General features: G+C 38.3%; 2 protein-coding genes and 1 non-coding gene across 3 annotated transcripts; all 3 read left to right on the forward strand.

The window, feature by feature from the left end:
- Window positions 1-21,532: 21,532 nt before the first annotated feature.
- DSPP (dentin sialophosphoprotein) lies at window positions 21,533-27,848 on the forward strand. The gene is made up of 4 exons (XM_064489307.1): window positions 21,533-21,610; window positions 23,457-23,543; window positions 23,669-24,661; window positions 25,140-27,848. The coding sequence occupies exons 1-4, from the start codon at window positions 21,533-21,535 to the stop codon at window positions 27,591-27,593; spliced, it is 3,612 nt and encodes a 1,203-aa protein (XP_064345377.1). The 3' UTR covers window positions 27,594-27,848.
- On the forward strand, window positions 22,367-22,439 carry TRNAD-AUC (transfer RNA aspartic acid (anticodon AUC)). The gene has a single exon. It is a non-coding gene; the product is annotated as a tRNA-Asp (tRNA).
- A 22,033-nt stretch (window positions 27,849-49,881) lies between the features above and the next one.
- On the forward strand, window positions 49,882-57,233 carry DMP1 (dentin matrix acidic phosphoprotein 1). The gene is made up of 5 exons (XM_031433662.2): window positions 49,882-49,951; window positions 50,436-50,483; window positions 53,103-53,135; window positions 53,322-53,369; window positions 55,305-57,233. Exons 1-5 carry the CDS (start codon window positions 49,886-49,888, stop codon window positions 56,679-56,681), a joined length of 1,572 nt encoding a protein of 523 aa, XP_031289522.2. The 5' UTR covers window positions 49,882-49,885; the 3' UTR covers window positions 56,682-57,233.
- Window positions 57,234-72,089: the final 14,856 nt, after the last annotated feature.

The following is a 72,089-nucleotide window of genomic DNA, read 5'->3' on the forward strand; positions in this document are numbered from 1 at the left end:
GAGGAAGGAGCGCAGAACCAGCAGACGGAAGAATACTCTTTGAGCTTTCACTTAGCAGGCTCAACACGTGCACCATATCAGAGTGAGACGCCAGGACATTTTCTGTAAAATTACCTTTTCTGTAGAGAAATAGAGAAACCTCAATGTCAATAATAATAGCTAATACACCTATAGTTCTTTTCTGTTTACAAAGTATTTTCAATAACATAATCTTGTTTGATTCTTACAGCAACTCTTTGAAGTAGGCATAAAAGGCCTTATTATTATTCAGCCCACCTCACTTCTGCAAATGAGATGACTGAGGTTCAGAAAGGTTAAATGGTTTACTAAAAATTTACAAAGCTAAGAATCATTATCATCATTGTCATAGCAGCTAACATTTGTCTCATACTTATTATATGGCAGGCATGGTATTAAGTGCTTTATATGGACAGTTCTTTTAACCTAAGACACCCAATTGCTGAGCCAAAAGACAAAAATAACCAGTCATGCTCCATTTCCACTATATGGAAATGCCTTTCTTAACAATAAATCTCAGATATTCAAAAGCAGCTCCTCAGTCTATTTGCTGTGACAAAGCCCAATATCAGATTTACATTTTCTGAAAACCACAGTTCCTATAGCCTCTTAGCTCATAGTTAAACCTACTTTTAAAAGACTTTGAAAAAAATTCATTTAAATTGATTGTTCTGTCCAAATTCTTTCATTTGTCTTTCAATTAAGTTGATGAATCTTATGAATTCATGCAGAGTTGTCAGAAAAAAAGTAGATACATGGTCCCATTGAAGGTTGTCTTTGTCCTTTAGCATAACGCAATAATTCAGGCACTCAATATGAAAATAGTTCAGTTATGCAAAGATACTCAAAGAATAACTTTATGGTTGACTGTATGAAGACTTGCTGTCTCTGCTGAGAATAGGTTATCTACCTAAAAATGCATTGGAATGACTCATAATTTCCTGATGAAGAGATGACTTTTTACCCTTTCTTTGGATCTGGGTATGTTAAAACATTTATAATATATAAAAACAAAGAAAGTATGCTTCACTAATCACCAGCTCTAAATGTTTAATTTAAATATTTTGTTCACTTACTGCAGAGTCATCATGTTTGTAGCAGTCTTGTCACCACTCTCTCAATCTTCGGTGGACCTTGCTAAGTGTGAGAAACATCCATTTCCTCTAAATCAGGACTCAAAGCAGCCTCCAAGCTTGCACTCTAGGCAGTTTTAGTCAACCACAGTTGGCACCTACAAAGAAACCTAAACGTGAGTAAGATCAACCATTGTATCAAAGTCCACATCCTGGTTGAGATACTGTATTACGGTTCTGTAAGATATTAGCATTGGGGAAAACTGGGTGAAGGGTACTCCAAAGCTATTCTTACCATCTGCTACCAAATATATGGGGCTTCTTGTCATCTGCTACCAAATATATGGGGTTTTTCCCTACATGAATCAATTCTCCTACACCAGCTACATATCTGCAATTCAATTCATTTCTGACACCACTACCTGAGGTTAGTGTCAGATCCCACAAGTTAAGGGCTCAGTTTCATAAGACTGCCTCCACTTCAGAAGCCAATCTCAAGTCCCCGGCCTCCCATACATCTGGCTGACCAACTCTAAACCAGGGCCTCCCACGACCCCCTCCTCAGGTTTGATAATTTGCTAGAACTGCTCACAGAACTTAGGAAGGCACCATATTTACTGGTTTATTATACAGATCGAACTCAGAAACAGCCAAATGGAAGAAATGCATAGGGCAAGGTGGGGTGAAGGGAACTTCCATGCCCTTTCTGGGCACCTGACCCTCCCAGGACTTTGTATTTTTTCACTAACCTTGGAACCTCTCTGAACCCTGCCATTTAGTGGTATTTATGGATGTCCCATTATGTAGGCTTGATTGATCACATCATTAGCCATGATGATTAACTCAATCGTCAGGTCCTCTCCCCTCCTTTGAGGTCAGAGGGCACAGCTGAAAGTTCCAGCCTTCTAATCATGCCTTGATCTTTCTGGTGACCAGGACCCATTCAGAAGCTATGTAGGAGCCCCCAGCCCCCAGCCCCCAGCCATCTCATTAGCATACAAAAGACACCCGTAGCACTGGGAAGATTCCAAAGGCTTTAGGAGCTGTGCGCCAAGAATTGGAGACAAAGACCATATATTATTTCTTATTATTACAGGTAGACAAGATTGCTGTTTTATTTCTTACAACTGCATATGAATCTACAGTTATTTCAAAACTAAAAGTTTAAATAAAAAATCTATTTGTCACTTGGGATTTGCAGTAATTTCAAAGAGAATCTCTCTCATGTGATAATAGAATGACCACTTGAATTAAATCAGACAGTTGTAGAGCAGGCAAGGCACTAGTTCACCCAGTTTAGCTCTTTTATTTCAGAATGAAGAAACAGAGGCCAAGCGAAATTAAATGACTCTTGCTGCGATGCCTGAATCTATTTATATACGTAATACCTTAAGTGGAAAAAAAAAAAGACATTTATTAGGTGACGAGTTTGTGACAGACACTGTGCTAAAGAAGTTTATATACATGATCTCATTTTGCTTCCCAAGAATTCTTGTAGGTATTATTCTCATTTTACAACTGAAGAAATTGAAGCTTGTCATAAGTCATAAAATTAGCAAGTGATGGAGCCTGGATTCAAACTCCCTGTGAATCTAGAGCAGTTAGGTTTCTGCTACACATTTTAAAACTTTTCCCACTACAATCCATTGCAAAAATATTACGTTGTAACCTAAAGACACATAAAGATGGAAACAATTTTTTTCAAGTATCCTATGTGTGATGCCCTATTCTATCCTTTCATTAAAAATGCACTATAATTGATTTTATGATCCATTAATGGGGGTTGTGATCTACACAGCATGCTATTTTCCCTTTCCTGTGACCATTCCATTGATATTTGTGGGAGAATCTTTCTTTTCATACTAACAAACAGCCCTCTTTTTAGCTTTGCTCAGATGTTACATACGAAAAATTAAAGGAGAAGTTGTCTTAGTTAGCCTTTGCTTACTTAAATTCATAATAGCTTGTGCAAAACTTCATAGCATGATTCTTCCTGTGGCCTTGGGCATTTTAGCCACCACCACTCCCCTCTTCTCTCTCTGTCCTCTCTCTTTCTTCCTGACCACATCCCTGTGAGGGGGCAGATAGACCCATTCAAATTGAACCCTGTCATTTTCTGAACTGATGGGTGGTTTGTTGTTTGAGGAGACTCCAAGGCCTTGTCTATAAGAGGCAAATGTAGGCAAGTTATCCGCTGATTTACATTTGGCTTAAAACTTTCTCTGGGTGGGTGTGTTGGGTGGTAGCAGTGGTGGAGTTGGGCTATGTATCATTTGCCCTGGCAGTACTCCACAGGACAGGGTGTGCTTGGGTGGCCTGGCATTCCCAGCTCATTTCCTGCTGGATGCCATGATGTACTCACTGGGGACACCTATATCACCCATTCACAAGCCTTCCTTGGGTAATGACATATCAGGGCTTTCAATTTCCTGGCCCCCTGTGGGATTCCTTTTAGAGCCCAGAAATGCCATTGATCTGTCAGTGGTTGTGTTAGATTTTGATAATTGCTGGCATTGATTTGGCCTTCTGGGTGTCAGGGACTGAGTGAAACACTTCACACACATTATCTTGTTGAACCCTCAGAGCGGCCCTGTGATGAAGATGTTATTACAGCCTTTAATATTAGCAAAAGGGCTAGGTAGGCAGGTGGCTTTTGTTCGATAAGCACTTAGAAGGGCAGGGAACTGCTGAGTTAGAAAACGTAATGGGAAAGGAGGTTGTAGAGATGAGGTTTATACACACACACACACACACACACAACACATACACACCAAAAATAAAGTTTTGAGGAATTTTGCTGTCCAAGTTAAGCCTGTCCTGCTTTCTTCCTTTTCTGGCCTTGATCATCTGGGCTCTGTCATCATCTGTTTCAGCCAACAGTATGACAATTTAAATCCTAGAATTTTCTATCCTTGGCTTTTCTCATTTAGAAAAGAAGATTGAAATTGGCTCTTAGATCTGAGCTTATTTTGTAATCACAGGCAGACTCAGCTTTCAAGTGAAAGATACTTCAGTTTTCTTGTTGGCCCTGGTTCTCAAATATTAGTAAACACCAGAATAATCGAAGAAGCATCTTAAAATGCAGATTTCTGAGCCCCACGCATATTGATTCTGATTCAGTAGATCAGAGGTGGCTCCTTGAAATCTACATTTTAAACAAATTTCGATTTAATAATTTGAATCAAAGTGATTCAGATTCAAATTCTCTAAGAACCATGTTATGAAAAGTGCTAATTTGAGGTGTTATAAGATGTATGCAGGAGAAATCCACATTGTGGGACTGCCTCCTTCTTAATCCTGTCTTTAAAGCTGCCTTAGGAAAATTAAATAAATAAAATAAATAAAAGGACAGTGGACCAAGAAGAAATAAAATCTTAGCAATGCAGTGAACTTTTGGGTCGATGGCAAAAGTTACACTGCATTACCTAAGGAAAAAATTCATAGTTACAATTTCAGAAAAATAAAAATTAAACATGAAAAAAAAATGTCTTAGGGAGGGCCTCAAAGATTTTTATTAAGACAATAACCATAATAGTTATTAATAACAACCATGGATGGAGAGTTAAGCAGTGCTTCAGAGCTGTTTAAAAAGAGTTCTCAGCCACATCTAATCAACCAGAACACGGGTCCCCTGCACAAACATGAGGACCAACATGGAAAACCTTCTCTGTCTGCCAGAGACTGTCAGTGCTCTTCATATCTGAATGTTCTCTGTCTTTGCTTCTCTTGGAAATGGTTTGGCTCTGTGACTGGGTTCTGGCCAGTGGAATGTGGATGAAAGTAAAGATCCACTTACAGGCCTGATTCCTAAAATATCCAGCATAGTTTTGTTTTTTTTAATACTTCTTCCCTTCCCCATCTTCAGATAGGTAATACCAGGTGACCTTGAAGCTTCGTGATGGTAGAAAAGTAAGATGGTAACAGCCTGGGTTCCTGAGTCGCTACCCACAGGAGAGCTACTTTGAATTGTGGCACAAGCAACACGAAGGCTCCATTGCTCGAAGCCCCAGAAAATGTGGGGTTTATTTATTTTGGCAGCATAGTCTACCCTCCCCTGACTGCTATGTTTCTAACAACCAATTAATAATCATGATGGAAATTCTTCCTTTACTGTAGCAGAACAGAATAATTTGAACTGAATCCCCCACTGGTGCCAATAACCCAGCAGAACAAAGCCTGAGCAATCTTGCCCCTTCAAACCAATAGTCCACACAGAACTATTCAACCAAATATTTGCTGAAAAGTTATAACAGGTAATCTTGTTTAGCATGCAAGAAATAACTACCCTTTTTCATCTGTGAAAAGTTGCTGACCCTATGCCTGAAACTTGATCACAAACCAACTTTTTCTTTACTGCTTTGTTGACAGAAAGTTATGAACTCCCTCAAATCTCAGAAAGAAATAATGGCCACAAATTAAATGGTTCTTACATTCAACCACTGCTACATAATCAATGGGAAAATAGAAACTAACATGGCATCTAAAAGGATGAAAAATAATGAAAACCTAAGAAGGTACCGCTACCAATCTTCAAATGTCTTAAGAATGCAGTCATTTAACTTGACCTATTATCTTTCCCATGAACTTTGAATAATGACTTTATTTACTAATCTGAGATAAACTGTTTTTACTTCTTTGGGCTGGAGCAGTGTTTTCCAACTGCCCATCATGACCTATCAGTGAGTCATAAATCAGTTCAGGGCTTTGAAACCATGATAAACAACACTATAAAAGAAATATAAGAGAGACTATCAAAGTATATCACAAATAGGATAAATATTATATTTTATGAAAATTGTTTCTGGTATAAACACATAAACACAGACGAGTTTTGTTATTAAGGTAGTTATGATCTACTTAGTTGCCTTGAACAGTCAATTAGTGAATACTGAACCATTGCTCCTAGGGGAAATACAGGGTTAGGTTCCTGTGAGCCTCTGGTCCCAACATTTTTCATCCACTGATCAATACATAACTTTGTTTTGTGTGTGTTTCTGTTTAAAGACACCTTATTAATACATATATATATATTGTTTATTGATTGACATTGAACTCGCAGCCAACAGCACCATAACTCATGCCTTAATGAAGGTCATCTAACATGTATGTTCTCCATATGACACATCACAGCCTTCCTGCACTCTGGAACACTAGACAGCACTTCAGCACTATGCTTGGGGCCACTTTAAACAGCAAAATCACTAACAAAACGCACAAAATACAAAAATAGACTAAAAAATGACATGTTTACAGTGTGAAAGCTGAAACCGAAGTTTAAGTGCTACCTTGCTTGACTTCAGCTAGGGACTTGCACATAAGACAACTCAATTTTTTTGCTACTCTCTGCATATGCATATCCTTGACTGACCGTGAAATGACAGTAAATATATATTTGGAGTTACAAATAAATGTTAGGAGTTTGGCGAATTAGCAAATATGGAATCTTTGCATAATCAGGATTGACTATCAAAGTTATTGCATATCAAGGGATTGTCTTGATTAAAAGCAGGATGATTTATGAATATATTTATGTTAATATATGCAACAAGGTTTATATATAAATAACATGTAACTAAAATAAAAAGATACTATAGGTAAGACCTTTAAATTCTGTCACATAATAGATAATGAACAGAAATGCCACTGATGGTTCAAAGAATGGAGCTTCTTTAATGACAAATTACCTGTGTCCTTCATGGAATCTAGACCGATGCCTTTCACTACAAATTTGCTGACCAAATGATTGGTAGCCAAAGATGTTCAACTAATCTTAGAAGAGTTCTGTCACAGCCTGGAGTAGCTGCTCAGATTCAGAGAAGCTTCAGTTGTAGCAGCTCTGTCTAAACACTTCCCTAGCCTAGTCCTAGTTCGTCTTCCTCCACAGAACTGGTCTGAGAAGTGGTGGGATATGAGATCCCCTGCAGCCCAGTAAGGCTAATGGATGTTTGTACCAGAGTGCGAGAGCATTGACTCTCTTCAAATATATGATTGTCTCTCCTGCAATGAAAAAAAATGACAAAATAACCACCTGGAGAGCAGCTTTACATCTGCTGATAGAATCCAATCTAGGGTAACCAGATTTAGCAAATGAAAATACAGAATGCCCAGTTAAATTTGAGTGATTTCTAATTAACTACACTTATGTACATTGCAATAAAAGGAAAGTATTGCATGGGACATACTGAAGTATTTGTTGTTTATCTGAAATAAATTATAAAAAATCTAAATTACATACCTCTTTCAAAAAATTATATCTCCCTTATGTTGTTAACAGTTATTTACTTTTACAGGATTTACTTATAAAATCTTGCCTTGCAGCTACAATGTTTAATTTACACTGTGACAGAGCTTCTGCAGGGGTCACATCTAGTTCGTTTGTCTCTTCTTTTGTCCACTGAACATTTACTCATGAAAAAACACACTCAATATTAGTATATGAGCTAGTATGTACTCGTGTAAACTCTAAGAATCACTCTTCAAATTTGACTTATTGGAGTACATAATACCATCTTTCAGTGCATAATATACTTTTCCATTCTTCAGGACTATATTTCATCTTTTGATCAGTGATTTTTTTAAAAAATACTGTCCACTGACAAAAGCATTGTTGTCAGTTTATTCCTTCCTTCAACATTGCACATGGTGATTCCACTTGTTCCCATTCCAAGAATATTTAGAAATATCCATATTAAAAAATTAAACTCTTCAGGGGATGAAATCATTTCACAAAATAGTCATGACAAGTGCCATGATAATTATCCATTTCAAGTCAGAATTTCTTTTCATGTTCATGAGTAATATAATATCCTTTTTAAGAACAGTCTTGACACTTAAAGAGATCAATTTTTCTGTAATTCTTTCTTTAACACATTCCACAATTTCCTTTAAGGATTGGAATACTTCAGTGACACTGTTTGCTCCTCTTTCAATTTGCATAATCCTATTATTAAAGAGATATTGAAAAGTATGCTCAACAAATAAGTATGCTTCACTCAATGGATTATTTTAAAAGCCAACCAAAATTTTTGAGAACTCATTCTTCAGAATTAAAGTATGATTTAAGTGCTTCAGATAAACTGAGTATGTTCTCAAATGAGTGTTCAAGAGAGCCAGTGGGTTGTGGATGCAGGAAAATTGAAGACTGCTGAATGCCAACAATATCACAAAAATCTCATTTAAAAACTTCCTAACTATTTTATTTTTTTAGAGCAATGTTACATACATAACAGCTCAATAAAAAATTAGGAAAAGTCTTTGAACAATTAGAAGGAAATATTGATATCTGCAACAATATGAATGAATCTCAGGTGCATTAAGCTAGGTGAAAGAAGTCAAACTCAAAAGACTACATACTGTATGATTTCATTCATACATCAGTTTGGATAAGGCAAAACTATAAGAATAGAAAATGGCTCAGTGGCTGCTAGTTGCTTTTTTTCCCCAACCACTTATTTTAGATCTATCCATGTTGATATGCAGAGTTATAGTTCATTCCTTTTTTTACTGCTATATAGTTTTTCCAGTATAGTTATTCCATAATATAAATATATCATTCTTTACTTATCTAGTCCCCTACTGATGCACATTTAGATTGTTTACATTTTTTGCTAATATAACAAACAGCAATGAATATCATTGTGCACATTTTTCAAAATGAAAAATTTTAAGATCTACTCTTTTAGCTGCTTTCAAATATGCAAAACAGTATCATTAACTATAGTCACCATGCTGAACATTATATCCCCATGACCTATTTCTTTTATGACTGGAAGTTTGTACCTTCTGACCCTCTTCTCCAGTTTCACCTACCTCCCACTCCTCACCCCTGGAAACCACCTATCTATTCTCTATATCCATGAGCTTGGTTTTACTTGTTTGTTTTTGTTGTTGTTGTTGTTGTTTTAATTCCACATATAAATGAGATCATTTGGTATTTGTCTTTTTCTGACTTATTTCACTTAGCATGATACCCTCAGGGTCCATCCATTTTGTTGCAAATGGCAAACTTTCCTTCTTTCTTGTGGCTGAATAGTACTTCAATGTGTGTGTGTGTGTGTGTGTGTACGTGTGTGTGTGTGTGTGTGTGTATATATATATATATATAAACATACATATATATATGTATATATAAAACTTGGACACATAGGTTTTTTCCATATCTTAGCTAAATATAATGCTGCAATGAACATAGGAATGCTGAGTATTTACATTTTTCGAGTTAGTATTTTCATTTTCTTTGAATAAATACCCAGAAGTGAAATTGTTGGGTCATATGATCCAAAATCGTATGTAAAGTTTTACTTTTAACTTTTTTGAGGAACTTTCATACTATTTTCTGTAGTGGTTGCACCAATTTACATTTTCACCAACAGGTTTCCGGTCAAGATGGTGGAGTGGTAGGACCACGAGCTCGCCTCTCCTTGCGACTACATTTTCACCAATAATGCATAAGTGTTCCCTTTTCTCCACATCCTTGCCAACATTTGTTATTTCCTGTCTTTTTGATAAAAGCCATTCTAACAGTTGTGAGGTGATATGTTATGTGGTTGTGATTTGCATTTCTCTGATGATTAGTGATGCTGAGCAACTTTTCATGTACCTATTGGCCATTGGTATGTCCTCTTTGGAAAAAAGTGTATTCAGATCTTCTGCCCATCTAAAAATCAGACTGCTTGTTTTTGTTTTGTTTTGTTTTTCATTTTTTGTTTTTGCTATTGAGTTATATGAGTTCTTTATAATATTTCAATATTAACCCTTGTAAGATATATGATTTGCAAATGTTTTCTACCATTCAGTAGTTACCTTTTCAGTTCATTGTTGGTTTCCTTTACTGTACCAAAGCTTTTTAGTTTGGTCTAATTTCTCTTGTTTATTTTTACTTTTCTTGCCTTTGCTGTTGTTGTCAGATTAAAAAAATAATCACGAAGACTGATGTCATGGAGTTTACTATCTATATTTTCTTCTAAGAGTTTTATGGCTTCAGTTTTTACATTCATGTATTCAATCCATTTTGAGTTAATTTTTGTGTATAGTATAAGATAGTGGTCCAGTTTCATTCTTTCCCATGTGGCTGTCCAATTTTCCCAATACCATTTATTGAAGAGACTGTCCTTTCCTCATTGTATATTTTTGGTTCCCTTGTTGTAAATTAATTGACTTATGTGAATGAGTTTATTTCTGAGCTTGCTCTCTGTTCCATAGATCTATGCGTCTGTTTTTAATGCCAATGCCATACTGTTTTGATTACAGTAGCTTTGTGATAGAGTTTGAAATCAGAGAATGTGATGCCTCAAGCTTTGTTCTTCTTTCTCAAGATGGCTTTGGCTGTTTGGGGTCTTTTGTTGTTCTAAATTTTAATATTCTTTGTTCTACTTCTGTGAAAAATGCTATTCAAATTTTGATAGAGATTACATTGAATGTGTAGATTTCTTTGGGCGGTATGGACATTTTAACAATATTAATTCTCCCAAGCCATGAGCATAGAACATTTTTCCATTTATTTGTGTCTTCTTCAGTTTCTTTTATTAATATCTTATAGTTTTCAGCATACAGGTCTTTTACTTCCTTGGTTAAATTTATTTCTAGGTTATTTTATTCTTTCCAATGCAATTGTAAGTGGGATTGATTTCTTAATATCTCTTTCTGACAGTTCCCACAAAAATCTTTTAATTGCTCAATTTGAACAGTATAAATGCTGAAGTAGGAGAAAAATTTCATGACAACGACTTCAGTGTCAATAGAAAGGACATTAGATGCTGTTTGAGCAGCATTATGCAGAATATGGCAGGACAGCCAGCACCTTTCATTCATGTTTGCTTTAACTTTGAATAAATATTGTTGACACTCATGAAAACATCTACCAAAATTTGTGTTCATATTATTGCCACAGAAGCAGTACACTTTTTCTCATTAACTCCTTCCACAATAAAGAACATTTCTGAAGTCTCATTTGGAAGAGATTTTACTCACAACAGCCTTAAAGTAACACTTTTTCATGAGAAAAGTATTATATAAGCAAAGGGAGCGTTTTTGCCTGTATTACGGCTACTTACATCCATAGCTATGTTGTAAAAAGATAAGTCATTAGATCTTCCATAAGCTCTGTAACAGTAAATGGAATTGTTACATTTTTTATTGTTGTAGTAGATTTCATCCTGATAACTTACTTGTAAATTTAAGATCAAAAAATACTTTTGGTTATGAAATTTTTTTTTAATTTTAGCTCTGCCATTTAAGAAAGCTATTGAAATGTAGTTGATTTACAATGTTAGTTTCAGGTGTACAGCAAAGGGATTCAGTTATACATATACTTCCATATGGATTATTTCTTTTCAAATTCTTTTCCATTATATGTTATTACAAGAAATTGAATAAGTTCCCTGTGCTATACAGTGAGTCCTTGTTGTTTATCTATTTTATATATAGTAATGTGTATCTTTAATCCCAGCCCTTAATTTATTCCTCCCCGTCCTTTCTCCCTTTGTAACCATGGTTTGTTTTTTATGTCCAGGAATCTGTTTTTGGTTTGTAAATAGGATTTTTATTATTTTTTAAGATTTCACATATAAGTGATATCATATAATATTTGTCTTTCCCTTTCTGACTTACTTCACTCAATATGATAATCTCTAGGTCCATTCATGTTGCTGCAAATGGCAGTATTTCATTCTTTTTTATGACTGAGTATATATATATATATATATCCCACATCTGTTGATGGACATTTAGGTTGTTTCCATGTCTTGGCTATTGTAAATAGTGCTGCTATGAGCATTGGGGTGCATGTGTCTTTTTAAATTATAGTTTTCTCTGGATATATGCCCAGCAGTAGGATTGATGGATCATAGGGTAAGTCTATTATTAATTTTCTAGGGAATCTTTATACTGTCCTTCATAGTGGCTGCACCAATTTACATTCCCACCAACAATGTAGGAGAGTTCCTTTCTCTCCACACTCTCTCCAGCATTTAGTATTTGTAGACTTTTAAATGATGGCCCTTATCACCTGTGTGAGGCAATAGATATGTCATCGTAGTTTTGATTTGCGTTTCTCTAATAATTGTGACATTGAGCATCTTTTCATGTGCCTGTTGGCCATCTGTATGTCTGCTCTGGAGAAATGTCGATTTAGGTCTTCTGCCCACATTTTTTTTTTATTATATTCTTTGTTTTTCTGGTATCAGGCTGTATGAGCTGTTTATACATTTTAGAAATTAATTCCTTGTTCGTTGTGTCATTTGCAAATATTTTCTCCCATTCTGTAGGTTGTCTTTTCATTTCATTTATGATTTCCTTTGCTGTGCAAAAGCTTTTAAGTTTAACTAGACCCCATTTGTTTATTTTTGCTTTTATTTCCATTACTCTAGGAGCTGGTTCAAAAAAATATATTGCTGAAATTTTTGTCAAAGTATGTTATGCCTATGTTTTCCTCTAGGAGTTTAAGCGTATCTGGTCTTACATTTAGGTCTTTAATCCATTTTGAGTTTATTTTTGTATATGGTATTAGAAAATGTTCTAATTTCATTCTTCTATGTGTAGCTGTCCAGTTTTCCCAGCACCACTTATTAAAGAGACTGTCTTTTTTCCATTGTATATTCTTGCCTCTTTTGTCATAGATTAGTTCACTGTAAGCATGTAGGTTTATTTCTGGACTTTCTATCCTGTTCCATTGATCTATGTGTCTCCTTTTGTGCCAGTACCATACTGTTTTCATTACTGTAACTTTGTAGAATAGTATGAAGTCAGGGAGCATGATTCTTCCAGCTCCATTCTTCTTTCTCAAAATTGTTTGGGCTATTTGGGGTCTTTTTTGTTTCTATACAAATTAAAAAATTTTTTGCTCCAGTCCTATGAAAAACGTCATTGGCAATTTGATAGGGCTTGCATTGAGTCTGTATATTGCCTTGGGTAGTATGGCTATTTTAACAATATTCAGCATTCTGATCCAAGAGCATGGTACATCTTTTCATCTGTTTGTTTCATCTTCAATTTCTTTCATCAGTGTCTTATAGTTTTTGGAGTATAGGTACTTTGCCTCTTTAGGTAGGTTTATTCCTAAGTATTTCATTCTTTTTTGATGTGATGGTAAATGGCATTGTTTCCTTAATTTCTTTTTCTGCTATTTCATTGTTAGTGTATAGGAATGCAACTGATTTCTGTATGTTAATTTTGTATCCTGAAACTTCGCTGAATTCATTGATGAACTCTAGTAGTTTTCTGACGGCCTCTTTAGGATTTTCTACATAGAATACCATGTCACCTGCAAATGGTGACAGTTTTACTTCTTCATTTCAAATTTGGATTACTTTTATTTCTTTCCTTCTCTGATTACTGTGGCTAGGACTTCCAAAACTATGTTGAATAAATGTGATGAGTGGACATCTTTGCCTAGTTCCTGATCTTAGAGGAAATGCTTTCAGCTTTTCACCATTGAGATTAATGTTAGCTATGGGTTTGTCATATACAGCCTTTATTACATTGAAGTATGTTCCCTCTGTGCCCACTTTCTGAAGAGTTTTTATCATAAATGAAAGTTGAACTTTATCAAAAGCTTCTTTTGCATCTATTGAGATAATCATATAGTTTTCATTCTTCAGCTTGTTAATGTGGTATATCACATTGATAGATTTGCAGATATTAAAAAATTCTTGCATCCCTGAGATAAATCCCACTTGATCATGATGTATGATATTTTGAATGTATTCTTGTAGTGGATTTGCTAGTATTTTTTAAAGGATTTTTACATCTATATTCATAAGTGATATTGGCCTGTAATTTTCTCTTTTTGTGGTATCTTTGTCTGGTTTTGGTATCAGGGTGATGGTAGCCTCATAGAATGGATTTGGAAGTGTTCCTTCCTCTTGGTAGCAGCATATTCTAACAGTTATTTGAACTGACGGCTGATGAAATCTACTGTGGAAAGCCATTACAACTTGTGCTGTGATTATTTTATCTTCTTCATCTGAATGTCTTACAAAACTTTACTATTTTATCACATATTTGGCAGTAGTTGATGAAATTGCATATCTCTTATGTTTAGTTATTATTTCATACTGGTTTATCACTGCCTTTCTGCCATTTTTAATTTTAAGTTAACAATTGGGAATGGCACAGAGTTTCCAAAGGACTTCTTCCTCATTTAATAAATTGTGATCAGAAAATTTATCACAGAATTTACAGTTACGTTTTGGCATTTTGGGTTTCAAAATACACCACTTAAACGGAAAACACAGCAAGAAATGAAAAGACTGAATTTGATAATGTCATAGTCATGATAGTGTGTCATTCACAAGTCAGAACTCATAACTATCAGCAGGGGTTGAACTGTTGAAAAAGTTGCAAAACTGACAACAAACAGAACTTAATATCTGATGTAAAAAAAGTGAACTTCTTTGCTTACAAGGAAGAGCTGTACTCATAAAGCACAGTATTACTGAATTAGTGTTTTCAGAAGCCTGGCTTTGATGGATTGGTGGACTTTCAGAAGTGAGAGAGGTCCATGATTGGTGGACGTGCAGTTGGACTAGTGTGGTCACTGGAACGAGGCACTTACTGGTTGGCTGTTGTCTAGAAATGTGGAGTTGTCACTGATCGGCCGACTTTTGGAAGCTTGGGATGCCATTGATTTGCCAACTTTCAGAAGCATAGTTTACTGGAGTGCGGCTGTTGCTTTTTGGCTGATTTTCAGAGCATGAGCACTGATCCATAACTAATTAATGGTGATTGCTAGTTCATGACTTGAGACTTTGGCCAAAGAACAGTCCTTTTTTCCTTATGTATGAAAAATATGTATTTTAATTCTAAGCCCCCTGTTCTGGTCTTTCTTCAGTCAAACCTGCAGGGGAGAGCATGTCAGATAGTACAGATCTTTATTTGTGGAGGAATGATTTTTCAGCTAGTGTTACCATTTAGGAGATTTAAGCACCAATTACTGTAGTGGAGAAATAGTGGAAGTTGCCAATCTTTTGTAATTATTGAGAAGAGCTGAATATAAGACACTTGGATAATCTTGACAAAGTCCAACCAGGAAGCAGGAAAAGTTATTTAAATACAAGACATATCCTGTATATTCAGGACTCTCACAACCCCATCCCAACTACATCTGTGGCCCTGCTTCTCTATAATCTTCCAGGGTCTCAAAAAGGAGTGGCCCAAGGTGAAGCTGGGTAGTTTGAGAAGTCTCAAGTCAAATTAAAGAGCCACTGAAAAGTTTGACTCAAAGTAGTGACATGATTGGATTTGCATTTTAGAAAGATCACTGGCATCTGGGTGGGAGATTCAGGAGCAGGGCCCAGATATTGGAACCAGGCTTGTCTGTTAGGGTGCTCAGCACTCAGGAAAAGAAAAAGAATGCCAGCCATGATATTTTTGTTTTACTGAAGATTGGTAATTTGCTTACAGAATTACGTAAAATAACTGTCAAAGTTTTGGGGTCTTACTCAAAAGGCATCGCTTTGCCAGTAATCCTAGGAGAGTTTGGACAATGATGAGCAAAGGAAAGACCCAAACTTGTCAAAAGATCATGAAATTCACAATGTCTTCCCTATGAGGAGTCATGTGTATGCTGGGCATTGAGCAGTTTTCCATACATTACTTCCACTGTGTCATTATGAAGTAGGCAATTAATTTAGTGCAGTGGCTAAGAGCCAGGTTCTGAAGTTAGAATTTTGGGGTTCAAGTCTGGGTTCTATCAGTGATTTGTTGTGCCAATGCAGGACCCACTTTCTTCATCCCTCTGAAGATAAAACAGTGTTATCATGTGTAATCATTTTAAGGACTCCATGAAATAGTGGGCTTAGATTGTCATGTGTAGGGTATGTCCTGTTATAAGTGCTTGATAAGTGTTAGCTATTATTTTAACATAATTTTACGGGTGAAGAAACTTAATCTTAGAGAGATTAGGTTAGCTTTCCAGGGTCACACAGGAAAAGGCAGGGGTTCAACCCAGATAAAACTGACTTCAAGTCTTCAGATCTTAAACATTGCTCTCTACTAGCTCTTAATATCTGGGACAGAGGTCTGGAGAAAACAAAATATGTGCCTATGAAAGAAGAACAATTGAAGTTATTAGTTTTTTTCAGAAGAAGAAAAGATTATGTGGTCTAGCAGTTGTTGTGTTCTGCATCATAATAAGAGAGTGGAAGCTAAGACTGACCAACAGCCAAGCCATGTCTGTTACTTGAGATTCAGTTAAAATGTCTTTAAGATATTTCAGGAAACATTATGCCATCCTGAGCCTTGGTGCAAATGGAATATGGAATCTATAAGAAATGGTTACCACTTTTTAAAGGACAATGGTTATTTCTAAAAGCAATTAATATTGTATCTGTTTTCTTAATTGCACTGGTGTTAATTCAATACAGTGCAATTGAATTTAAGGTTTTTGCCATTTAAACTTCCACCAAAGAAGCCCAGCAGGGATGTTGTACTACTGCTCATACAGAGAACACATACTCAAGTGCCTAGTTTTGGTTTGTGAACTAGTTTGATTACACAACTTAAAATAATTTGAGTTAAAATATCCTCTCTGTGTCTGTACTACTATTCTTGCCTTAATTTTGACATTTGGTTCAGCTACTGTTTATCCAAATTTAAGAAAACAGGAAGACAGTGCAAAGTCATGGTAATAGAGTAGCCTCTAGATTAAGACTTTGATTCCATTCTTTCCTTAGGAACAGAATAACAATCCTGATTAAGGGTTTATAGGTAACTTGTTTAGTTACTGAGTTGATGTTAAATTTTAATTAATTGTTTGGTTTTCACAGTAAATTAAAGTTTATGTTTCTCTTTGATGAGATCTTATTGAAACCATAGTTTTAACTTCTCAATTTACAGGATTAGAAATAGATTAATTACCTTTTTCCCCTAGCAGCTTCATTGAGGTGTAATCGACACACAATGCACTGTACATATTCGAAGTGTACAATTTGATGTTTTGACATAGGTACACACCTATGAAACAATCCCACAATTAAGACAATGGAAAGTATCCATCAGAATTTCCTCATGACCCTTTAAAATCCCTTTCTTCTACCCTCCCTTCCACCCCCTCACCCCCAGCCCATGAAGCTATTGATCTATTTTCTTTCATTGTAGCTTAAAGTAGGGGTAGGCAGAATTTTAAGATGACTTTGTATAATCCTCTCCCCTTTGAGTGTAGTGAGAACGTGTGAATATGATGAAGTATCATTTTCATAATTATGTCCTGTTCTGTGGCCAAAGAGATTTGTCAGATGTAATGAAGTTTGCTAATCAGTTGACTTTAAGATAAACAGATTATTTGATTGAGGCTAACCGAGCTAAATGAGGCCTCTAAAAGCAAAAGTACACTTGGCAACTTGTTAGGTAGCAATAGAAAACTAATACAGATTTTCGTACATGAAAATGGAGTACTAATACAAGAAATTCTTAAAATGTGGGAATGCCTCTGGAATCAGACAGTGGGTAGAGGCTGGAAAACTGTTAGTAGAAATATAGATGTTAAGGACGCTGCTTATAAGGTCTCAGAAGGAAGTGAAAAGGGCATTTTGGAGGAACAAGGATCTTGTTATACTTGTGCAGAAAGCTTAGCAGAATTATGTCCCTCGGTTATGATCAAAGCAGAATTTGTAAACCATGAACTTGGATATATAGCTAAGGAGATTTTTGAGCAAAGTATTGAAGATGCTGCCTGGCTTCTTCTTGCTGCTTATAATAAAATGCAAGAGGAGACATACATTGAGAGAAAAATTGTGAAAGAAAAAGGAACCAGGATCTGATGATATTGAAAGGCCCCTGTCTATCCAAATGGTGAAAGAAGCTAAAATTAAGAGATTCACTGTCAAGAGAGAATGATCTAGAAAAATAGCTGAGGATGTGACTCACAAACATTTGCTGAAACCTGGGAAAGTTAACAAAAGATAAGAATATTCACATTAATTCAAATCCAAGGAAAAGGAAGGCAGGACCAGTTCACCAACCTCTACTAGTACCTAGGTGTGACTGAGGGCGTTGTGTTGCTTCCAGAAGTGACTTAAGACTCCTTAAAATTTGGTTAGGCCCTTAGAGCCACCCATGTAAACATGCTGTTTAAATAAAGACACAGTGCTTGCTATGAAAACACAGCCTCAAGGCAAATCCTCTTTCCATTCTTCCACTCCTTTTCAACCTTCCTGCTTTCCCTGTAAATGTCCTACACATAAATCCTGGAGTGACCACTGTTGTAGTCTTAGCAACTTACTTGGTTTGCATCTGTTGATATTACAAGGTTTAAGAATTTGGGATATTTCTGAAAATTCTGAACAAGTGCGTGGAGAGACACAGACTGTTGAGGTTTTGAACTCACACATTGGGGAACGGGTTTAGGGATTACCTGCATTGTAGCATGTGTCTGGGGTTCAAGAGAAAGGTGAGTTCAGGTACCCAAACTTCTGCTAGAATTATCGTCTGGTTTTCTATGTGGTCCTCCATAGCCAGCACAGATAACTGAGAGATAATTCACAGCTAGACCTCCTGCCTGTATGCACTTTTTGCACATCTAGCTGCCTTACAATAAGTTTTGGTATCTTGAATATCTATTTTTAAAATTCAGTTTGAATACTAAATTGGTACATTTTAAACTTCATATCGCTGTTTATTTAAGTCAGAGAGATTTCATGGGAGTTACTGTTTATAGATTGTTAAAGCCTCCTCAGGCATGCCAGGGCTGTTGCATGTGGACAGTTTCTTGAATTATAGCACAGGAATGTTAATACCTACCTCAGGAATGATAGGGGTCTTAAATAGGCAGTATATTTACGAAAGAAACCTAGAGTTTTCTTAGATTGCCAACCTTAGTAAGACAAGAAATGTCAGGGTGACAGAGTTTAAGTGGCTCTTTTCAGATATGTTACACTGATTATCTATATTTAAGATGCAGAACAGCTTCCCAGGAGCTATTTAATTAAGTGAAAGTAAGCCTAGTCCCTTTGGAACTGAATGTTTTAGTGAGCAAATACGTATCAGCAAGTGAAGGAAGTGGGGGACTTTATTATGTGCTTCATAGACACGGTGACACTTTATAACCCCATATCAGGGATCCTAAACAGTGATTGGTTGAGAAAATTATCAAACTGACTTTAAATTTCGGCAGGTACAAAATTGTCATGCAAAAGTCCGGGGCAGTGTGCCACTCTCAGTCTTCAAAGAGAAAGGTAAGAAATCCTGGATTTTCAAAGTCCCTTTGAAGGCTTTTAAGGTAAGATGGAACATCCTCTTTACTCAGAACCAACTGATTCCTTTAGAAAGAAATCTGAATTTCAGAGAAGTAGCCGACTTGATTTTAAGAAACCAATAACCCTTATGATTAGACTTTTCCCTTTCCCTTTTGACTTGTCAAATCAAGACTATGTATTAAAAGATAATGGAAGTTTATATGGTAAAGTATGCTAATTCCATCTAGGAAAATATTGGATCACTGAAGAATATAATTTTTTTCACACCCAGTATGTTAAAATATCAGTTGCTAATAGTCAGAAAAAGTATGTGTAAGGTGAAGCACATATTTTATATATAAAATATTAACAACAGAAAGTATGATTAGATTATCTGATATATAATTCACTAAAGCTCCATTACTGTTATTTTTTAATCCAGAAAAACCATCTTTAAGGATGTTTAATCTAGTTAAAGCCATTTTTTTAAGCTCACCACACGATGTAAAATGTGATGAGATTTAATAAAAAAGGAGATAATCTCTTTCTCTTTCAAATAGTAACATTTAACCCCTGACTCTATTAATAAATAAACATGGATTTGGGAATTTGATTTAACACATTATGTTATATTTATTTCAAGGTCTGGCTAATCCACTTAGTGATAAGCTCCATGAGGGTAGGGCTCATATCTATTTCCATGCATGTGGCCCACATTAGGCCTTCAAATGTCTGTTGAATGAATGAATGAATGAATCTCAGTCTACATTTAATTTTTTGGTCCCTGAAAAATCTACCTTTGGCCTAAAAATTTTGTATTATTTTTGCCAATTGACATTGGAGTTTTAAAACTAGATTAAAACACTTCTACTGAGGGTATCTGGAGATTCTGACTTCTGTCACACACCTTTTCTGTTTCATGATATAATAACAGGTTTGGAAAATAAAAGACATGTTACTAAACAATTGGCAAACTGAGGTGGGAACCTGATAAGTATCTGATTGCTTTGATAAAAAATTGGATAACTCAGATTTAAAATATCTACATTGGGCTTCGAATCAGAGCTTTAGTTAAGCTTTGCCTTTTAAGATTTTATTAACTTGTTCCAGTAACTAAGTAAAATCTCATTTTGTTTGTGACAATACATGAAACAATATGAAGGGGGTTCACACAATTCTGAAGCCTCTGCTTTCAGGCTGACAATACAGCCATTTCGATAATAGTTTTTCAAGCCATTTCCCTACCTGAGGATGCAGTGGCAAGCAGCGTCGTGCATCGTGCAGTCGTTCTGGAGTTGATCTGAAGGAGGGCTATCGTGGTCAGATTGCAGGATTGCAGCTTAGAAATGGGATGCGTATAACCCTGGCCTGCACTCTAGGTACCTTTCCAGGATACCATGTTCCCTCCAAATCACAGTGTGGACTGGCCTCTTCAGAGTCTATGTAATAATTAGGTTTGGGACCGCAAAATACAGTATAACCTGGGCTTCCTAAACAGCTGCTCTTCAACATTTATGCCCCAAACTCTGATTGTATTGTCCTGAGGCCTCCTCAGCCTCGTTTTTAAACTATAGCATTTTTAAAGGAAGTCTAGCTATTCCTGGCTTGCTGCTGAAGGGCTGTTAAGAGTAAGCACAATTTTTTTCCCCCAACTCAGTAGCTCTGAGAGGAAATGCCAATACTTCTAAGTCAGTTGATGTTCACTGAGGTTTTATTATGTTTCCACTATCAACATTAAATTCAATCAAGGCTATCTAATGACATACAGTATTTTAATCTATAAGCCCAGTGGGAATGCATGAAATGGAAGTAAAATCCTTCCTTTCTTTCTATAGTGATAGCATCATAACATCAAGAAATCCAATTTTCAGTAAACAGCAATTTAAAATTTTGATTCTCATGAATGCACTGTCTATCCCACTGTACTGAAAATATGTATTAGACCATTTCTGAATGTGAATTCTAATAGGAATGAAGGGTCATGTTTTTAGAAGTCCCACATAATAATTGCTATCATTTATTAAGAGATTGCTAAATGCACGGAACAGTGCTACGCGTTGCTTATACTAATAAGTATTTATTCACAAAATGCCCTTTTCCTGTGCCACATTTTGGAATTCAGTGATCACCAAGACACTCACCTGGACCTCAGGAGCTCTCAGTAGGGCAGGGAAACATAAATAGCCAGGCTATTTTAAAACAGTGAGAACACTGTGCTGCTCCCAGTGAGGCGTGCAGAAGCTGCAGGGTGTAAAGAGGGAGAGACACCAAATGCCCTTTGACATAGAGTCAAAGAATGTTCTCAGAGAAAATTCTGCTGCTGATAATCAGGATAATCCTGAAGTGCAGGTATCATTATTATCCTCGACCGAGGAATGAAATGCTTAAACAAGCTACTTAAATTCCCCAAGCTCACACGTCAAGTAGCAAAGGTAGCATTTGAACTCAGGTCTCTGAATCCCAACTCCACATTCTTTCCACTAGCCTGGACTCCTTCATGCTTGTAATTTCTCTCCCTTGCCACCGAGTACAGCCCAATTGTATAGCTTTGGGGTGGGGATGATAAGTGCTTTATCTTTTAAGCACAACCGTAGCAGGATTAGTTAATGTTTGATTACAACTATTCAGAAGACATGTTATTGCCATCAAGAAGAGCAGAAGGAGAAAGTTATAGTTATGGCTTTTGTAACTGCATGGCTGTACCCCTTCATTGGCAAAGGCAGAAAAAGTCTAGGTAGCTTCATCAGTTCTGAGCTTGATGGTGTCCTTGTATGTCTCTGTGACCACTCCAGGTGTGTTCTGGAGCCCTGAGGCTTGGCAGCTTCTTCTCATGTTGGATGTATCCGCCTTGCCTAGGAAAAAGGCAAATGCTTACAGACCAAAATAATACATTATATGGTTATCATTTTTTGCTCTTCAAGTAATTATGTGCTATTCTTTTTTTTCCCTTCAAAAACAGCCACTGATTAATATTCCTAAAGAAAATGAAGATAATTATATATTTTTGCATTTGGGTGGTAGCATGGGCCATTCCAGTAAGTATACTTTCCTCAAAAATTCTTACTTTGCTGCCTCTTTTAAACTAACATTAAAATATATATAGGAGGAGGGTATAGCTCAGTGGTGGAGCACATGCTTATCATGCGCGAGGTCCTGGGTTCAATTCCCAGTACCTCCATCAAAAAAAAAAGTAGAAAAAAGCATGTATTTCCTTGAGACCTTACAGATCAGCTAAGCCTAAACTTTTAGATTTGCATGGAAGACTTTACAAGGTATATTAGGGATCTCAACAAAACCAAATATGCACTCCAATGCGTGTTCCCATTCTTCTCACAGAAACTCCTGTCTTGTTGGAAGTATTATTTTAAAATTCATTTAGATTAACTTACATTTAATGTTTAGATGTCATGGAGATTTGTCCATCTTTGCTCATGCCCTATGAATTTCATTTTAATGTCAATGAAGACTGTATTGTTTAGGAAGTTTTCAAGAAAGAAAAATAGGGAAAAAATCACATTTTTTTCAACAAAGGGGAAACTAATGTCTCACTCACAGAATTATTTTCCATATGCTCCCTGTGGAAAATTTGGAATATACAGATAAACACCAACAAAGAAAAATTAGGAAAATTAAACCATTTGCAATTCTATTAGTCAGTTTCTATGGTTAACAGTATGATATGGATATTTTTTCATAATACCAAACATGTTGGTATTTATGTAGTTGAGAGTTTTCCCAGCTATTTCCATTGTGCTCTTGAAGGGCACAGAAGGAGCATCGGACTTGCTTTGGCTTCTGCCCTGCCTCTGGTCATGCCTACTGTTCTCTTAGGGGTTTTGGCCAAGGTTACACTTAACTTGGGTCTGGTGCTATTGCAAGAAACTTAACGTACAGAAACACCAAAGGTCTCTCTCCTCATTTTTATAAAAGACTTCCATTTCTACAGTTGAGACAAGTGGTCTGGTTAATACTTCAGTAAAATTGGTAATACTGTTATGAAAAATATCTGTATGACAAATTCAAATTCTATATAAGCCCTGTGACAAGCCACTTTTCTTTTCTACCCAATTAGATCATTCTTTGGCCTCTGTGTTATGTCTTTTTTTCCTTCATTTAGTGAAAAGTGCATGCATGTGTGTGTGTACATGTAGACAAAATAAGAATGTTTTCAATTCCAGTATTTTCACTTTGGTAGGTTCCTCAGATCAAGCCATTGGAAAGACATGCTGTGAACAAAGATGTGAATTTAAATCTTCTAGCAAAACCGAAAGTGCCAATACAGGTATAGAATGTAGAAATGTGTTTCTAAGCTGTTTTTAGATTCCAAAAAATCAATGCTCATCTTTTCAGTTTGCTTTACTTTAAGATGATATCCGCAGTTTATTTTGAACTGCTTCTCTTTTCCAGGATGAGTTAAATGCCAATGATACCACCAAAGAAAGTGGTGTCCCCATGTATGAAAAAGAAAGAGAAATGCAACAATATACCAAAGATGGTTACAAGGGAGAGGGGAATGGCTCTGAGTGGGCAGAAGTAGAAAAGAGTTCTACACAATCTACGGTAGCAAATGAAGAGGGGAACACTGAGGGTCTGAAAGGGGGCGCAGGAAAACCAGAAACATATGGTCATGATGGGATACATGGACAAGAAGATAGCGCCACCATAAATGGCATCAGGGGGCAAGTAAGCATCATCGACAGTGCTGACACAGCAAATGGGAGCGATATTAATGGAATTGTTGATAAGCATTCAGAAAATGGGGGTGTTGGAAATGCAAGTCAGAGTGAGGATGCCACTGTTGTCCAAGAAGATGGACCTCAAGCAGCTGGAAGCAACAACAGTACAGGTCATGAGGATGAAATAAATGGGAATTTCTGTAGAAATGGGGGTGATACAAGTGCAGTAACACCACAGAGAGAAGGAGAGAGAAGTGGGAATGAGGAAACAGGGGTTACACCAGGAGGAAGTAGAATTGGCAATAGAGAAGATGTTGGCCTGGATAATTCTGATGGAAGTGCTAGTGGGAATGGAGCAGATGAGGATGAAGACAAGGGCTCTGGTGATGATGAAGGTGAGGAAACAGGGAATGGAGGAAAGGGCACAGAAAACAGCAAGGGCCAGGAGGGTCAGCCTCATGGAAAAGAAGATGATGATGACAATAGCTTAGGTCAAAATTCAGTTAGTAGTGAAGACGGTGACCCTGGGGACAAAAAAGACTCCCATGCTGTTGATGGAGACAACACCTCCAAGAGTGAGGAAGAGTCTGACCGTATTCCAGAAGACAATGGTAGTCAAAGAATAGAGGACACTCAAAAACCCAGTCACAAAGAAATCAAAGCTGTGGAAAATGGAATCACTGAAAAATTAGAGCCACCTGCTATTGGGAAGAGCCAAGATAAGGTTAGTTTGTGAAGCTGATTTCTTTCAATGGTAGTTTAAATTCTCCCCCTCCTTCCACTGACGGTAGCACAAAAATAAAGCGTGACAAACATTCATGTATTTTTGCACCTAAATTACTTGAATGTTTAAGGGGAAAGCTGGGGTCCTTACTAGAAATTGATACAGAACAATTTTAAAAGGCAGATGTCTCTGAAAACTTGGTTATAATTCTTTAAAAGTCATATGCTAAACAATTAATTCACCATGTAACTGTTTACCAAAGTTCCTACTAGGTAGACATCCTACTGGGATGACCTATAAACACCAGAGTACTTTCAAGTACTGAATAAGGCACATTTTCACAAACAGATGTTTCTGAAGCACTGGAAGCTGAACTCCTGTTCTCTGGTCACTTTCCCCAGATAGTCTTCCTCAGACCAATGCAGTTTTGCAGCATAACATTCACTAATTAATCATGCTTTTCTCCATCTTTCCGTAGGGAACAGAAGTTGAAGTTCCCAGCAGTGGCCTCAGAAACAATATTACCAAAGAAACTGGGAAAGTCAATGAAGACAAAGAGAGTAAAGGCCAAAATGGAATGATTGTGGGCAAAGGAAATGTCAAGACCCAAGGAGAGGTTGACATCACGCAAGGACTTGGCCAGAAATCAGAACCTGGAAATAAGTTTGGACCCAGCAAAACACGTAGTGACAGTAACAGTGATGGATATGACAGTAACGAGTTTGATGAAGAATCCATGCAAGGAGATGATCCCAACAGCAGCGATGAGTCTAATGGCAGTGAAGATGCCAATTCTGAAGGTGATAATAACCACAGTAGCCGAGGAGATGCTTCTTATAACTCTGATGAATCAAAAGATAATGGCAGTGACAGTAACTCACAAGGAGGAGACGATGATGATCATGATAACACATCAGATGCTAATGATAGTGACAGTGATGACAATGGTAACAATGGAGGTGATGACAATGGCAAATCAGACAGCAGCAAAGATAAATCAGATGACAGTGACAGCAATGACAGTAGTGATAGCAGTGACAGCAGTGACAACAAGTCTGACAGTAGTGACAGCAGTGATAGCAGTGACAGCAGTGACAACAAGTCTGACAGTAGTGACAGCAGCGACAGTAGTGATAGCAGTGACAGCAGTGATAGTGACAGCAAGTCAGACAGCAGTGACAGCAGTGATAGTGACAGCAAGTCAGACAGCAGTGACAGCAGTGACAGTAGTGACAGCAGCGACAGCAGTGACAGTAGTGATAGTGACAGCAAGTCAGACAGCAGTGACAGTAGCGACAGCAGTGACAGCAGTGATAGTGACAGCAAGTCAGACAGCAGTGACAGCAGTGACAGTAGTGACAGCAGCGACAGCAGTGACAGCAGTGATAGTGACAGCAAGTCAGACAGCAGTGACAGTAGCGACAGCAGTGACAGTAGTGACAGCAGTGATAGTGACAGCAAGTCAGACAGCAGTGACAGCAGCGACAGCAGTGACAGTAGTGATAGTGACAGCAAGTCAGACAGCAGTGACAGTAGCAACAGCAGTGATAGCAGTGACAGTAGTGATAGTGACAGCAAGTCAGACAGCAGTGACAGCAGTGACAGCAGTGACAGTAGCGACAGCAGTGACAGCAGTGACAGTAGTGATAGTGACAGCAAGTCAGACAGCAGTGACAGTAGCGACAGCAGCAACAGCAGTGACAGTAGTGACAGCAGTGACAGCAGCAACAGCAGCGACAGCAGTGACAGTAGTGATAGTGACAGCAAGTCAGACAGCAGTGACAGTAGCGACAGCAGCAACAGCAGTGACAGTAGTGACAGCAGTGACAGCAGCGACAGCAGTGACAGCAGTGATAGTGACAGCAAGTCAGACAGCAGTGACAGTAGCGACAGCAGTGACAGTAGTGATAGTGACAGCAAGTCAGACAGCAGTGACAGCAGCGACAGCAGCAACAGCAGTGACAGTAGTGACAGCAGTGACAGCAGCGACAGCAGTGACAGCAGTGATAGTGACAGCAAGTCAGACAGCAGTGACAGTAGCGACAGCAGTGACAGTAGTGATAGTGACAGCAAGTCAGACAGCAGTGACAGCAGTGACAGTAGCAACAGCAGTGATAGCAATGACAGCAGTGACAGTAGTGATAGTGACAGCAAGTCAGACAGCAGTGACAGTAGTGACAGCAGTGACAGCAGTGACAGTAGCAACAGCAGTGACAGTAGCAACAGCAGTGATAGCAGTGACAGTAGTGACAGTAGTGATAGTGACAGCAAGTCAGACAGCAGTGACAGTAGTGACAGCAGTGATAGCAGTGACAGTAGCAACAGCAGTGACAGTAGCAACAGCAGTGACAGCAGTGACAGTAGTGACAGCAGTGACAGTAGCAACAGCAGTGACAGTAGCGACAGCAGCGACAGCAGTGACAGTAGTGATAGTGACAGCAAGTCAGACAGCAGTGACAGCAGTGATAGTGACAGCAAGTCAGACAGCAGTGACAGTAGCGACAGCAGTGACAGCAGTGACAGTAGCAACAGCAGTGATAGCAGTGACAGCAAGTCAGACAGCAGTGACAGTAGCGACAGCAGTGACAGCAGTGACAGTAGTGACAGTAGTGATAGCAGTGACAGCAAGTCAGACAGTAGTGACAGTAGTGACAGTAGTGATAGTGATAGCAGTGACAGCAATAGCAGTGACAGCAGTGATGGTGACAGTAAGTCAGACAGTAGTGACAGCAGTAATAGCAGTGACAGTAGTGAGAGCAGTGACAGCAGTAACAGCAATGACAGTGACAGTAGTGACAGCAGTGACAGTGAATCTGACAGTAGTGATGAGAGTGACAGCAAGAGCAAGCCTGGTAATGGCAACAACAGTGGAAGTGACAGTGATAGTGACAGTGAAGGCAGTGACAGTAATCACTCAACCAGTGATGATTAGAACTAAAGAAAAACCCATGAGATTCCTTTTGTGAAAAATCTGGTGAGTAATTGATAGGAAATAAAGATTTCCAGGGAAGTAGAGAAAGGGGAGAAATACACAGAAGACATATGTAAACATCCACATATCCCAGAAACGACGAGAGAAATAGTCAAACTGTCAGATTCAGAACCAAGTGCCAACACCTTCAGAGAGAGAATCTGACTGTGTACATGTATGTTAAATATGTCCTGAAAAGATCTTGTTAAAAGTATAAACATAAACATAAATTAACAATTAAAATATTCTTTAATACTTTACACAGAAACCTCAAGTAATCACTTACTCAATAACTTCAAGTGCCAAGTGCTTTAGAGAACGTAGCAGGTAAACACATCTTATAAACAACCTGTGGCATTGCCTTAATCAGTCAGTAATTATATGTCCTGGATAGATGGTCTGCATACTGCTGAGTAAAAGATGCTGTTACCATGATATCCAGCTTGGTTATAACTAATATGCTTGTTCTAAGAACAAAATACACTTGTAATATGAAAAAAGAATTGCAGCAACAATTTAACCTACCTGGACCATAGGAATAATCTCTGTAATTAGTGAATAGAGTAATTACAAATTATGGAAATTCTAAACAGTGCTAGTCAGAAAAGAATTCAGAGGCCGGTTTATACAACAAAATTTCACATGTAGTATCACATTCCTGCAAACTGCTGGAAACGTAGCGTGAAGCCCCTGAAACTATTGACAAAACTGAATCAGTGCTTAGAACATGTCTTGCCTCCAGTTGGCACTCTCCAACAATTAATACATAAATGAACTCATGAATGAAGGACTCTTGGAAGGGGTGCAATTTTGAACTCTCTGCTCAGAACTCTGTTAAATGGAGTCAATTATTTGTCTTCAACCTCAGTCTCACCAAGTCAAACTTGGTTCACACTTGCCCTTTAAACCCCTACATGTCAAAATTTCCAAATCAGACCCTGAGGCTCCCTTCTCACTATTAATCTCTTTAACAAATCCAACAGTTGCCAGTGGGTGATGCATTGGAAACTACCCATTTTTATTTGAGAGTCATACATGTAGCTAAAATCTGAACATAGTTTCTTCAGATTTTGCATGAATGAGGTTAATTCTTAGTTTTGAGTTGAAGCCCTAACCCTAGAACATGAGGATCTTAAAGGTGCATGAGGCTAGAGTGTAATATTTAATAGGGCGGAGATATAACCTATTGCCCAAGCTAGGATACACCTGAGAGTGAAAGGGGTGTTATGAGTAATTACGTGGGGACAAGAGGTGTAAATTGGACGTCTGGGGACTCTGGGAGTGACCATAGCCATAAGCCTTTAGGGTATTATTCAAGATTTAGTAGTAAGAATTCATTAATTTTCCTTTTTCCACTCGGATGATTATTTTAGATTTGTTCTAATTCAAAGACAAAATTCTATATGGCGAAGTTTTGAATGCAACTTCTTTAATGTTAATTTTCAACCAGTCATTAATTTATGTCCTAATATTAGGCATATTTTACACAAAGAGTTTCAGTAGGCTTTTCCCCCACCTCCTTCCTACTTTATGCAAGTTTCTTAGTTAAGAGGTTAATATTGCAAGGAATATTGCTGAAGGCTTTAAAAAATACTGCTATTTAGAAACTACTTGGTAACTCATAATACTGTAAAATTTCAGGTTTCTGCTATATCACAGTCATGTAAATGACTCCAAACTTCTTTCTTTAAAATATGCTCTAGATTTTTAACTCCTTTAGGCTTCAGGGTTTTTTGTTTTTTTCCAATTTGTTAAGTGTGGCTTCTAGTAACTGTCCCACCTGTTGCAAAAGGTTGTTGTGAGCACTAAATCAGGCATTGAATGTGACACTCTTTGTAAATTATATAAGATATATAAATGAGAAAGATAATGAATTTTGGTGCTATAATAAACATCTATTTATATGACTGTTCACAAGAAAAACTCCCTTCAACTTGATGAGTTTGTGAGTACTTACTTCCTCCAGCATATTTTTAAAAATTAACTATTTTGAATTGAAAAAGTAATATATGTATATACACAAAATAAAAATTTCAAACACTATGAAGAGGTGTACAAAAATATTAAATCTCTATCACTCCAGACTCCCAGGCCTCTATTTCTCTTCCAAAGAGGCAATTCCCATTATTAATAACTTGTGGAACTTTCCAGAAATAGTCTATGCACATATAAACACATATGTGTTTTAAAAACACATGGAAGTCTACTATACACATGTGCTTAACTTACTCTTTTTAACCTAAGACTATACCTTGAATACCGGTTCATTACACGCAGACTGACCTTTTTTTCACAGGTGTGTTGTATTTCCTTTTGTGAAATGCCTTAGATATTTAATCTGTCCCTTTTTCTATCACTTTCTTAGCCATTTCTAGTCCAATGAGAGCCTCTGCAAGTGTCATCTGAATCAAGCTGGATGAATTTCCAGCCAGTTCTTATAAAGGCTTCACCTTAAAAAGTGTTTCTGAGGGTGGAGGAGATAGAAACAATGAAGGAAGACTACAATCCTGTTTTTCCTGTGTAATCATATCTGCATTGACCTCTGGACCTTGAAGGCAAAAATAGAGACACTCCAAAAGAACATCGCAAGAGTAGTTCCTTTGAACACAAGAAGTCCAGTACTGGAAAACAAAATTGGGGCTTTTAGGTTCTTTTCTGGAGTAAAGATTAATGAACTATCTGCTAACATTGCCCATGAGAGCAATATTTTTTAAACCTCTGGTGGCCACTCATTTAGTAGATCATGATATCAGTTTAGTGACTCATGACCAACGTTTTCTAAAATGAAAGAATAAAAAAGAAAAAAACTTTAGTGCATTATATGTAGTGTTTTGTGAGACTCGACGATATCTCTATTTACATACGTACACAAATATATATGCATATACTGTTGGTTGCAGTAAAAAAGATGTGAAAGCCATTGGTTTAGAAAAGCGTTATAAAACGTTAATACTGCTAGTAGTCACTTTGTATTTACTTTTCACATTCACTTTTCTCCTTACAAAGCTCTTAAGTTTCTTTCCCACTTTGGAAGTGGTAGTTAAAAATAATAGTGATATATGTGTGGAGGAGTGGGGCGAGAGTGGTTGGGGGGATGGGTTTCTGTGCTACAGTAAAAGAGCTAAGGTAACACTGCCATCTTTTGAACAAGAGGCTATCATGATGGTGCTGGAGATTATTGGGAATTCAAGATTTCTTTTTTGGTTGTGTAGGTTACTCCATGTAGACTGAAGATGCATGACTTTAAAATTGGCTCTCAGAGATCATCTTACCCTTCCCACCTGACCCAGGATTTCCTTCTGCACCTGCTCATACCACAAATCAAGAAATGTAGTAAGGTGTTTTTTGTTGTTGTTGTTGTTGTTGTTGTCGTTATAAAATCTATTTCTTAAAATAGATTATAAAAAGACTAAAGAGTCCATACCTCACCATATAAATACATCTAAAATTATTAATTGGAATGGAATTTCCCAGAAGTCAAACTTGCTTTATCGTTTGTAATGGAAGTTCTGAAAAACTTTTAGACCAAAATAACTAGGAACAATTTTCCTTTCCCTAAAAGGAGCAGGAACAGAATAGAACAGTTTAGTCACAGATTAAAATATCATTGTGTTCTCACGGTGATCCATTCACTGCCACTTGCAAGCAAATCCTCTAGAGATTGAAACAAGCCAACAACTCAATGTTCCCAACCTCTCCAACCTCTCGCCTCTGAACAGGGATCTTGGGTTTATATGCTAAAAAAAGAAAAAGAAAAATAGAATCAATTCCTACGGAGTACCCATGTAGCTGAGAAAACAATGTAAAGTAAAGATCACCAATACATTAATCTCAATGTGTTTTCCATTGGTTTGCACAGTCTCAAATCTAGTATGAAACACTGCATTTCCAGAGAGCTTTATCATAAGGTGCTTCCCTTCCTCCCCTGTCCATTATTTTGGGCTTTGCCACTAGCTATATCCCTCCCTCCTTTACTCTTTCCTTTTTTTCCCTCTCCTTTATGGAGAGGAAGTGTCTGTGGGGAGGAAATACTTTGCCCTTTGCAGAATTTAATTCCTAGGCGTCTCCCCATGTGAGGTCCGAGTCAAACCCCCTAGTCAGGAGTTGCTGTGCTTGAATTACATCACTAGCTCTTTTGCCTGCTTCCAAGATTTCAGTCACAACCACCTGGGTCCTAGCTCCTACCTCGCTGGTACTTTCCTCAGTTGAAACCACTGAATCTTCCTTGCTATCCTAACTCCATCTCCCTGTTTTCAGATCAATCTGAACTGAAGGCAGAAAATGCTCAGGCTATAACAGACCAACACTTAGGCTTGGTACACAAGCACATTTACTTCTTGTCTTATCCTGATAACCCGATTCTCTTATATGGATTCTTACCTTGTCCCCAAGTGACAATGCCTGTTGATCTTTCTAACTGGGTTTCTGCGTAGCTCCCTCATCTTATTTTAGCATGTATACTGATTAGAATTGTCCCAGCCCAATCAGCCTAAGATGACCAGAAAGCAAACCTACTGTCTGACACAATCAGGCTTCGCAACCCAATGCAAGGAAGGAGACTGCTCACAGGAGCAACCTTGGGAGTCTCAGCAAAGGAAAAGATAGAACTATTATAGGATGTTGGGAAAGGGTGGAACTGAGGTGATATTTAAATGAAGCAGTGACTTAAAGGGGTCAGTATTAAGTTTGGACTGTGAAGTAGACCCAGGCTCCTGTGTCCTTGGAAAGTACAAAGGTGGATGTGGACTGTTGTATCTGAATCTCTGAACCTGGGTGTTAAATTGAGACTGAATCTCTGTGTCAAATTACCTTAAACCTAGGCAAGGGTAGAGTGTTTTACTTTTACTGATACGATTTTAAACAGAAAAATCTCTGATAACCTATGATTTTAGAGAATAAAATTTCTCAGTGATGAATAACGCAGGAGTCATTCAAAGTAGGAGGTTGCTGTGACAATTTACAGCTTCAGTATCCTTGAAAGAGAGGCTGTTTTCTGTTACATATGCAGCTGGCTTTATCTGTGTCTGTTATTCCAGTCTGACAAAGGGTGGGTAGATTTTTAACTCTCAGTCCAAGCTAATTTTTACTTTCTCAGGAGGTGTGTTTCTGCTAAAACCCAAACTCTGCTTATCTTGCTAGTCTTTTTCCTAAATTCTGGCAGAACTTCCAGATACCTGTCTGTTCCTTAAACATTGCCCATTCCAGATCACCACCTGTGGGAATTTGCATCTTTTTTGCTGATTACTCTCTGTACCCTGAACACATATTGTCATTTCTTCTTGGTCCTAGTGTTTTGCACACAGATTTCTTTCCTGTTTAAACCCTGCAGGATGGCATAACTCCTCGACTGCCATTTCTCATGGAGACAGGGAGGTCCATGTTTCTATTCCATTCTGCTACTGAGTCCACCATAATTGGTCAAGTTCTGGTATTTCACAGTTCCCATCCCTAAAATGAATTTGAGTTCTCTTCTGGAATTGAGGTTGCTGGACACTAACTTTGTAGATGTTTCCTTTCCTAGAAATCTCTCTGACTTCGGTTTTCTGAAGTTTGATATATTTTGACATATTTCTGAAATTCGACATACTTCTCCTCGCCTTTGTTGATTTGTCTGGACAAACCAAGAGCATGATGTTTATTACTGGTTCTGGGTTTTATTTTTCTTTAAGGTTCAACTCATCTCCCTTCATTATTGTTGGGACTGCATTTCATTTTCAAGAATGTAAATGAGGAATGTAGCCATTTAGTTCAACCAAGGGATCTTATCACAGTCCTCTTTTCCATTCTGACTAAACTGAAAACAAATAAAATAAGCAACCCCCCAAAAAACAATCAGAAAAACAAATTTACAATATTCTTCATGGCTCTACACTTTAGAAAGAGTCAGACTGCCATCTTGAAACAAAATGGCCATTGATAAGTAAACTTACCCTAGACTTACCAGATAGGAAAACAACAGCTCGATAATATTAGAGTTGTGTATAAATTAAATTTAGTCACATGCTTTACTACCTATCTTCAGAGGAGTGTTTGATGGAGAAATATCTCGATCCAGAATGTCTATCGCTAGGATTTTGGCAGTATCATTGCCAATTCTAGCTTTTTATAGCTTTTGAAATAATCTCATCAACCTACAGATATTTACAGTATTCATTTCACTGCTAATCAGTGGAGTTGTTATTAACTGTTCAGAATTACAGAAATTTAGAGTAAGCATTTATAACCTTTATAACAACTTCACATTGCTATGAAATTCAAATGTGATCATTTTTCTAATAATTCATTTTCATTGTACTTATACAAGCAGAAATCTAGGAAACGTGTGGAAATAGATGCTAAGGATGTGGGATAATGGTGGAAGAAAGATAAAGTTAGGTCAGGCTGAATTTATTGATATGGGCTCATGAAACAGAGATTCTGCATTTAATGTTGGAGCTCAGGGAGTTAGAAAGGGCTCTAAGAGTTAGTCAGTTGATCGACTGAAACAAGTACCAAAAGGTGGCTCACAGTGAGCAGACTGGAAATGGCTGACCTCTCTTGGTTTAATGTAGAGGAAGGGATTCAGAGACTTAGAGAAATAGTGATATTAGAGTGGATTTGTCATTTCAGACCTACTCACCTACACTGGGAAAGTCCAGAAGACATACCTCTCTTCAATACTTTGAGAAATAAATTTGTGAAGGCAGCTCCAGCATCACTGAAGAACTCCATGATCGCTCTTCTTGTAAGCCAGACTTTACAGTGAGAACCTGATATTCAATTTGAATAACTAAATGTAATGGGGAGGGGGGTGGGTAACTGGATCCTGGGGTGGCAGGGGCCAAGTGGTGACCCTCAACCTCCAAAGGCAAGTTGAGTGTGGTTACCATAACAGATAGCAGAGTTAAAACAGCAATCAGACTATTCTGACTTGGACAGATCTATGGTATTGGCTAGTTCATCATGGTGTTCCTAGAAATGAAATAGATGGAGAACGCACTAAATTCTTGTTTTATCTATATAAGCAGAAAAATTCTATGTCAAGAAAATAAAAGTCTAACTCAAGTGGTAAAAACCGAGAGTTACAGTCCCTCAGTCAATTCCCAGACTTGAGACAGTTTACAGATCCAGAATTCCTTGAAAGAAGCAGAGGCTGGGTCCTTTTGAGGCAGAATCTTGTGCAGTACTGAAAATTTATATTATTAATATTTATTTCAGCTTCTCCAAATGGGACCTATGGCCTTTTATCAGGATAACTTTACCTCATGTGGAAAAGGGAATAATCAGACCTTGCAGGGACTACTGGATACTGGCTCTGAACTGACACTAATACAGGAGACCCCAAATGTCACTGTGGGGCCCCCAGTCAGAATAGGGGTTTAGGGAGCTCAGGTAATTGGTGGAATTTTAGCACAAGTCCATCTCAAAGTGGGTCTAGTGGGTCCCAAAACCCATCCTGCTGTTATTTCCCCAATTGCAGAGTGCATAATTGAAGTAGACACACTTAGCAGCTGACAGAATCCTTATACCCATTTCCTGACTTGTGGAGTAAGGAGTATTATGGTGAGAAAGGTCAAGTGAAAGCATTAGAACTGGCTCTACCTAGAAAAATAGTAAATCACAAGTGATACTGCTTTTTCTGGAGGATTTACAGAGATTAGTGCCACCATCAGGGACTTGAAATGTGCAAGGGTAGTGACTCCTACCACATTCCCATTCAGCTCTCCTATTGGCCTGTGCAGAAGTTAGCTGGATCCTGGAGAATGATAGTGGGTTATTGTAAACTTAACTAGGTGGTGACTCCAATTGTAGCTGCTGTACTAGATGCAGTTTCATTGCTTGAGCAAATTAACTGGTAACTGGTATGCAACATTGATCTGGCAAATGCCTTTTTTCCATCTTGTCCATAAAGACCCCTAGAAGCCAGGATTTATGAGTCTAGTGAGCAAGGAGTGAAAATTGTAGTGGCACCACTCACTATTATCCCAAGTGATCCATCAGCAACATTTTTGCTCCTTGTTTCTGTGACTTTATGCTTTGCTGACCCGGAGGTCTTAGTTCCAGAGGGAAAACTCAACAATGATTCCATTGAAGTGGAAGTTAATCCTTCCATCTGGCCACTTGGAGCTCCTCATGCCTCTGAAACAACAGGTTAAGAAGAGAATTATGCTGTTGGCTGGATGACTGATCATGATTACCAAGGGGAGATTGAACTGTTACTCCACAATGGAGGTAAGGAAATGTATATCTGGAATACAGGAGATCTGTTAGGGTGTCTCTTAGAATTAGCATGCACTGTGATTAAGGTCAATGGAAAACTACAACCACCCAATCCAGGCAGGACTACAAATGGCCCAGACCCTTCAGGAATGAAGATTTGGGTTGACCACACCAGGTAAGAACCATGGCCAGCTGAGGTGCTTGCTGAAGGCAAAGGGCACATAGAATGTGTAGAAGTAGAAGAAAATAGTTACAAATACCAACTGTGACCACATGACCAGTTACATAAATGAGGACTGTAATTGTTATGAGCATTTCCTCCTTATTTTGTCATGAGTACATTTGTGTGTCTGTATGTCTGTCTATCTATCTATCTATCTCAAATATCTTTATTTTTTTCCTTATTTCCTATCATGTAACATAGGATGTATTGACCTTATAACAGTATTTAAGCATTGTTAATTTTACATCATGAGACTTCTCAGTCTCCATAATCATGTGCCTATTCTTATAATATATCTGTATCTATATCTCTTATGTATTTCTACATATCCTGTTGGTTCTGTTTCTCTGGTGAACCCTATCTAATACAATGGGTGGTGACAAGGCATGAGTATGCCTGAAGTATTGGATTCATAGAGAAATTACAGAAAAGATGATGAAATGGAGAGATAAGAAGTACAGTTGAACCTTGAACAACATGGGTTTGAACTGTGTAGTTCTACTTATACACAGATATTTTTTTCAATAAATACTATGATACTGCATGATACCCAGTTATTTAAATCCACAGATACTTTGGGTAGTATGGCCATTTTAGCAATGTTGATTCTCCCAATCCAGGAGCATGGGATATCTTTCCATTTTGGTTCATGTGGATTCTTAAACATACAGATCAAAAGAAGGACTGAGGATGTTAATTTCACAAGAAACTTAATGCATATCTAAGTGACATGTTACTTGTCTATGTAATAATTACTGTTGTCAAAAGTGTTAGTGATTATTATGCTCCTGGTCATCAAATTCAGATATCCCAGAGTTGCCAAACACAGTTGATGTAACTGCTAAGACAGAAATCCATTTTATCACTATCTTTTTTATTGTCCTTTGACGTGTTGGTGCATTTGATGAATTTTTTGTACATATAAATTATATTTAATTACATTTAAAGAAATATAATATATGCATAATCCGGTTTGCCAAAATTACATACCTTATTAGCAAAGCAAAATAGCCATCAGGAAAAGAAAGAACAAATTGGGAGAAAATATGCTCCACCATTTTTGTTTGTATACAGAACCAAGAGTATCTGCCTGGCATTTTACGGAATCTCAGATGTTTTGACACCATCACTTTTGATCTTATTAGATGTGTCATCGAAGGTTTTCACACATCTCTATCAGGATTGCCACTGGTCTGTCACTGACAGTAAGATACACCTTGAAAGACTTTAACTTTCAGATTGACCTACTCTTTTCCCAACCAATCTTTTTCCCTCCACAAAGAGTTGACTCTTGGAACCCTTTCATTGGCCCATGGAGCAGTGTAGAAAGGAAGTCCCAAGTAGGAAAACTTGGAGAACTGAAGCCTGTAATCTATTCTAAGCATTATTTAGGGTTGGCAAAGAAAAAATGAGAGATATGGTGTACTCAGTGTTATTCATGTTTATTCTACTAGCAATTTTCCCCAAGATCAGAACATCCTGAGGTGTCCAGATTTGAAAAGAATCAATTTCTGTAGCAGACTGATATCAATCTTTTTCAAATAACTAAGTTGTAGCATTGTAAATTTCTAAACTGTCTCCAAATAGCCAGATGCAATTTTCAAATGGTCTCACAAATAGGAACAAATGAAATAAATTTTAAAATCCACTCCCAAACCTCAAAACAAAGAATTAGTTTAACTACCACTATGGAGAAGAGATAGGAATGTTTTTTAAAAACTCAAAAAATTCCGATATAAGAAAATTACAAGCACTTGTTTACTTAAGATTAGAATGGTGAAATTACATTAGGAGCTCACAGTAGAGTTGTTCTTAATGATCATATTCAATACTAATTTTGTAAAAACAGAGTATTCCTCTTAAAGACTTTTTATTATGAAATACACTTTCCTAAAAGTGTAAAACAAGTGAACAGCTTTAACAAACTTTACAAAGCAAAGGCATGTGTAGCCACCATCCAAGTTACAAAACAATGCTGTGAACTTGCCAGGAGCCACTCCCACACCCCTTCCTTACCTCCATCCTCTCCCTGCTTTCAAGGCAAATCTCAGCCTGACCATGAAATCACTTCTTTGCTTTTCTTTTTGCTTTTACCACATAAACATGCATACTAAAATACTGTCATTTTAGTTTTGCCACTTTTTGAGCTTTATATACATATACAATATGGTTTCTTTGATTTTTGTAATTCTTTAACTCAACATTATGTTTTTCATTATGCCTGTTGCTATATTTTTTTCATTTTCATTGATGTACATTTTTTATTATATAAAATATATGACAATTTGTTTATCTATTCTACAGTTGATGGACACTCTTGTTGTTTCCACTTTTTGGCTACTGTGGAAAATGTTGCTGCGAACATTTTTGTCAATGTCTTGTGGTGCACAGTTGCATACATTTCTCACGGGTGTATACCTAGGAATGGAATTGCTGGATTACACATTTGCATACATTTAGCATCCTGTCTGACCATCATTTCTTTTTAAAAGGTTTCTTTGGTCTTACTTTTTTCTATACCATGCTGAGGTAAATGCCTCTCTTCTGTGCTCCCGTGGCATCCCATATATACTGGTATCAATCCTCTTGTCACAGAAAATGAAAGAATTGCCAACTTTCACTCTAAATCTGTGCTACCCCATATGGTAGTCACTAGCCAGGTGTAGCTGTTTCAGTTTAAATTAACTAAAATTAAGCACTCAGTTTCACAGTTCGCCTGGCCATATTTTAAGACACAATGACAAATGACTACTGGCTACCACATTGAACCATCCGAATACAGAATATTTCCATGATCCCAGAAAAGAGCTGCTCTAGAATGTGAACCCAGGCTATGACTTGCTCATCCTTCATCATCATGCCCACCACAGTGCCTGTCACAGCAGACTCTTCACAAATGTTTCTTGAGCTGGACTGCCACCAAAGAGGTTTACTGTCCAGTGGTAAAAGGAGAAAGTACAACAGGGTGCTAAATGAGAATACTACAATTGGGGCCAATAAAACAGTTTCCTAGTATCCTAAAGATGTGAGGGAGAAGATCATCTTTGCAAGGCAAACCTGGAGACTGTGAAAAAAAAGTATTATAGATCACTCACTCCCAGCTTATAAAGGGGAGAAGGTGGAGGAGAGAGGGAGGAGGAGAGGAAAGGAAATTTCTCTGGAGAGGGTTGCAGTATGCTTGTATTACACTACTCCCTATTCACAATGGACAAGGGATAAGTGAGAAAGGTATTAAGGAAACAGTTCAAGGAACTTGCATGTGTCCCCTGGAGGTGGGGGAACCAAAAGTCTTCAAAAGTATACATTTTGGAATCCCTGCTCCATCATTTGCTTGCCATGTGACCTTGGGTGAGCTACATAACCTCCTAAAGTTTCAGTTTCTTCCTTTGTAATTTTGAATAATGACAGTACCTATTTCATAGGGTTAATGTAAGAATTAAATGAGAAAATCAATGCAAGGTACCAATGAGAGTAATTCACTTTTACTCGAGCTAGATCTGCTGGTTGGCAAGTTCATTTTGCTGTGAATCTGAATGTTTTCTTGAGCTCAGCAGCTTTTAGCAGGCAGGCAGGAAATCTAGCTGTCCACCAAACATGTGTGCTCTTTGTTCTACAACGTGGAGAGTTGTCTCTGGGAGGCACCGCTCAGCTCAGGACTGCACCCTGTCCTCCTTGCATTCGGACATGGCTGCATCACAAGTTATCACAGTGACGTGTGTAGGAGGGACACGTAATACTTCTAAGCAGGTTTTCCTTTTTCCTTTCTTGATACGTTTCATGTTACCCACTGCTGTTTTGCTGTAGATAGCAGTTATTAACTATTTTTAGTTCACGACATGCTATGATTTTGTTTTCCCCTTTTAGCTTCAGTCCCCAGACTCTTTCTCTTCTCCCCTCTCCACATGCCATAGGCAGCTCAACTCTCTTATTTTGGAGACACATGTGTCACCTACAAAACTCTATTGTGTTGGGTGTGTGTTTTAAATTCATGCAAATAACATGCACAAGTGCCACAAGTCTTATGAAATACAGAGGTGTGGACTAAGGAATTGTATTATGTATTATAGCCTATTAGTTTTTTAAGATGTGAGGTTATGTTGTGCTAATAATTTGCATGTGTTTTTCTATTGGAAGACTCTAAAATAGAGAGACCTATGTCTGTCACCAGTGCCTGGAACAGTTTCTAATCCAAAGAAGACACAAAAAATCAATTGCTGAATAAGTCTTTGAATAAATATATAATTATAATTATTAACTTAATTTTTTCCTAGAAAATAACCATATTTTATCTAAATTATGTGTGTTTTAAAATAAAACTGAGACACTAATTCACAAGAATATTGCCTAGTGAAGGATGCTGCTTTGTTTGATGTGTCATTTACCCACTTAAATTCAAAGCTTTAATATCAATGAATAAGGAAGGAATTATAATTGTACTTGACCTTTAATTACATTTCTGTGTCTTATCAGATGCATCTTATTGAATGTTCATTATTGTGTTGAGTTTGTCAAGGTCAATGAATATAATTCATAGACAATAAAAATGAATATCTCCATCTGCATTTCATATACTTAAGTTGTATAGACTCAATTCTTAAATAATGCTTCTAATGATCACAGTTTTGCAATTTTTATAAAATTACCCTTTAATTATAAAGAATCCAGGATTCATACTGATATCATGAAAAAAAATAGATCCTCTAGACAGTAAAACATTTGATAGTTCTATGGTACTGGAGGCCTGATTAAGTATTAGACACAAATTTTTTTCAACTTTTTTTTATTGAGTATAGTCATTTTACAATGTTGTGTCAAATTCCAGGGTAGAGCACAATTTTTCAGTTATACATGAACATATATATATTCATTGTCACATTTTTTTTCGCTGTGAGCTACCACAAGATCTTGCATATATTTCCCTGTGCTGTACAGTATAATCTTGCTTATCTATTCTGCATATGCCTGTCAGTATCTACAAATTTTGAACTCCCAGTCTGTCCCTTCCCACCCCTCTCCCCCTGGCATCCACAAGCTTGTATTCTATGTCTATGAGTCTGTTTCTGTTTTATATTTATGTTCTTTTTTTTTTAGATTCCACATATGAACGATCTCATATGGTATTTTTCTTTCTCTTTCTGGCTTACTTCACTTAGAATGACATTCTCCAGGAGCATCCATGTTGCTGCAAATGGCATTATGTTGCCATTTTTTATGGCTGAGTAGTATTCCATTGTATAAATATACCACCACTTCTTTATCCAGTCATCTGTTGATGGACATTTAGGCTGCTTCCATGTCTTGGCTATTGTAAATATTGCTGCTATGAACATGGGGGTGCAGGTGTCTTTTTGAAGTAGGGTTCCTTCTGGATTTATGCCCAGGAGTGGGATAACTGGGTCATATGGTAAGTCTATCCCTAGTCTTTTGAGGACTCTCCATACTGTTTTCCACAGTGGCTACACCAAACTGCATTCCCAGCAGCAGTGTAGGAGGGTTCCCTTTTCTCCAAAGCCTCTCCAGCATTTGTCATTTGTGGACTTTTGAATGATGGCCATTAGAATGGCCATCATTGTTCTCTCACTTTTGATAGCCTCTTCAGAGCTCCTGTTGTCTGTAATTTGGATCTTCTTTGGTCATCTTCAGTATGTCACTTGTTACCAAATGTTTTCTCTCTTCCTTCATTTCTTTTAAATTTAAAATATTTTCTTCTTTTATTCCCTTTTAGTTCTCTTAAGGATTTTTCTGTTCTATTTACTCCCTCTTGTGTTCTTTAGTTTAGTCTTTTTTCAGATTTTTTTTCTTTTATTTCAAGTTTTTTCCCCCTAATGTCTAATACTTCATTTCTGAGTTATTCTAATTTTTATTTATGTTGTTTTTTACTTATTGTGCTGTTTTCTTAATGTCTTTTTGCTATTTTTTAAATAGAATGTTATGGTTTGATATATTCTTGACATGCTTTCATTGTTTATAAGGTTGTTTCTCTGCTCTTACTTAAACTTCATCGCTTTTTGCCATTTTTTAAATATGAAATTGGTTTTCCTGAACTTTTGGAAGAAGGCATAGCTCAGGGTAGCTTTCACCCTCTTCTGTTGTTTTCATGTTGTATCTTTTAAAAAGGCAGCTTGTTTTCTAAGATTTGCTGGATCTGTTCCCCTCTCCCACACTTAGTTGTGCTTCTCAACTGTACCTATTTTGTGCAACTTTTATTCCACTCCCAGTGGTTTTTCCATATATGCGTCTGTCCTGGAAGACAGCTATAGAGAGTTCTCTGTTTTGAGAATCCTTAGGAGCTAGACTGGTCCAGATCCTTCAGATTTTATTATGTGCCATTGGCACCTACCAGCAATAGTTATTGACTATGTTGGAGTTCGCCTATTTTCGTGTCCATCAGATGCCCTGCTGTCTCCCCTCTGCTTAGTCCTGCACAGATGATGTAGGTATTGTGGCAGTTGGTGGTTTGTCCTCAGCCACTTTGTTTGGACTTTGTGGGTACAACCTGTCATGTAGTGTGGTTACCAATCTCCAAAATGGCCTCAACATTTCCTTTGCTCCCTGTACATGTTCATTCTGTTCCGCACATCAAAAGGTAGAGACTATTTCTCCTTCTGAATCTGGAATGGCCCTGTGATTGATTTGACCAATAGAATGTGGAGAAAGTGACATTTGGGACAGCTTTTGGACTCCAGCCACCATGTGAGAAGGCCAAGCCACAAGGAGAGGCCATGGGAAGGTGAACTGAAGTGCTCAGAGTAACAGTTCCAGCGGGGCTTCCAGGCAGCAACCACAGGAGAGTAATATTGAGTATTCTGTTCCAGTTGAGTCCCCAGGAAACTGCAGTCCCAGGTGTAGGAGATAATAAAATGGTTGTTGTCTTAAGATACAAAGTATTGAAGTGGTATTTAATGCAGCAATAGGACTGAAACATTTAGTTTTGTTCTAAATGTTGTCCATAGTTTTTAGTTTTGTTATCTAGTTTCTCTGTTTTTAAGTGGGGATTTAGAAAGTTTCTAAAACAATGTCCTGTAACACCCTTTGCCAAAATCTTCCCAGAATCTGCTCTGACAAGATTATAAGGTTCTCCTAGGATAGACCTCAGTCAAGACCTATGAAACCACCAGGGAGTGTAATTCAGGACCAGAACGGAACATAGGAAATTTATAGCTTCCTCATATGAACTTTGGTCTTTTAATCGATCCTGTATGAAAATAGACTCTCCTCTCCTCATTTTCTGTCCCCAACCTCATTGCAGTTCACAGGGAAAAAGTCAAGAATCCATGTATTTGATGTTAGTTTCCTGGATAATGTTGGGCATCCCAGTTCTCCAGAATAAGGTTGGTAGGAGCATCAACTAAAATTTCCAACAAGCATAACACTTTCAGAAAAATTGAAGTGAATCATGTGGGTACTGCAGGCAAGCCAATAATTTGGCCCATTTTAAAGCCATTTCATTCAGTCGTTCATAAAAGTGTTTACTGAGTATTTATAATGACCCAGAAACCTAGGTATTAGGGCAATATACACCAGTAAACAAAGCAAACATTCCCCACTCTTGAGGAAGTTAAATTCAGGCGACTTATATTCTTTAAATATTTGTTCAGTAGTCTTTCTACTGTGACTTGAATGCACTCCTTGTGAGGTGCCACCTCACTTCCTGCTTTCTGCACAACCTTCAGTACACTCCTGGAAGAATCCTGATAAATACTATTTTATTCATTTCATTACATGTTTTGGGATGGCAGAGAGTCCTTTGGAAATTGCTTTCTCTGGATGCTACCCAACTAGCCTTCCTTTTAATCCATTTTTTTTTTTCAGTTGAAGTATAGTTGCTTTACAATGTTGTGTGGTTTTTTTTTTTTTTAATTGAAGTGTAATCCAGTTCTGATTTTAGAATCACCAGAGTCAAAACCAAAATGTGGCAGGCAGTTGGGGGAATAACGAAGTGCTGGATTTAAATTGTTTTCAATTAAAAACAAAAGTTACTTAGGTGGTGCTTTAATGCTTCCAATCACCACAGACTTCTGTAAGGGGATACTTTGTTAGATTAGGAATAATTCTGGACCTTCGTGCATGCATGGTGGTAGGGAGATGAGAGGAAAAGGAGATGAGTAGTAGAGGTTGTTAAAAGATGAAAAAGGCAAGAATAAGGGCCCATCTTCTCAACACCAACAATTTAGGCAAATCCAGTATTTTAGTAGGTCCTTCATGTACAACCTGGAAATGTACATTAACAGGAAACTTTCTACCCACTCCTTGACTCTCCTTTTCCCATCCTTGTGTCTGCTGGGATCTGCCAGTGGGTGGAAGACATTGTCATTGTTTATAATGCTCATAAGCCTGCATGGATGTGAATGACATATATTTAGAAATCAAAATAAAGCTTTAGGAAGATCTTCAATTTAATGGAAACTAGTCTAGTCATTTGGGAACCACAAGAGCTTTTTAGGGAAAATCTGCTTCTGCAGGCTGGAGGAAGTGTGGGTGTACTGGAGTCCCGGTGACACCTTGTGATGTCAGTCACCCTCAGCCCCCAGTTGATTGGCTATGAAGAGCTGAAGCAGAGTTTAAATTCCTGCACCATCAGAGAAGTGTTCAGAGCATCAATGCAAGAGTGGCTTCATTGTCACAGATTTCCTCTGTGAGCACCTCAGCCTGATTGTGGTGACTTTTGGGGGAAAGTCTTTGTGAATTGAAGAGGGTAAGACATTTTCATTGTTTAAATTTTTTAAAAAATGACTTCTGCTGTGTTGATTGGAAAATATTAACTATGTGTTCATGTTGAGAGGCATCATGCTGCTCAGAGAAGGATGGGGAGAGCTGTACCTTGGGTAAAAATGGTTCCATTTTGTGCCTGTTGTTTATGCCACAGTAAATGATGTTAAAATGACATGTTAAGTCTACAGAGCCAGGTGTTCTTCTCAGTAAAACTTTAATTAGATTGCTGCATACTTCTAAAAGGGAAAGTTTACCAAACAGGAGGCAGATGGAATGTCATTTTGGAATTTAGCTTTAATTAGCAGAACAAATAAAGCTTTTACATTTAGGTTTAATGGATATAGCTACATCCAGGGCCTACAAGACATTATAAAAGAATCTAAGCTAAGTTGGCAGGACTTTCAAAATACAGGCTTTTAAATTAAAAATTATTGAATGCTATTCATCCAGACAGGATCCAATAATATTCACTGTGAACTGAGTAACAGAAAGGAGATGCTAAGACCACTGAAATAAACCAAGAGTGTGATTAATATATTGCTTTCTTAATGTTTAGCTGGGTATTCATTTTAGCATGATGCCTTGCATACAGTCAGAATTCAATAAATGTTAAATATAATCACCTTTTAAAACAGTTCCTAATGTAGAAGACTTGGAAGGATATATCCTCCTGTCCATATTTTTACTTGCTGTATGCATTCCATTTGTTCATCTATATAAGAAGTGTCTGTCTGCCACAAAAAAGAGTGTGGGAACTGTGGTCAGGCAATGCTTTCTGTATGATGTCTAGAAGATCTCACGTGTAGTAAGTAGGAACACTTGAAGCAACTTGTCTGCCCCAGGAGCTATAATTTCTGGTGAACCATACTTGCTGTTTAACTGAGGGCCAAGTAGACTATCCCACTTTGATCTGGTTGGATTAAATGTGTAAACAAATAATTTTCTAATGGGCTTTAGTCCATTTACCAGCCCCAGAATGGTGATGTAGACCAACGTGCTCAGATGCTGAAAGGCCTTCCACATCATATTTAATTGGGGGATGCCTAGGAGTTATTTTACTCTGGTTGAAAGCATGTGACATGGGATTGATTATAACTGACTTCGAGATAATTACAAATGAAATGACTAGAAATTTTTATCAATTTGTTTGGTTTTCTGAATTCCTGATCGAATTCATGTCCTGGCCAAATTCTACTTTATTTTCAAAGAATGATAATAAAACAAATTCTAGCTAATGGAGGCTCTGGTTAGCTGGGTTCTGGGTAATTTTACTTTTGTAAGACCAGCTTATTATCATTATTACACACTGCTCTCCCCTCCAGCACCTAGAACAGTGCCTGGCACATGGATGTTCTCAATAGATATTTATTGATTGCTAATAAATGGATATATTGTTTGTTAGTATTATTAAGGACAACACTAAGTCAAATAGAAGCAAATTAAGCAAGCTAAATTGAGCCAGTGAGTTTTAAAGTTTTTATTTCCTTCTTTTAGCCCACCTCTTTCATTTTAGTCTATGTAAAAGAAGATATATATTTTGCAAGTGAATATTAACATGGAGGAAATTCCAGGACAAGTTTCCTGACTTGAGAGCACAAAAAAGTTCGGGCTACACTTGAGAGTAGCCAGAGAGAGGAGGGACTTGCAATTCTCTTCTGCAGATCCTAAACATTTTGGATCTTTTCAACTCTGGGAAAACAATTCATAAAGGTTGAAAGCCTCTGATGCACACACTACCATCCAAACAGGTGGAACTCAAATTGAGCTTGTTGATTTCCATTTGTCGCATGTTCTTATAGTAAAATGACAGCCAGTGCAGAGTAGAAATGGCATTTACCAATCACTGGAGAAGAACCTGGGGTCCTGGACTCATCTTTCAGGCTTGTAGCTATTTTGCTAACTTGTCGCTCAGACTTACGCTACTGCATAACTGCTTCTGCTCTTTTGGGGGTGGTAGGTAAGAAGTCTATAAAAGTTTGGGGCTCTTGTTTGGAATATACTTCACAAAAGTATAATTAGTCAAAATACTAATTGAAAATCTAGCGTAGGATTTACGATCTGACTTTCTTTAATGCTTGATGGTCGACTAAATTCTACGGGAGGCGACATCAGCTCTCTCAGGACCCCAACATGCATTTCATTGTAGTTTACCAGACTTCCGTTTGGTAAAGTATGCCTTTGAATCAGGGTGCTACATGGCATTTCTAGAAGCACGAGCAAGTTACTACATTTTCCTTATGTTTCATAATATTCCATCCCTGAGAAACTGGAACATTGGAAGCACTCACTTCTTTTATAAAACAGAAAAACCATGACATTCATTGGTGTAGAGCATCTCTTCATTTTGTTGTTGTTGTTGTTGTTGCTTAGATAAAAGAGAAGCAAAAGACAATCCAAGAGAAGAACTCAATATTTGTTGGCCTTTTATCAAGGCTGGAATATTTGCTGGTTTTCAGAGCACCATGAGATTATCACTCTATTCAAATTTCACTTTTAAAATTAAAATGATGAGCCACATAATTTTTATTTGACCCATGAAGCCAAAACCATTGGCGCACAGTTATTTTGAGAGTGTTGTATTTGGGAGAAACTTTCCATTTATTAAGAAATGAACCTGATAATTAAAAAAAAATTGTTTTGATTGTGGGAACTAAAGGGGAGGAAAAATTTTCCTCTGTTCTCTTAGGGTCTCCAGCTGGGCTTAAGAATTAAACTGGCATAATACGGATTAATAGAAGAAAAACATACAAGTTTTATTTTTAAATTTTACATGTACTTGGGCACCTTCACAAAAGATTGAGGATCTGAAGAGTGACCAGAGCAGGAAGCTTTTACACCTTTTAGACAAAGAAATAGCACATTTGTGAAGAATTGACAAGACAAAGGGATTTGGGCCAGGGCAGTAAATTGTGGAGAAGTGAGCAGGAAGATTGGGTTAGTTTAACAAGGATGGTTTACACAGATTTCTCTCAGCCTTGATTCTCCATCTCTGGCGATGAGAATGTCTTTCCCCTCCTGGTACAGGGAGAGTACCTTTCACATGGGAGATTGATCTCCTGCTTCCAGGAAGAAAAGCAGGGATCAGAGCACCCTTCTTGCCTCTGCTGTTTCTCAAGTGCCTTCAGCACAAAATAATTTTTATGTCAAAGAGGCATATTTTGGGATGAGATATTCTGGTTTCCTTCAGAAGGAAAATCTGTTGAATTCAATTTGTCTTAGGGGCAGTTGTGAACACTTTCATGTGTTCACTCTGTTGATATTAGGCAAAAGGATTTGAAAAAGAAATAAAAATAGTATCAAAACATAAGGACCGAGATGAAGCATGCTGAATTAGAATATAGAAAATAACACAAACTAATAGCTATGTTGATGAGGAATAATGCTCAAGATATAGGATGAGAGGCTCTGTTGGACCATTTGAGCTGTATGAAGGTAGAAATGAGGAACATTCTCATTCTCCTTATCTTAGGATTTCTGTTGTTCTCTTGAACAAATTAAAAAATAAGATCAGATGACTTCTTGAACCCATTTCAGACCTTATTCAGCGTATTCAGACATTACTGAGCAACGTGCTCATTTCTTAGATCAGAGGTTAAAATCCCTTGGAGTACCTTAAAACAAACCCATGCCTGTTCCCACCCTCAGTGAATTGATTTATTACTCTGTGGTGGGATTTGTGCATTGGTATTGCTTTAAATCTCCCCAGGTGATACTAATATACAGCCAAGGTTGGGACTCTCCGGCTTAGATTTTTTGTCACTTGTATAGTATATTTTTAACTTTTAAATACACAAATCAACAAAAATGAAGCCTGAAATCAACCTGCAGGATTTTTTACACAGTGCATGCAAGTCCACCGACAAGTCTGTTAGGGCAGCCCCAGGGCTCACTAGTGCAGGGCAAAGTGTTTCCTTCTTAAATCATTTCAATAACTTTCTGCATTAGCATCTAGGACATCTATTTTTAGATATAAAGCAAATTGTTATCCAAACCACCAGTTCTTGAAGTGTGAAATGAAGCCACCCTCCAGGAAAATGCAGTTTGATTTGGCAGGTTTCTCTCAGTGTGATTCACAAGTGTATCCCAAACCTCTAATCTTCCCTGGATCCTTAGTACTGTGAATGACACTTAAAAGAATTTAGCATAATCATGTATAATGTATGACTAAAAGTAGCACCATAGATATTAAAACTTTCTGGCGCTGGTAATATGAAGTCTGCCATAAGGCATCTCTTGCAGATAAAGAAAAAAAATGCAAAAGCAGTCTATTTTGTCTAGACGTTATTAGGAGGTTATAAATATGGAGAAGCTGTTGTGTGTGTGTGTGTGTGATTGTGTGTGTGTGTGTGTGTGTGAAAAAACAATTGCCCACCACCTATCAATGATATCAATAAATGCAGTTTTTGGTGAGAAGATATTTGCCAGTTTGTTCCGCCACCCTGGGCTGCATAATTATTATAAAAGTGAAAGGTCAGAAATTTCTTTATGTTGTTTTCTTTAGTTTTTCCTCCATTTATCCTGGTTTATGTTTTAGTGAAGATGTGTTTATAGAGCTCCTCCTTGAAAAGTTTTCAATTTATCTCTTAGGAATGAGTTTTTTTTTTTAAATAGCTTTTTTGAGATATAATTCACGTGTCTACTTCACCCACTTGAAGTATACTGTTCAATGGTTTTTAGTATATTTACCAAGTTATACAACACTCACCAATATCCATCTTAGAACATTTTTCATTACCTCCAAAATTCACCCCTTATCTGTCACCCCAACCTCTCATCTCTCCCATTTATTTGCTTTCTGTCTCTGTAGAGTTGCCTTTTTGAATGTTTCATATGTTCATGGAATCATCCAATATATGGTGTTTTGTACCTAACTTCTTTCACTCAGTAGAATGTTTTTAAGGTTCCTCTACTTTGTAGCATGTATTGGTACTTCATTCCTTTTTGTGGCTGAATAATATTCCATTGTATGGGTATCATACATTTTATTTATCCAGTCATCAGTTGAAAGACATTTGGATGAGTTTTTTTTTTTAATGGAAAGAAAATGTTAAAAAGTTGAAGCTCCTATATTTCTTTAGCATGAAGAAAACCCCTTCTGTTTTTCATCACAGGTAGAGAGATGTACACGGCTATGAAGACCAGCATCCTGCTTATGTTCCTGTGGGGATTGTCCTGTGCTCTTCCAGTAAGTACCAGGATAGGATGTATTTTTAAAAAACCATTTATACCTACAGCTCAACAATTTTCATTGGCTACAAGCCAAGAGGGTTGTGTGTGTATGTTCTCATTGGATGAAAATAGTAGCTTCTTAGGAAGCTCTTTTCTTTAAAATATCATCCAAATTATCCCTTATCCTGTTCAGTTGCCATTCATAGAACTATGATTCTCATTTTCCTTCCTCAAAAGATTTCTGAAAGTGTCATCCCCAGACCAGCGTTGGCATCAACTAGGACCTTGTGAGAAACGTAAATTCTCAGGCCCAACCTCAGACCTGCGGAGCCAGCCTGTCCAGGGAGGGATGGGGCACAGCAGTCTGTGTTTTAACAAGGCCTCCAGCTGCTTCTGGCGCATGCTAAGATTTGACTGCTACTGCTCCTAAGTATGTGAAGTGTTAATAGTTGCTGCCTTGGAGGTTTTTATGGACTGACCACATGTACTCAATTTTCTAGGTCGCCAAGCATCAAAATACTGAATCCAAGAGCTCTGAAGAATGGGAGGTGAGTTAGAAATTAGAATTTTTGAAATATTTTAATTTTAATATTCATTTAATTTTAATATTCATTGAAAATTCACTGCAAATGTTGAAACTACTAAAGATTTAATGAACACATTCATAACCTAAGATTTGGTAGTGAGGGCTATAATTTCTAGTTCTTATAAGAAAATGTAGTACATATAATGCTTCCACTCCGACTTAATAATGTAATTTGGCAAGGAAGCATTTTTCCCTTTAGCTTTATTTTCATGATGGGTCTGTACAGTAGTGCAAGGGGATGGATGACAGTGAACCAAGACCACCCTTGAAGGATTAGGACTAGAGATCTGTTCTATCCGATGGCTGGTAGGCAGGAGGTCAAGTTCCAGAAGGTGAGAAAAGAAAGAATGAGAGGACACTATTACTGAGTGTTGACTCTGAATAACCTAATAGTTATCAACTCTCAATAACTCAAGAGCCATTGCCAGGCACAGTTCTGTGAGCTTTATATGTATTAACTTTCTCAGTCTTCACAGTACCCCAGGGAAATAGGTGTTTTATTTATTTATTTGGTAGGGGAGGCAATTATGTTTATGTTTATTTATTTATATTTTTAATGGAGTACTGGGGATTGATCCCAGGACCTCATGCATGCTAAGCATGCACTCTACCTCTGGGCTATACCCTACCCTCTTAGGTGTTGTATTTTATTCCCATTTTACAAATGAGAACTCTGAGACACAGAGAGTAACCTAGCCTGTCTAGGTTATATGGTTAATTAGTGTTAGAGCCAGACTTTGAGCCCAGGGCACTCTGGCTCCAGAGTTCATATTCTTTACCAGGGTGTTATATCCCTCTTAGGAAGGGGCCAGGTCTAGGAGGTCAGTGGGTTCTCAAGACTGGAACTATAGTCATCACTCTGTATACAGGAGATTAGTTCCAGGACTCTCATGAGTACCAAAATCCATGGATGCTCAAGTCCCTTATATTAAAATGGCATAATATGTGCATGTAACCTGTGTACATCTTCATGTATACTTTAAATCATCTCTAGATTATTTACAATACCTAATACATGTAAATGCGATGTAAATAGTTGCCAGAGTGCAGCAAATTCAAGTTTTATTATTTGAACCTTCTGGAGGTTTTTTGTTTTTTTAAATATTTTTGATCTGAGGTTAGTTGACTCCGTGGATGTGGAACCCAGATACGAAGGGCTGACTGTACGAGTAAGTGTTAGAGTCCTAACCTGAATCGGAGTGTTTTTCATTACCTTGTTTCCTGTTGGCTTTTCATATGATACAGCTTGGGCACAATACTACTAGTGGTGGCCAGATGTCAGAGGCCTGAGATGGGGTCCTGCCCCCGCCTGAGGCTGGACTAGGCATTGCAGGATTTCTTACATGCACTTTCATCAAGAGTGTCCTTAGGCTGCTTGATTTAAAAGCAGCCACCGTGGATCCTCTCTCTCATTCAGCCTGAGGACCACAAACGTGCTTTCTCAAGTCTATCCTTGGCACGAGAAAAATACCAATGTCTTGCTCCCTTCTACCCCTGAATTCCAAATGATAACTGACTGGAGTAGAGCCTGTCATTGTGCCTGCTGCCATGTCACAGGCAAAAACTTCCAGTGATTCCAGCTCCTTCCTCTGAGGAAATATTCCCAGCCCAGCATTGCTGAGCAGCTCGTGGAAGACATGCTGACAGCAGCTCCTCTCTGCTCTACTTTGCACCGTGGGCCTTCACACCCATTGCTCAGTGGCTTTGAGTCACCTGGGAGTTGGGGATTTTGTCATGCTCAAGGGGAAGGGGGCGGGCAGATGGGGAGAGAGTGCTAGAGGTGGCTCAGGCATTCTTAGAGTTTTTATAAGATTAAAGAATGTAAAATAAATCAGAACTATGGCTAATTAAGTTTCAGATCTAGCATTTGTTATTTTGGTGAGCTTATGTGACTCGAGAAAGGTTTAATGGCTTTTTCAATTCAGTTTTGTCTACTATTGAATTTTATACATTGGATATTCTCAAAATGGATCTTTGCTTTAGCTTATATCATATTGAATAGTCCTTGAGATGCTTCCATAAGCATTAGCCAATTTCATCCTCACAGCAACCATGTGGGATAAGCACAATGGTTGGTAATATTCTTTTTATGAATAAGAAACTGACATCAGGTGGGGGAAGTGAATTGTCCAAATTCACATCAAGTGGCCAACCATCACAGTTTACCTGAGACTTAGAGGTTTCCAGGAACACAGGAATTTTAATGCTAACATCAAGACAGCTTTCAGGGCTAAAATCCAAGCCAAGGAGCTAATTGAGACTTAAATATGGATTTGTAATTTCCAATGTTTTTCCTATCTTACATTTCCTCTAGGTTGTATATCTTTCTTCAAAGAAAGTGTATTTTTCTCTAAGTATCAGAAATACAAAAATCTTCCAGTTTTTTTATATTGCAAGATCTTTTCAGGCCATTGGTCATCTAATATTCATGTTTTAGCCATTTTGTTATAAAATATCATTATTACTCATGTAAATGTAAAATACATATCAATAAATTTAAATATCCCCAAATTATTCTAAATATTTGCAATGACATAATCCACCTATGAAGGAGTAACTTGTTTCCCTTCCTTTTTTACAGGATCATTTGGCTCAGACACCAACACCACCTTTGGTAACTATCTCATTTATTTTTTGTCATAAACATCTCATGGAGTAATTTTAACATTCTTCTCATCGTCTTAGACCATTTGGAAAGTAGTAAATCCAAACCACAAGTGATTGAAGTGTGTCATATTTTTTTTCTTTCTTCAGGAATTACTAACATGAAAAATAAGCAACATTTTTTTTTTCTTTTTAGGAGAGCAGTGAGTCATCAGAAGAAAGTAAAGTTAGCTCAGAGGAACAGGTAATTAAACCGACCTTTCTTAACTTTCCAGGCTCCTTAGGAATTGAAGGAAATGATGTTAGATTAAATTACCTGGCAACCGTTCTAAATATAATATTTTCTAAACTTTGGTTATGCTGGTTAAATAGTTCCATAAAATAAGAAAGGAAAATGAGTGGGAGAATTCAGATGTGGACGTGCTATTCATTCCATATTTATCACTGGGGCCAGATTATAGACATAGTGGCTCTAAATGTCCCTCTGGTTAAAAAGAACACACATACACACACACACACACAAATGGTCATAGCCTCTGTTAGACAAGTAATAGCTCACTCATACATCTCAGATGTTGCTTTTACAACTGGAGCAGCTCAGATCAGGTAGAAAAAAGTGTTCTGGTTAATGCGAAATACCTGCTGGGCCTGGAGACCTTCTCCATGCCCAGGATCCTGTTGGAGGAGAGCCCTGAGGAACCCTTAATGAGACAGCGGTCTTAGTAATGACTTTAAATTAGTCACATCTATGGCCTGCGAGCAGGAAAAGCTGACTTGGCTTATGTTCCTTGGCTTTTTTTAGTGAAAAAAACTTACTTTCTTCCTTTTATCTTTTTCTCTCCATTCTCCCCTCCCCACCCCTCCCCCTTCTCCTCCTCCTCTTCCTTCTTCTCCTTCTTCTTTTCATTTTTCTGAGACTAAACATCATTGCTTTCATAGCTGTCCTATCATTTTGATCAAACTCAACCCTGTGGGGCTCCAGACATTCTAGGAATGAGGTTTCTCCCCTGCAATTTTGACCCACATTGCATTTTATACTTAATCAGAGTTGGAAGATGAATTATTAAACTCTTTACCACTATTGACTAAAGATTTGTCAGAGGAACATTTTATAAATTTATTAGCATAGGACTGGGGAAATGTTCTTTTCTGGGGACATTGTGATTGTTCTCTAAGCTCTCAAATGAAGGGTATGATACCTGCCTATGGAGATGTAGAAAGCTAAATAGATGCTCAGCTCCAGTGTATCAGCGTACACTCTAGCAATGGAAAAAGGTGTCATCACCCTGTTCTCCCGATTGGAAACTCACACATTGATGAGTAAGAACATGTGGGAAAAGAAAAATAAGGTTGGCAAGAATGTTCTGTTACAGGGTTGGCAAGAATGTTCTGTTACAGGGTATGGAAGAGGTATTTCCAGAGCATAATGAATGAAGGCTCACTATCCTTCCTTATCTGAGTAGAGCATCCAATTGTTTTATTTGCAGGGATCATCTCTCTGAGCTCACACTTGGAACTAAGCTGCCTTGGTGGTCACACTAGTGGCAGTCTTTCAGCCAAACCTTTTACAGGCAACTCTCTGCCTGTGCGAATGAGGTATACACCTTACTACAGTGTTATACCTTCATGGTTTGGTTGAGATATATATCTGAGTATATGTACCTTTGTTTGAGTATATGTGTTATACTTTCATTTTAGCTAAAAGTTTCATCCTTCTACCCAAATACATTTTTTTCCTCCAGAGTTTATTAGAAAAAAAAATTTTGAGTCACTTAAAAATCACCCAATATTTTTTAAAACTTCTGTCTTAAACCAAACAATTTGATGAGTGAGCATTATAAACAAGCTCTTTAATTTACAAAACATTCTCTGAAAGTTTCCTTTAAGGAATCATACTTACAATGTGACTTGAGTTTCAAAAAAATGTGATTTCTATAAAGCTTTTTTGAGAACAATTTTACGGATTGAATGAATTATATAAAACAGAATGACCTGACTTTCCACTTCTCTTCCATCCTTTTTAAACATCTGGTTGAGATATTATTGAGCCATAAAATTGACCATGATATAGATGAAGGACATAGGAAGAAGAAAGCAAAAAAAGCCTAGATGGCATTAGATGACACCCTCTGCATCAACTCCTGGAGTACTGACCATGTCTGTTAACCCCAAACTCCAGGCAAATGAAGACCCCAGTGACAGCACAGAATCAGAGGAAGGCCTGAGCCTTGATGATCATCAGTACATTCATAGACCAGCTGGTGGCCTCTCTAGTAGTGGAGGAAAAGAAGGAGATGATAAAGATGATGATGAAGATGAGAGTGGAGATGACACCTTTGGTGATGATGACAGTGGCCCAGGCCCTGCAGAGAGACAAGGTGGGGACTCCAGACTTGGAAGTGATGAAGACTCAGCTGACACCACACAATCCAGGGAAGATAGTACCCCACAAGGGGAAGACAGTGCCCAAGATACCACCAGCGAGAGCAGGGACCTTGACGACGAAGGCGAGGTGAACAGCAGGCCTGAGGGAGGTGACTCCACACCAGAGAGCGAGAGTGAGGAGCACTGGGTGGGAGGTGGCAGTGAGGGGGAGAGTAGCCATGGGGATGGCTCTGAGTTTGACGATGAAGGAATGCAGAGCGATGACCCAGGCACCTTCAGGAGTGAGAGGAGCAGCTCCAGAATAAACAGTGCCAGTGTCAAATCCAAAGAATTGAAAGAGAATGATGAGGAGCAAGCAAACACGCAGGACACCCATGACAGCCAATCCCGGGAGTCTCCCAGTAGGAAATTTTTCAGAAAGTCTCGCATTTCTGAGGAAGGTGGCAGAGGTGACCTGGATGATAACTACACTATGGAAGAAGTCCAGAGTGACTCCACAGAAAACCCCGACTCCAAAGAAGCTGGCCTCAGCCAAACCAGGGAACACAGCAAGAGTGACAAACAGGAGAGCGAGGAGAATCGGTCCCCGGAAGACAGTCAGAATGTCCAAGATCCCAGCAGTGAGTCTAGTCAAGAGGTTGACCTGCCTTCTCAAGAAAGCAGTAGTGAATCTCAGGAAGAGGTAGCAGGTGAGCCCAGGGGGGACAATCCTGATAACATCACCAGTCCCTCAGAAGAGAATCAGGAAGAGAGTGACTCCAGTGAGGAGAACAGCTTGGATAAACCCTCCAATTCAGAAAGCAAATCCAGAGAGGAGCAAGCTGACAGCGAATCCAATGAGAGCCTCAACTCCAAGGAAAGCCCGGAGACCACGGAAGAGGAGAACAGTTCTAGCCAGGAGGGCCTCCAGTCTGACAGTGCCTCAGCAGAGACCAAGAGCCGGGAGAGCCAGTCCGAGCAGGACAGCCCATCTGAGGAGGACGATGGCAGTGATTCTCAGGACAGCAGCATATCCCAAGAAGAGAGCAATTCTACTGAGAGCGTGTCAAGCAGTGAGGAAGACGGCCAGTCAAAAACCACTGAGATAGACAGCAGAAAACTAACAGTGGATGCTTATCACAACAAACCCATCGGGGATCAAGATGACAACGACTGCCAAGACGGTTATTAGCATCGGCTTTCCTGAGTGGTTCTCACCTGCTGAAGTCCTAGGGATTGGAGACGAGGGAAATCATTATAACTGTAATTTATTGATGTTTTCATCAGAAGAATAACCAGAGGCCATTTCTTTCTGAAAGGAAATGTTGAACACTATACTTGTTTCTAGGGTGCCAAGCCACAGAGGTTTACATAACGGGGAGTGACACTAGATCACACTCAATGAGACTAGAAGCAAGGAAAGATGTACATTGTAGCGTCACAGCTTCACAGTCGTTCCAAACTCGTTAACCTAACAAACAGTGATTGAGGTTCTATTATGTACCAGGCACTGTGCTAGGTGCTGGGGATATAAAATTTAAGACTTGTTTCTTGCTCCTGAGGAGCTTACAGAGGGATACATAAAGTTAAAGAGGGACACAGATGAGGAAAAGAAGAATTATTACAATCCAGTGCAGTGAGCGCTATCACAGAGACGTGAACAAAACATACGCGAGCACAGAAGAGGGGACCACCTTCGCCTTGGAGAATCAAAGAGGCCTTCACAGCAGAAAAGACACTGGCAGAAGAGTATTGCATAGCATTTCTCCATTTAAGACCAGATAGTTCTACTTACTCTTGGTATAAGCAATAGAAAATCCTATATGAATAAATATTTAGTGTGTGAAAGGGTTTTCAGATTATGACACTGAGAGTTGTTTTGGATAAGAAAAACTTTTTTTTTTCCAACTAATTTATCCTTTTCGATATATTTGGTGGAACTCCCATGAACGTCTCCTCCCTGACCACTGGTGAGGATACGGAGGGTGGGTGGGGGAGAACAGAAAAAAGAAATTCCTCTTTAAATCAACAACTTTTAGCTTAATTTTTTTTCTAAAATCAGCCTATGTGCAATGTTACAAAAACTATTCTGAGTCCTTCACCTGTGTTGCACATAGCAAAATTGTGTGTATAGAATTCAAATGATTTTTACAAAACACTCTTTGAAATGTTACCTCAACATAAAATATTTGTTTTGTAATAAACATAATAACATCCAGAAGTATGTGCTTATTTTTATAGTGATGTTGATTATTAAGATATATTTATATTAAACAACTCTTCCTTTTAAACATGGTATAATAATTTATTAGCTTTGTCCCATTAAGACAAAAGATTGTCTTAAATTGTTTCCTGAAATTTTCATTTTGTTTATAACTCAGGTAGAATTTTGATACAATTACTTTACCTGTTGACGATGACATTTCACTAAATAGACCTGTTATAGGTAAGGATGCAAAGGAAGCAAACTCAGCTTTTGTATAAAGCCATGCCAAGTAGCTCTTGCTGGTCTCTCAGACTGTCATTCGTGTAAACCCCGGGAACTACAGGGATACACATTCCCTATATTTTATTTCTTTGAAGGAAACTACTTTACCTCAGCACTTCCACTTTTCAAACGTGCTTTCACAACAATGCCAGTAGAGCACACCAAAATTCCCCTACAAATACATTAAGAGAATTAAGACTTTCTTCAGTCTGAGCCTTCCCATCCTTCACATAGCTCTGTCCCTCACAAGGTCAAAGGTGTGGTCACTAGGGGAGACAAAATATATATAGTTTTCTCTTCCTTCCTTTGGAGATTTTAATTCAGTAGATAAGGAATAAAACCCCAAGTTTTGTATTTTCAAAATGATCCCGGGAGATTCTGATGTAGCCCATCTGCATACCTACATTTGGGTCTTCTGGCTGTTTGGATTAATTATCCAGCTTTATTAACTGACAGGATCCCACCAACCCCCAGCTTCTTCTGAGGAGAACTGTCCATGCTCAGACTCTCATTCCTGGAAAGTGCTCAAAAGGGCCATAATCAAGTCTTGCCCCAGTGACCTTTATTTATCTAAGCTTATTAGAGCGAATCCACTCTTCTTTAAATGGCTCATACTTTCTTTGTATAGAATAGTACAGTCAAACTGGTTGTCATGGAGTCCTGCTGGTCTGGGAGCCATTCTGTCTCCTGCAGATGATTTTGCATATCTATGTAGACCTTAAAATTTAGCTCCTTAATGACAATCTTACTTTACTCCTCTTAGTTCTGTGACTCCCAAACAAATACAAATCGGTGGTTTCCAACTCTTAGCATTTCCCCATTGACTCATTCAGACATTTATGGAGCACATCTTATGATCCAGGCATCTGGGATATACAAGGATGAATGAGATGTGATTTCTGCCCTTAAGAAGCTCATCATCTATGGCAGAATCAAAGATGTATCCACTGTGCTGATGGCTAGAGCAGTGCTAGGGCTCTAATTAAAGTTCTATGGGTACACATGGGGGGAGCAATTCATCTGTTTAGGGAGTGGAGGTGTACTGGGTCAACGTGGGTGGACCTTGGAGAGTGAATAAGAAAAAAAGGAGACAAGCACATTCCAGGCAGAGGGAACAGAGAAGTAAATATAGAGAGCTGTTTATAGCATGTTAAGCTATGATATTAAAAACCCAGTCTCACCAAAGCATTTGGAAGAGAGGAAGAGGGAAGGGAAGTGATAAGACAAGAGACTGGAAAAGTGGGTTGGGATCTAAGGTGAAGGCCTCTGAGCACCAGATTAAGGAGAACAGACTTCATTTTTATGATGTACCTTCCTGGCATCAGGTTCTCATGTATTATAGATGAGATATCACAAACATCTTTAAGACAGACGTTACAAACTCTACCTCTTTAAAAACACATGAAAGATAAAGAAGAGCAAATGAAGCACAGACAAGCTATGCTAATTGTTCCAATTTAAAATCCAAAAGCCTGGATTCCATTTCAGTTCGATGATGAGCCAATGAAAATTTTAAGCATTGGAGTAACATTCATGAATATGTGAGTATGGCCTTATCTGTTTGAAATATAAGCAAAGGAAATGCTATATTCTGTAGTTGTCACCGGCATATAAAGAACCCAAGAGACTCTCAGTCATTTTCTTTCCTTTCTGTTTTTTTTGGTGCAGAATTTGTCACCTTCTAACATAGTATGTACTTTAAAAAAAAATGTTTTTTAAAGTATAGTCGATTTACAATGTTGTGTTAGTTTCTGGTGTAGAGCACGGTCATTTGGTTATACATGTATATTCTTTTCCATTGTAGGTTATTATAAAATATTGAATACAGTCCCCTGTGCTGTACAGTAAGACCTTGTTATTTATCTATTTTATATATAGTAGTTAGTATCTGCAAATCCTGAACTCCCAATTTATCCCTCCCCCTTTCTTTCTCCTCTGGTAATCAGTCATTTTCTAATGGCTTGTTTTCCTAGACCTGTTATTTTGAAAGGACCCCTTTTAGCGGAGAAATTCATTCTTACTTCCCGCAAAATTTCCCATGAGATATATATCACAGTGAAGATTACTATTGAAGATTTTGTAAAAAGAAATACCACAGTGACACTGAAGAAGCTAGCAATACTGATGTCCGAAAAGGAAGCTTATACTGAAGTCATTAGTAAACATGGCTTAATGTGCAGCAGAACTCATTCAGCCTGGAAGCCACTGATTCTACCACAAAGCACTAGGTGCTGTGGCTTGTACTGCTCATCCCACTGGTAATGACTCTAGATGCTGCCAGTAACATTGGTACTGCAATAACACTGGTACTGCTGACCCCAGCTGTCCCTGCTGCCGGCGACCATTCTTCATGGGCCCTGCTTCATTGTATCATGGGTTCTCAATTCAAAGTTCATGGTGGATGCATAAAGCTGTTGGAACCTATACCAAGTGCCTGGGCACTAGTTACAGGGGGCCCTAGAAAGCAAGCATCTCTCATTTTCAGTTTCTGAAAGGTGAATTTTGTCTCTCACTCAAAAATATAAAGAGGTAACATATGTTTCATATGTAAGAAGGAGGTTCAGATGCTGGGTGAGCAAAAAGATTGAAAAATATCTCATTGACGGTCCATGACCGTGCCAAAAGGAGGCGTGGCAATGTCAAGGGAATGACCAAGTCAGCCTCCATGGGTCTGGCTGTGATCCATGTTGGTGAAGACGGGAGGAGTAACCCTAAAACCAAGGAGCAGTGCATGGACCACCAAGGAATTCCTACAGGGAGCAGAGGAGCCTTGAAATACAAGGGAACTAACATTATTGAGCATCACTATGCTCCAGGTCCTGTGGTAAGTGTCCACCTCAGGCCAGAGCTCCAGGGATTCCACTGGTGGGTCCCAGAGAGAGGGATTAGTGATTTTATCTACCCTTTCCCAGGCTTCTGTGGAAGACATGGGCATATTGAGACACAAAAACTGGGCTTCATGGGGGAAGGTGTCTCTAACCCCCCTAAAATTATTTGGTAAATTATTGATATATTTTGGGTAGAGGAATGATTTTCATCAGATTCTCGAAGGAGTCCATGACTAAGCTGCTGGAATCTATTCAATTAAATAAGGGAATAACACTGACAATCATAAGATCTTGCTGGACTCTGTTCTGAGGAACTACTGCATTCTGGGAAAAGCCAAGTCAGTGCTGAGCTGTAGAGCTGGGAGTATAGCATGATTCATATAATACACATCAATCACTTGGTCTTCATCACTGCATATCATAGCTAGAGCTATGCATAAAGGAAGATAGCATATCATAAAATATCTTTTCAAGCAAATGAATACAAAATGTAAACTTCTTAAATGTTAACATAGAACACATAATTAAAATAAATATTCTCAAAATAAAATTTTAAACCACGTATACTTAGAATCTGGGTTGTATGTAGATGTTGTAGAGATTGAGAATTGTCCCCAGTAGCCATTCCCCTCTCCTTTGTATTATTAATAGACATTTTCGGCTTTCAGCTGAGCATATGGCTGCCCGGATGGAGACTCCATTTCCCAGTCTCCCTTGCAGCCTGGCATGCACGTGTGGCGAAGTTCTGGCCAATGGAATGTGAGCAGAACTGATGTGCTTGGCCTCTTTCCTTCCCTCTCCTCTCTTCCCATTGGTTAGGAATTGGCAACTATTAAAATAGCCTCCTTGTACCAAAAAGTATCCTCTTCTTGGTTGTTTCATGAGAGAGAAATAAACTTCCATCTTGTTTAATCTACTGTATTTGGGGATCTCCTTATTACAGCAGCTTAATCTATATCCTCCCTAACACATGTATGTTTTCAGAGACTATATAAATATAATTTAGAAATACTGAGTTATCATTCCTTGATTTAATAATTGAAAACATGTGTTCTCCAACTGTGCTCTCAGAATATTTTATGCATTTACAGTAGGCTTTAGTATAAGATAAAATTAATTTTCAGACTGTGAATTTACTGCTAAAATGAATGGAATATTTAGCCTTTGCAAATATAGGTAATGAAGAGAATGCCCCAGCATATAAACTATTCTTTAGGAATAAATGGAAGTCATGCCAATGTTTCATGAAACTGCTAGGTACCACTTGGTAAATTTCTACATCAAGGACTAAAATTATTAGTCAGAATTTTAAGGTGTGACATTGAGTGTTCAAGCACAATTTGTAAATCTGGATGTTATGCATGAATGTAATGAAAATGAATTAAGGCTGTAAACTTGCTTCTGTTCCATTGTAAACTGTCTAACAGCACTGGTTCTCAGCCCTGGTCCACATCATCTGAGGAGATTTTTAAAAAGGTCTTTGCTCAGGCCCCACCCCAGAGGAACTGATTTAGTTGATCTGGGATTGAGCTTCACACTGGTAGTTTTAAAAAGTTCTAGGTGGTTCCAAAATGTTAGCAGCATTGAGAACTCCTGCTGTAATGTAATAGTTAATTCTGCAAACTTTTGGCCTTTCTTGGGTCCCAGCATAGGTCTAATTTTGGAAAATAAAAAACACTAAATTCCAACCCCATTTAGTAAGATGAGCTTAATTCTTATGTCAGTGACACAGGCTTGTCTACTTCCTCTGCCAGCACATGAGTAGGCCCAACATTTGACTGACTGGAGCATTTAGTTCTCATCAACTCCTGCACAGTGACTAGTTAAGGCATAACCCATAACCAGTCATCAGAAAAACTGTAAGGATATTTTTGCTTTCGGGTAAACTGCCCACCCCAAGTTCAGTCAGAATATAGTATCTCTGAGTTTTACTCTCATTGGCTTTCTATCTGCATCTGAATTGTCAAAATACATCTTTCTTCAGCTTGTGAATTGTTTCCCCCTGTCCTTGTACCACAAAACAACAGATGGAAGAGATTATAGCAGGAGAAACATCTACAGACTGCAGGTCTCATGGTCAGACACACAAAACAGCCTGGCCTTCCCTTTTTGGCACAGATCAAGACTATTATTTTAAGCAACTAAATATAAATGTAGTGTTTGGTTAGAGACCTTATTGTGTAACTGACAAGAAAGAGACCGTTAGCATCCTTTGATGTAACACAATCCATTCTTTATGAATTGTACGTCCAGCAGATTGTCTGGAAGCCCCCCGTGGGGAAAAAGGGAACTAGCAGAAGGGAGGGTGCAGAAAGTTTGCCTGGGACGTTGTTTTGGGGCCCACATCCACCCCCACCTAAACGGAACTTCAAAGCTGTCTCGTCTCCTTCCTGGGGTGGGTGCTTTCCTACCCCCATCTCCCCACCTCCCTACAGTCAGTATCAAGTTACAGAAATAAATAACGAGTTTGCATAGGTAGAGAAAGGACAAACACTGCTATGTTTTTAAATGGTGACAATATTAGTAAAAGAAAGTTTTGTTTGTCCTTTAGATGTTCCACTCTGAGGATGGACCTCAGAGTACACTGTCCTTTATCTTGTCCTGTTCAGGACTTAAAGAGTATGAATTATTCTCTCCACCTTTCTCTGTTCCAGCTCCACTAAGGGGGAAACTTGAAGGAGACAAATGACCCTAAGGGATGAGAAAAGACTGAAATAATGGAGGGGATAAAAGGAGAGGAGAAAGAGGAAAACAGAGAATAAAGACCAGAGAGAAGGGACCCGCTTATGCCCATGGGAATTGGACACCATACAGGTCGACAAATTTCTTGCCAGGCAAAATAAAGAACTGTTTTCACTGTCTTTTTGAAATTGTGTGTGTACTTGAAGGGGTAATGTTAATATTTTTTTTCTGAGAGTAGACTGTACCTTCTTGATTTTTCAAATATTAAGGAGAGGAGTAAAGGGGACATAGCAAGTCTGAGGGATAATGGCAAATTGAAATCTGGTCCACATAAGGTAGAGGTCAAGGGAAGGTCCTACACAAAAGAGTGAGACAGGATGCTTTGGACCTTGGCCAAAATTAGGTTCATTTGGTTCAGAATCTGATACAGAGCTGGGGAACCATAGAGAAGATGCAATGTTTACCATGCTCAACATGATTTACCGTGAAGAGTTCCATCAGTGGATATGTAGCTTGACCTCCTGGCCACCACTCTGGAAGCATGCATATTTTTCCTTAGTTGCAATTATAGTGATTTTTAATTTTCTCACTTAACATATTTTTTATGTTTTACAGTTTTTGATTTATAATCTTTTTCTTCTTTTTTCCTTTTACTGTTTGAAATGAAATAATGAACAACTTTATGCAAATATCATTTGCTACTTATCAACCTCAGATTGACTATCCACTCGAAACTCACTTGACAGAAGACCATCCATTACCAAGAACAGCAATGAAAAAATTTTTCCTCTGGCAAGATGCCTTCTAATTTAACTACATGTCTTCTTCCATCTAGTCTGAATGGAGACTCACATGTCCTTTCTAATGTCCTTCTATTGCAATACACATATAACTAGGCTATAACTGTTTGATTAATGTTGGTAATTTAATGGCACCAACTAGATTAAAAATGTAAATTACCCATAGAAAACAGCAATTCCTAAATTGCAGCTTTTCCAAAGTTCCAGTCTGAGTCATAATTTAATAGCATTATGGCCTAAAAAGTAAGAATTATCATTAAATACAGTTGAGATTATTTCTATTTCTCTTTTTAAAAACAAGATTCTTTAAGAAAGCGTCAAATCCTGAAGTTCAAGAGTACTTGAACTCTTTGGAAAATCCAGCTCTGTAACTTCTCTAACTTCCAGCAGGTGGCAGTGTTGTTTGCTGTTGTGGTCCTGGAGAGGCTTGAGAGTCTGGAATTCAGAGCACAGGTGGATGGGTTAACCTTGGACAGAAACGAGGGCAGCTCTTGCATCAGAGAGATGCAAGCCCTTGGTCAGCACTAATAACTTTTAAAACTATTTTTACACTACAGTTAGCTTTGGAAAATTTAACTTTTCCCTCATGTCATCTCTCCCCTGCAACTGCATAGGTTCCCTTTGACTATTGAGAAAAATCTTAATTTCTTAATCTGAAAATTAACAGCTTTCATGTACCAATTCCAATATAGCTGTCAGTGGCATGCATGGTGGATAAGAATAGGGGGAGACAGGAAGCAGGGAGAACAATTAGACTCTCACAGTGTTGCAGCTAGGACCATTCACATTACTGATGAGACTAAAACAGAAATTCACTATAAGAAAACCAAAGAATTAGAATGCAGCTGGCCTAAGGAACAATATAAACCAGGAAGGTGGCCGCAACCAGACCTCTGTGTCTGTCTTTTGCCTCTGCTCCTGCTTGTGTATCTAATTCTCTCTCCCTCTTTGAAGACGGCCACGCTCTTTTCTTTATGTCTTTAGTGCACGTGGGAGAAGCCTGGCCTGACCCTACGTTTTCTGCCACCACAGAAATTGAATTTTTTTTTGTCATTCCTAGGGAAAGATTTAATTGTCCTAGTTTGGACCAATCACCTGTGCCCAGTGGAATCTGATCTGATTGTCAAAATGGATGTGCCTAATCTGAATAGGCAGGAGAAGCAGGTAAGTTTCTCAAAGGGTGGTGGGTGGGGCCACACCGACCTAATAATGCATCTTGTGCTACATAGTGAGGCCCAGGCATAGATAATGGTGCAGGATGCCACGGTGATGCTGGGGGAATAGTGGAAAGAGGACAATAGATAAGGACAATTTGGGGGAAAATAACTTGCAGAACATGGAGAATAACTAGATAGAAGATGAAAAAAAGCATCAAAAAACTAAGCACAACAAATCAAAACAAGAAAATAGAGGAGCTGGAGATAGATGGAAGATAGAGGAAGATGCTGAGTGTGATTGATTAACTTGAGGATGTAGATCATTTTGAACTGACTTGGAAAGTCCACTAGGATCTTTGAGGCCGATTGGAATATAGGTCAGGAAAGATTTTAACTTAGTTTTTATATTCTCAGACTAATAACTCAATAAATTGCTTTAAATTTCAAAACTTCATTTTCTTAGCACCAGATCTAAACTGGCTTCCTTCCCCAGGCAGAAGCACATCGTGAATCTCATAACCTTCAAAAGAACCTAAGAGGCAATTTTCTTCCCAGGAGGATGAGTTCTATTTCTGACATGCAGTTTTTCCTGTGCCTAATGCTGCAAACCATAACCTGAATCATAAAGATAGTTAACACTCAGAGGAGATACTAATAGCATCCCTTTAAATATTGAAAACATGATGAAGTCAGGATTCAGTCCAAATATTCTACCTTTTCCTTGCATAGATACAGACAGCGGGCTAGACCAAATTGAGTTCTTGATCCAAGCCCAGTTTGGCCTCACTGCACTTGTCACTTCTCTGAACCTCTGTATTTACTTCAATTCGTTTAAGAAACATTACCTAAAGCACTGATACTAGAAAACCAGTAAGAGTTAGAAAAGAGTCATAACTAACCAGAATGTGTACATATGCTCCATATATCCTCCCAAAGTTCAAAAAATTGATATTGTCACTGTCACACTAAAAGATCTTGTGGGTTAGCAGAGCAAAGGCAGTCAATTTTCAGGAACTTAATTCAATGCTCTAGCCACTAGAAAGGCATAGAGCTATCTTGAGCAACTGACTTGCCTCTGTATCCTAATTTCCCATTTCACAGTCTAAAATTGAACAGCGTGTGCCTTGCAAAATCCTGTCTGATGTCTGGCAAGGTTTACGCATTCAGCCCTTCCTTCAATAAGCATCAAGTCCCTAGCAAGTTGGGGAGGATTGGGTCCCATATGCCTACCTGCCTTTTGTTCAAAACCCTCTATTTTTCTCCTTCACTCTTTTGCTCCTCTGAGTTATCTTATATCCTGTGTCGGCTCCCACGGAGTTGAGATTCTTGACTTACACCTTGATCTTTTCCCCCACTTTTCCTTGAGATCTCTCTTCCAAGTTCTGCCCCAACCTTGCCCAGTATACAGTGTATTTATTGTTTTACTGTCACAGTACATACTTGGGGACAGGGGTAATTTTTAATTATTTGAAGGGGCCTGTTGATTTTAGAAGCAGAAATTTAAAATTTCTGGGTGTGTTAGTTATCTATTGCTGAATAACAAATCACCCACAATGTAGTGATTTATAACAGACTAACAGTTTCTGTGGTTCAAGAACCTTGGCTTGGCTTGGCTGGGACTTTGAGGACTCTCAGAGGCTGGAATAAAGGCCTGCCACAGTCATCTCAAGTCTCAAGTAGGGGAGGGTCTGCTTCAAACTCGTGTGGGTGTTACCAGGATTTAATCCCCCACAGGTTGTTGCCTGAAGGCCTCAGCTCCTCGCTTGATGTCAGCCAGATGTCTCCTCAGGTCCTTGCAATACAGGCGTCTCCATGGGGTAGCTCATAACCTGGCAGTTGGTTTCCATCAGAGACAGTAAGCAGGAGAGAGTGAGCAAGATGGAAGTCACATCTCTTACAACCTAATCCCAGAAGTGACCTTCCTGTCACTTTTGCTGTATTCTGTTGGTTGCAAGCAGGCCTCTTGATCCGGTTCACAGTCAAAGGGAGAGGATTACACAAGGCCATGACTATCAGAAGGTGGGGTTCATTGGGGCCATCTTAGAATTCTGCCCGATGCCTTACATCTGCTATATAATGACTAAGAGTAAAGGAGGTGACAATTCTAATGGGATATTTGAGAAGTTGTATTTATAGAAAATTTGCCTATTTGTATTTTTGTGTGCATATGTGTATGTGTTTGTGCACTTCAGTAGAGAAAAGCAAGCTGTATTCAGCAGGCAGGAGAGAGCACGTAACAAACATGATGAATTTTCTGCCTTCTGTATCTCTTTCCCTTCTGTGTCTCTGCCCTCCCTCTCTCTACTTCTAGATGACTTTTCCTTCTACTCTGCAAAGAAAATAAAAACCAGCCAGCAAAATCTCCCTCATCATTCAATCCCCACTTCCACAAGCATCTCCACCTGCCCCATCTTTATCCTTACTCTCCTCCATCCAACTCTAGGGCTGCACATAGTTTGTCCCAGGCTCAGCCATCCATCTGTGCTCTATCCCCTTGTACCATCTCAGGAGCTACGTTTCAATACTTTTTCCAGTTCCTCTCTTCTTTGGCTTTTTCCTATGAGCATAAGACATGTTTAAAAATTTAAAACATCTTAAGTAGATAGGAAGCTAATTTTTCCTCTGTCCTGGGCAACCCTTTGGCTAGTACCCCATTCATTTACTGACAAGCTTTCTGAAACAATCACTATTTTCTTTGTCTTTATTTTTTTCAACTTCATTCAGTCTTAAACCCACTGCAATCCAATCTATGCCCATCTTCCGTCTTTAACAACAACAAAATTACCTCTCTTGTTCCCATGTACTCTGGGGGAAAAAAATCATTGCTTCTTTTTGCAAAAACCTCCTATTTCAACATTCTCTTTTAAACTCACCCTAAACAGGGTGCTGATTCTCACACTGAAAGCTCTTGTCAAAGTCATCGATGGCATTATTAAATCCAACGATCAGTTCTCATTCCTCAGCCTGCTGAACTTAATGGCAGCATTTGACAAGGTTGATTGCCAGCTCCCTCTTGCTACATCTTCTTCACTTGATTTTAAGGATACCACACTCATTTGGCTTTTCCTCTACCTCACTGATCACTTTCTCTAAGTGCTTCTGCTGGTTCTTCTTCACCCCTATCCCTGACATTGGAGGTCCCAGGGCTCAGTCCTTAGTCCTCTTCTCTTTCACTTCCACACTCCCTCCCTTGATGAGCTCAGCCTGTCTTATGGCTCTAAACACCATGGGTGTGACCACAGCCTTTGCATTTATACCCGTAGTCCAGATCTCTCCTCGGATCTGTATTTGTATACCCGACTCCCTAATCACCATCTCTGCTAGGATATATAACAGCATCTCAAACGTCACATGTCCTAAACTGCCTGGTTTCTGCCCCTCCCAAAATTGTTCTACTTACATTCTCCCCAAATCAACCAGCGGCATCTCCATTTCTCCAGTTCCTCAGGCCAAAGATGTTGGCTCCTCTTTCTCCCCAACCCTCTTCTGAGCCGTCAGAAAATCCTGCTAGCATTATCTTGAGAAAATATCTAGAAGTCACTTGCTCCTTGCCAAATTTTGCCACCTGATCTGATCACCAACACCTTTTACCTGGACGGTTGTAATAACTTCCTACCTGATGTCCTTCCTTCCGCCCTTGGTCCTGTGCCTCCTCCCCACATGTCTAGTCTCCTCCCAGCAGCCAGAGGAAACCTTTAGTCAAGAATCAGCTCATGCTATTCCTCTTCTCAAACGCCTCCAGTGGCTCACCATTTTGCATGAAGTGAAAGTCCTCACAGTCACCCACAACGTCTTAGAGGACCCAGACTCTCTGACCTCATCCTCTATTGCTTTCTCCTCGCTCATGCGACTCCAGCCATGCTGGCCTCATTACTTCTTAAGCTTGTTGGGCATATTTGGAGCATTTCCCTGAGCTAGTCCTCTGTCTGAAATGCTCTTCCCCAGACATCCTCTTGGCTCACCTCCTCATTTTTTCAGGTGTCTGCTTAAATGTCACCTCCCCAAGGATGTTTACCCAGGCCATCCTTCTCTGTGCCCTCCTGTCGCCATCCCTACTTTCTTACCCTATTTTATTTTTTCCATAACACTTTTATCTTCTGGGTTATATCCAATTTACGTTTTACTCAGTTACCACCTGTCTTGTTTATTGTTGAGAGTGTTAGCTTCATGATGAAAGGGATTTTGTCCGTTTTCTTCATTGCTGTGCTTCTAGCTCCTATGAGAGTGTCTCAGAGTAGGTACATTAAATGTGTTTTGAATGCACGCTATTAAACATGGTCACCAAAAATCTAATTTCCAAAGCCAATTGGCTCATTTTATTTTTAATTTTTATACCTAGCACTTAAAGCTACAAACCTCTCCTTCTTTTATGATATTTCCTTCTCTTTGGTAACTAGTTCTCTTCCTGCCTGACCAACTTTTAGTGGCTTCTTTTGTGAGCTTTTATTCCTCTTAAATACAGGTGTGCCCCCATGTTGTCCTTGATTCTATATACTCTTCCTTCACAACCTTATCCATACATCTGTGTTTCAACTGCCATCAATTCTCTTCAGCCTTGCTGTTTCTCCAGTGTCCTACAAGACCCTACATATTTCTTGGATTTCCATAAGTATTTAACCCTAAATAAACCTAATCTGAAATCATAACTGAAACCTGCTTTTCTCTATTGTCTTTTATCTTTCTGAATAATATCATCATCCACACAGTTGCTCAAGCTGGAAACCTGGAGATTATTCTCAGTTACATTTTTTCTTTACCACTCTCTGTCAAACCTTATTGATCACACAGTCACACCAGTTTTATATTCTAAATGTGATATGATATTTCACACCCCCATTGCAATGGTGTTCAAACTATGCAGTGGTCAAACTCTTCCTTATGAGCTCACCTCCCAGCTGCCACCAGAGATGTCCTACTAAAAGCCCAGTCTTATGGTGTGGTTTTCTTACACAGCATCTTTGAATGACTCAGTTTGCATAGCCTACAATGCCCCTGCCTTCCAGTCCCTCTTGTTTCCTTTCCTGTCCTTGCACATCCTCTTTGCTAAATTGCCTGCTGTTGCCCACATTTGTGGTGCATGTCTCACTTTTGTGCCTTTCCATCAACTCCACTCTGTGTTGGAAGCCCTGTTTCTTACAGTGCTTTTCCATGGGCTATTTTCCATACTTGAGACACACTTCCTCCACCTCTTCACTCCGCAAGTTCTCACTCATCTGTCAAATTTCATCTTAGTCATCTCTTCTCTGTGCAGTATTCCCTGAATTTCTTCTTCAAGGAAAGCAAAGTGCTGTTTACATCTATGTCCATCCTTCCAGGCTTTTAGTGCAATAATAACATCTTCCTCATCACTGTGTCCCCACTACCCAACACAATGCTTGACCTATAATAGGAGATCAGTTAATGTCAGAATAAAGAAAGAAAAAAGGAAACACTGCGTACTTTGGAAACTATTGGGCCAGTTCAGCTTCTACTCAAAAAAAACTCCCTAAAGAGTATAAATTGGAAATAAATGGAAAAGAGCAACAGAATATTTATAGCAATTATTTAATTACAAAATTTCTTATGTTAAATCATTGTTTTTCCTTGTAAATCCCCAGTTTACCTCTTATAAAGGTAGTATGGTCAGCCACGTGTCTCATTTAGGCTCCTAACTTTCTTGGTTGGGTTCAACCTGTCTTCTGCCATTTAACTGATGATCAGAGCATACGGATCTGTCTTTAGTTCAGCAGCATCACATACCTACCCTTCAAGTTATTAGATTAGATCATAAGCATTTCAACTTGAATTCTCTGTTAATCCTTAACAATGGATAAGTAACTCATGATTTTTTTCTAAGTGTTCTACTTTTACTGTCCTCCTAAGTAAAAACGTTACTATCCTATGAACTGTTTGACCTTCACAAAATAACTTTTACTGAATGCTTAAGAAAGTACATGAAATAGTTATCTGAAATGACACTTATATTTATTGAGATAATGTTGTGAAGGCCATAATCTCCTATGCTCCCCCTTATGTTGGTCCATAGAGAAAGTGTTCTAAGTATTTATTCATAGGAAATGATTTATTTTAAACTGATTTCCACTATGTGAATCCTGTAAACAATAATGTTTCTCCTCCATTTCAGCTACCAGAAAGTTTAGAGACGTACTTGTGGTCCAGCTTGAATAAGTACATGACAATTTATGACTTGGATTTTTTTTCATGTACTAACCTTTCCATTGACTTTATTTTATTTTCCTATCCTTATTTCCCCTTCACTCAGATTTGCTCATCTATTTAGATTTTTCCCATTTGTGTATTTTTCTAAGCTGTTGCAAATCCTTTTATAGTAACAAGGCAGGGCTCAACTAAATTAAATAAAAATACAATTATCTCACTGGGCATTCATGGTTCTTTAAGGGGAAAAATTATCCCTTATACACTTCCAGGTGAGTATAGATTTTATCAGCAGCCAGTAGTTGCAAAGCACATCAGGTAGAAATTTGTTTATCTGGAGTGTCAAGGACCCAAACTCTTCTTAATTAATTATTCCCAGGGTTTCGATATTTTACCTCCAGGAAGAATGATCATAAAATGACTTGGTAAGGCGTATAGAATATGGCCATGCTCTTTACAAACTCCCTCACAAATCGTGCTGTACCAGCC

The sequence above is a fragment of the Camelus dromedarius genome, chromosome 1 (genome assembly GCF_036321535.1).
Source record: "Camelus dromedarius isolate mCamDro1 chromosome 1, mCamDro1.pat, whole genome shotgun sequence".
NCBI lineage: Eukaryota > Metazoa > Chordata > Mammalia > Artiodactyla > Camelidae > Camelus > Camelus dromedarius.

What these genes read in the sequence shown, in the direction of transcription:
- DSPP (XM_064489307.1), top strand. Translation starts at nt 21,533, where the DNA reads ATGCCCTTTGACATAGAGTCAAAGAATGTTCTCAGAGAAAATTCTGCT. An exon ending in AGGATAATCCTGAAGTGCAG is followed by an intron (nt 21,611 to 23,456) that starts GTATCATTATTA and finishes TCACTTTGGTAG; the next exon opens with GTTCCTCAGATCAAGCCATT. An exon ending in TTGGGAAGAGCCAAGATAAG is followed by an intron (nt 24,662 to 25,139) that starts GTTAGTTTGTGA and finishes ATCTTTCCGTAG; the next exon opens with GGAACAGAAGTTGAAGTTCC.
- DMP1 (XM_031433662.2), top strand. Translation starts at nt 49,886, where the DNA reads ATGTACACGGCTATGAAGACCAGCATCCTGCTTATGTTCCTGTGGGGA. An exon ending in GATTGTCCTGTGCTCTTCCA is followed by an intron (nt 49,952 to 50,435) that starts GTAAGTACCAGG and finishes TCAATTTTCTAG; the next exon opens with GTCGCCAAGCATCAAAATAC. An exon ending in AAGTTAGCTCAGAGGAACAG is followed by an intron (nt 53,370 to 55,304) that starts GTAATTAAACCG and finishes CCCAAACTCCAG; the next exon opens with GCAAATGAAGACCCCAGTGA.